This window comes from Salvia splendens, chromosome 5, assembly GCF_004379255.2.
Source record: "Salvia splendens isolate huo1 chromosome 5, SspV2, whole genome shotgun sequence".
Classification (NCBI taxonomy): Eukaryota; Viridiplantae; Streptophyta; class Magnoliopsida; order Lamiales; family Lamiaceae; genus Salvia; species Salvia splendens.
In genome coordinates, this window is record NC_056036.1 from 18,368,100 (window position 1) to 18,440,188 (window position 72,089).

The 72,089-nt window shown below is 36.2% G+C and overlaps 4 protein-coding genes across 4 annotated transcripts; 2 read left to right on the forward strand and 2 right to left on the reverse strand.

The window, feature by feature from the left end:
- The first annotated feature begins 5,452 nt into the window (after positions 1-5,452).
- Positions 5,453-11,728, forward strand: LOC121804944 (WD repeat-containing protein 44-like). The gene is made up of 7 exons (XM_042204671.1): positions 5,453-7,262; positions 8,185-8,275; positions 9,267-9,424; positions 9,522-9,573; positions 9,655-9,737; positions 9,925-10,018; positions 10,848-11,728. Exons 1-7 carry the CDS (start codon positions 5,676-5,678, stop codon positions 11,435-11,437), a joined length of 2,655 nt encoding a protein of 884 aa, XP_042060605.1. The 5' UTR covers positions 5,453-5,675; the 3' UTR covers positions 11,438-11,728.
- An 18,408-nt stretch (positions 11,729-30,136) lies between these two features.
- Positions 30,137-31,677, forward strand: LOC121802213 (CBS domain-containing protein CBSX5-like). Its single transcript, XM_042201813.1, has 2 exons — positions 30,137-30,736; positions 30,804-31,677. Exons 1-2 carry the CDS (start codon positions 30,294-30,296, stop codon positions 31,537-31,539), a joined length of 1,179 nt encoding a protein of 392 aa, XP_042057747.1. The 5' UTR covers positions 30,137-30,293; the 3' UTR covers positions 31,540-31,677.
- A 13,202-nt stretch (positions 31,678-44,879) lies between these two features.
- Positions 44,880-48,343, reverse strand: LOC121803242 (protein FAR1-RELATED SEQUENCE 5-like). The gene is made up of 3 exons (XM_042202926.1): positions 48,290-48,343; positions 46,637-47,399; positions 44,880-46,461 (listed from the first exon to the last, which is right to left on the reverse strand). Exons 1-3 carry the CDS (start codon positions 48,297-48,299, stop codon positions 45,006-45,008), a joined length of 2,229 nt encoding a protein of 742 aa, XP_042058860.1. The 5' UTR covers positions 48,300-48,343; the 3' UTR covers positions 44,880-45,005.
- A 766-nt stretch (positions 48,344-49,109) lies between these two features.
- Positions 49,110-58,614, reverse strand: LOC121802323 (plant intracellular Ras-group-related LRR protein 6-like). Its single transcript, XM_042201966.1, has 21 exons — positions 58,414-58,614; positions 58,245-58,308; positions 58,020-58,156; positions 57,846-57,932; positions 57,528-57,603; positions 56,587-56,661; positions 56,405-56,474; positions 56,228-56,305; positions 56,054-56,114; positions 55,857-55,935; positions 55,583-55,673; positions 55,019-55,079; positions 54,881-54,948; positions 54,261-54,331; positions 53,764-53,901; positions 53,432-53,536; positions 52,500-52,624; positions 52,324-52,420; positions 50,176-50,250; positions 49,758-49,813; positions 49,110-49,454 (listed from the first exon to the last, which is right to left on the reverse strand). Exons 1-21 carry the CDS (start codon positions 58,521-58,523, stop codon positions 49,379-49,381), a joined length of 1,800 nt encoding a protein of 599 aa, XP_042057900.1. The 5' UTR covers positions 58,524-58,614; the 3' UTR covers positions 49,110-49,378.
- Positions 58,615-72,089: the final 13,475 nt, after the last annotated feature.

Genomic DNA, 72,089 nt, shown 5'->3' on the forward strand with positions numbered 1-72,089 from the left:
ATATAAATTAATAATTAATTAAGCAAAACATAATATATTTTAAAATTACGAATCATATATAATAATATTCCCTCTGTCTCAATATAAGTGAGGCATTTTCCTTTTAGGGTCGTCCCATTATAAGTGACACATTTCTTTTTATGGCAAAAAACACTCTATCTCTCTCTTACTTTATCCTCTCGCCAACTTTTTTTCTCACTTCTACTTTATGCTGTCTTCATTTAACCACCAAACACCACTGCCTAAAAACACATGTCCAAAAGAAATACTATGTCACATGGGACAGATGGAGTAATAAATAACTATAATTATAATAATAATAGTAATTATTATTATTATACATTTTTATTATTATATTAATAATTAATAATCTATTAAGATAATTATAAATATAATGAATTAAATTGGATCATAATAATAAACAATTTTTGTTATTGTTTTTATTCTATTATTATAATTTAATAACTAACTATAATACCAATAAATAATTATAGTACTAGTTATTACTAATTATTAATATATTATTATGTCATAAACTAATAACTTATGGAAAGGTTGATCTAATTATTAAAATGATAATATAATAATGATATTTAATTTTTTAACTTATCTAACAAAACTTAATATAATTTATTATTATTATTTAAATAAAAAAATTATCATCATTAAGTCAATATCGAATTTAATCGAATATTATAAGTTTAAGATCCTAATAATTTTTCTTGTTATTTCCTAAAACATGACAAGTCAACATAATTTTCCTGATAAACCAACACTCCCGAATACCCCCAATGATATTAGGTAAATATTTAGATTTATTTTCATAATATAGATATTGCCTTTGAACAATGTAGCCAATTTAGTAAGTCAAAACTTTTATTAGCAATTTATAAGTGAACACTGCGTTCCATATCTAAATTATATGGAGTATATATTACAAAATAAAAATATTTTCTAATATTAAGTCCTAAAATGTTATTGATATTAATAAAATTCATACTCCTATTTACTTGACTACTTTAACAGTTACGTATATAGGGGCGTGCATAACCTTATCTCATTAATATTATCGTGATCACGAATCTATAGAGAATAATCAGTCACAAAAATGACAAAAAAAAATATACACAAAATTTGACTCATTTTATTTTGATAGGAACTACTATATATTTTAAATTTTGTATTTGAAATTTGAGATAATAATTGCATAATACTAATATAGGGTTATACATTTATACTAATATAATAAAATGGCCATACATTATACAAATGCAAAACTATTGATTCCACTAAAAATGTCAGAATCAGCATTGACATTTGCATTGCAATGCCAACGGTATTAACAGTTGCTTTTCTCATGCAAAAAGTAAGCATCACATTTAGAGTGTCCACAATGGTGGCCCTTGAAGGCCACCATTTGTGGCCCGGCCACCATTCGTGGCTCTCATGTGGCTTACGTAATGGTAAAGTCAACAAAACTATCAAAAATAACAAGGGCCACCAAATGTGGCCCTCTTTAAAAAAAAACTAATTTGTTTATTTTTTTAATATTATTTTTTAATTTAAGTCTAATAAATTTTATTAGTTTTAAATTTATGATATTTATAAATTTAATTAAAGTAAAATAATGTGGATTGTAAATTAGAAAATTCACAACCTAGAAAAAATGTAACAATAACTTCGTTGTATTATATTGAAATAGGAAAATTATACAACGAAAGTGACATAATTTAAAAACAACAAGCCGGAAACCCAAATCACTCTGCAGCGCCCCTTCTATGGTTCCAGACCTCTTCAACCATATCAACCTGCAGTAAATCATGCGATATTTGGCTCCGCATATCGGTGTACCTCTGGATCAAGTATTCATTACTACGTGGTACACCCATCTGTATGGGCTCCATGGCAATACCCGAGCTCGTACTAGCACCTTCTTCGGGTGTCCATCGCTCTGCAGCAAATCCTTCGTCATCTATTATCATATTGTGCAATATGATACATGCAGTCATGATGTCTGCGACATCATTTTCGTGCCATTGTCGAGCCGGGCACCAGTACACCAAAAGCTCGCTCAACGTACAAGACACAAAATTTCGAAAATTAAAATAAATAATAATAATAATTTCCGCGGCCCAGCCGCGATTCTCGGCGCTTGCAATGGGAGGGCCGCGGCTCACACGGCTCAGCCGCGTGAAGGCCGCGGCCGCGGCTCAGCCACGCTTCTCGCCTCTCCGCCCCGGCTCTCGGCCTTTGCAATGGGGGGCCGCGCGCCGAGCCGCGGGCCGCGGCTCCCCCATTGTGGACACCCTTAAGGGGTGTTCCCTTCATTAAAATGATGGTAGATTTTAGATGTGAATATACACCTTATCTCAAAATGATTAATTATCTAAACATACATTTTGTATAATTTGATTAAAAAGAAATACACATAAGAGCATCCGCGATGGAGGATGTCCCGCCGGACGTCGGACCGGCGTGTCGGACGTCTGCGCGGGATGTCCGCCATTAGGCGAGGGAGGGGCGGATGCGGACGTCCGCTGAGGACACAGCACATTCGCGGCTTTCTGGCGACGTCCGCCATTGCGGTGCCACGACGGACGTCCCGATTTTTTTAAACTCTATATATACGGCTCGTTGCAAACTCTATATATACGTTTTTTTAAAAACTCTAACGCATGTATTATCGTCGAAAATGAAGGCCTAAAACAAAAACATATCATACCGTCGGGATGTATTATCAGCGAGACCCCCGTTCGGCTAGCAGCAAACTATAGAGATTCAAGGCATAACATGTACTTTGTTTGAATCGTTTTTTGGTTTGGGATGGTTTTTTTTAACTATGTACTTTTTTTATTTAAATATGTATGCTTTTTTTAAAAATAAAATCGTTGCATTTTTCCCTTATTTGTATCGAAATTTTAATTCCGTAAATTGCATATTTGTGAATTTGTGAATTTTTATTATTGTGGATGTTCGTCGGGATGTCCTTGAAGATTTCCGACATTATACAATGAAATGTCCTTATGACGTGGCAATACAGTGAGGGGTCCTTATAATATGATAAGAGGTATTTTTAAGAAGTCCGCCGAAAAGTCCGCACAATTGTGAATGCTCTAGCTGCAAGATGAAGTCAATTATTATGACACCAGAGGGCGGCCTACTATATGTTTGCGTATATTAATATAAAAATAAATACGCTAATGAGCAAAATAAGATGCAAATGGAGGCCCCATTTATTATTTAATTCAATTTCCTCCCTAGAAAAATACCTCACACAATCAAACAAACCCACATTAGAGCATCTCCAATGCTGGCGGACGTCAAATAGCCGTCAAATAGCCTTCACACTGCCACATCATCAGCACTACAATTCTCCTGCCACATCAGCTTGCCACATCAACTGGACATCAAATAGCCATCAAATAGCCTTCACACTACCTATCCACATCACTAATAACAATTATATAATTTAATTTACAATTGTATCAACATACATAATTTAATTTACGAGACAAATACGGAAAATTCGAATAATAATATTAAAATTTAAAAAGTACATTACTTTTAAAAAAAAGTACAACAATTTAAAAAAATTACAACAATTTAAAAAAAGTACAACAATTTAAAAAAAGTACAACAATTTAAAAAAGTAAAACAAAATCACTCATCGCCGCCGTCCTCGTCTCCGTCGTCGCCCAACGCTTCTTCACTGCCGTCGCCGCCGCCTCCGTCGCCACCTACACCGCGGCTATTCCCGCCGGTGTCCCTCCTCATCGCCTCCAGTTCTTCACGCTGGCTCTGGAGCAATACGCGAAGAAAATCCTTCACCTCGGGGTCCACCGCCGCTTGGAAGTCGGCTAAGGTCTTCACCATTTGAGCGCGCGTTTGTTGGCGCGCGAAGAATTTGAGCTCCTCGGTAGACCTGCCGAGGGGGGATGCCGAATGGACATCCTGGGAACTCGGTGTGCCCCCCCTCGCAACCTGCTGCGCCCGCCTTTGCCCAACCGGGCGAGGTCGGCGACCGAACGACCGAGGAGTCGGGACCTCCTGGGCCGTCTCGGGGAGGTCTGACGAACCACCGCTGCTGCCGCTATAATCTCCGGTATAGTTCAGTCTCTGCCTCTTCGGCCAGCCAGCGTCGACGCCTGCCCGGAATTTCTCCGACTCGTTGAGCACAACGTAGCAGTTCCAGTAGGTGAACTCATAGTACTTCTTATCCGGATCGGGGTAGGCTCTTTCCGCAATCCTCCTGCAGTCTTCCTCTGTTTGGCCACTGGTCTGCATGCGGAGGGCGTTGGCGTACAAACCCGAAAATCGAGAGACGCCAGCCCTGATTCGGTCCCAGCACTTCCGGACCTCCTCCCCGGTGCACGGTCTCCCTTCAGGGCAAAATGCCCTGTAGGCTGCAGCTATCTTCGCCCACAAGTTGACGATCCTCTGGTTGTTTGAAACGAGAGGATCGTCGCAAACACTCACCCACGCCTTGGCAACCGCAACGTTCTCCGCGTCCGTCCACTTCCTCCGGCCCCGGATTTCGGCGCGGGGCTGCGACGACTCGCCGACCTTCTTCGCCTTGCCCTTCTTCTTACCCCGCCCTACTCCCTGGCTTTGAATGAGAGTTTCAGAAACGTCGTTAATATCAAAACCCAAGTCCGCTAAGGAGAAGGTCTCCGAATACTGTGCATCCGTTGGGGTCGATGTGTGCGAAGAACCGGTGGAAAAATCAAAAGTCGGCCGATAGGCGTTGTCCCCCCCGTGCGTCGCCTGCGACTGTGGAATCATATGTTGCGCCGGTGGCATCATCTGCTGCGCCGGTGGCTGCATGCCGGGTGCCCACCCCGGCATCATCTGCATAGGGGGCTGCATGCCGGGTGCCCACCCCGGAATCATCTGCTGCCACGGGTACACGTTGTAGTACCCGCTCATTGGAGGCCAACCACCTCCCCCAGGAGCCGGGGAAGTATGGGACCCTGCCCCGGGAGTCGGGGGCGTCTGAGACCCTACACCGGGAGCCGGGGGAGTCTGAGACCATCCCCCGGGATTAACTGGAGTACCTTCGTAGTTGTTCTCCATTGCTCGTTATTGATCTTGTACAGAAAGTAAGGTAGAGAGAGAGTACTCGTTAAAACAAGTGGTGCGAATGAAAATGAGGTTCAACGCGCGTATATATTGTGTTTTGCGAAAAAAAAAAAAAATATTTAAATCCGACGCCGGTTTGGCGCCGATCCGGGAGCCACAATGGCGCCCGTGAGGATCGGCGTGGGAACCGGCGTCAGCGCGGGAATCGGCATGGCGACGCCGATTTTGACGCCGATTTCGCCCACGCCGGTTCCAATGGTTCGGCGTCAAACCGGCGTGGGCGAAAAATCGGCGCTCCGGTGGTGACGCCGACCATTGGAGATGCTCTTACATCACTACACGACACCGTTTCTCTCCCTCTCCCTCTCTACACTCTCTCTCTCTCATCCATCATCGGATCTGAGTTCCCCAACGCGCCTAAACCCCTCTTCTTCCAATATTGTCCGATCTCTCCGTTTCCCCACGCAATCATCCACTCCCCAATCACAATCTCTCTTTCCACACGCCGACGTGTCTACTAGAGAGGGGGATTTGTGATTCGCTCGGCGTGGACCGGCCCCGGTCGATGACGGATCGGGCAATGTGAACCGGAATCGATGAGCAAAGCCGGGGAAGAAGAGGAAGAAGACGAGGAGCGCTTCCACGACTCGCTCGACCGCTTGCTCTCTTCCTCCAACACTTCCTGCTCCTGCTCCCCTTCCGCATCCGACGACGACTACGATCCCGACCCCAATTCCTCCAATGGCGCGCTCCTTAACTTCCCCAGGGGCCTCTCCCGGAACTACGACCTCTGGATCTCCCAGCCGGCCTCCGTCGAGGAGCGCCGCATCCGCCTCCTCAGCCAGATGGGGCTCAATCGAGACCTCCGCCACCGCCCCTCGCATTCCTTCTCCTCCGATCGATTGAACCCCATTCTCGAGGCGTCTAACCCTCGTGTTCACGATGATATCAAAATCGTTGGTGGTGGTGCCGATCGGGATGCTAGGTCGTCTGCAATGGTGAGATCGAAGTCGGCCGGGGAGTGTAATTCGAGCGAGGGGGAAGTTTGTTCCAGCAATTCGGTGACAGGTGAGTGTGTTTTACGTGTAATTAATGATAGTGAGGGGAGTATTGAGACGCATTGTCGTATGGAGAGATCGGCGAGTAGTAATCGGTCGTCGGTGAGCAGTACGGTTTCTCCGAATAAACCCCCCAAAGTGAAAATTAGAGCCGATTGTAACTGTAATGGGAGCTCTGGTATTTCGTTGGCCATTCCGAAGAGTGGGGAGTTGAATGGGGGTTTGGAGAGTAATGGGGTTGATGAGGCGAATGCCTTGTGTATGATTAAAAATCTTGACAATGGGAAGGAGTTTGTGGTGAAGGAGGTGAAGGAGGATGGGACTTGGAAGAAGATCAAGGAATTAGGAACAGGGCGCCAGTTGACCATGGAGGAGTTCTCATCCGAAATGTGTGTTGGGACTTCGCCAATTGTACAAGAACTGATGAGGAGACAGAATGTTGAGGATGGGAACAAGGAAGGGTCGGATCTACATTCTGATGGGAACTTCGGCACTGCATCTAAGTCGAAGAAGAGGGCGAGTTGGCTGAAAAGCATAAAGAGTGTGGCGAGTTCTGTTACTGGACATAAGGATCGACGTAGTAGTGATGAGAGGGATACGTCTTCTGAGAAGGGTGGGAGGAGATCAAGCTCCGCCACGGATGACAGCCAGGATGTATCCTTTCATGGGCCAGAAAAAGTTCGAGTTAGGCAGTATGGGAAGTCTGTCAAAGAGCTCACGGCTATGTACAAGAGCCAGGAGATACAGGCTCATAGTGGTTCAATATGGGCTATTAAGTTTAGCTTGGATGGGAAATATCTGGCTAGTGCTGGCGAGGACTGTGTGATTCATGTGTGGCAAGTTGTGGAAGCAGAAAGGAAAGGAGATTTCCTCTTTGACAGATCGGAAGATGGGAATTTCAATCTTCTGCTTCTAGCCAATGGATCTCCAGAGTCATCTGTCTCACCGAATTTAGAAGGTCATTACGAGAAGAAGAGAAGAGGGAGGTCGTCTGTAAGTAGGAAATCCATGAGTCTTGAGCAGATTGTGGTGCCTGAGACAGTGTTTTCCCTCTTGGAGAAACCTATATGTTCATTTCAAGGACATTTAGATGATGTACTGGACCTATCATGGTCCAAATCTCAGGTCAGTTAGCATTCCTGCATTTTTTCTATATTTATTTTATTTCATGTGGTCTTCCACAAGCCTAGAACTCTGAGAAATGTATCTTCTTTGCATTTTACTATCACATGAACACCACTGGATTTCACACTATTAAATTATAACCAATGGTCATCATATATTGTCAGTGGTGGTATTATCAAGTACTAGCCACCATAAGAATTGAATAGTGTATTACTATTATCAGAGAGGGAGAGATAATGCACTCTCTGCTTCTTTCTAATGAAAAGTCCAATAACGAAGGGAAGGAAATATATTGCTTGGGGGTTTAGCAAGGAGAAGAATGTTTTATACTAGGCCATAGAAATATTATTAATCATGTATGTCTGGTTTTAAATTATCTCATTCCGCCGCCTTGCGTCCTGCACATTTACCTAGTTCTAATAGCAATAGTTGAACTACTTTGAGAAAGTTACTAAATCTCTGCAATTGAAGTGACCCATGATGTGATACCTAATCCCCTTATAGCCTCTACCTGAATAAAATAAAAAATAAAAAAACAATAGAATAAGTAGTTAATTTAGACTTGCTTACTTTGATTTGTCTGATGATGTAGACTTGGTGTATTTTGATTTGACGATATGTACCTTGGTTGCACCTGTGATGCGGTTTGTAGAAAGTGTTAAATCGGACTGCTCTTGCATATGATCTAAATGAAATGGAAATTTTTTGTTAAAGATATTTTGACTATTTCTTATGTTATTAGAGTAGTGATGGGGGGGGGGGGTATGCTTGCTCATTTATTAAGAGACAAGAAACCCTTTTACATTGGTTGACCATCTTTTTCAAGGAACAATATTTTTGTAATGTTAGTTTTATGAAGTTTGTTATTTTCATTAATTTGAATCTAGCTTGGTAAAGTCATACTCTTCTTTGTCATCTCCAGCAACTGCTTTCATCTTCAATGGATAAAACGGTGCGGCTATGGGATTTATCTAGCAAATCTTGTTTAAAGATCTTCTCACACAGTGACTATGGTAAATTGCTCGAACATTGTTACTTTGCTCATGGAATTCTTTGTCTAGCATTTAGAAAAGTGAGTAATATTTGGGTATGTTGGCGGGGGGGAAAATGTCGTGTATTTGCCATTTCAGATGCCAATTTAGGTAATTCAGACAGGTGCTGTGCTGGTAGTCATAGAACTAATATATTCATGTTGTGCATGGTATATTGCATTAGGCTGGAAATATTGCCAGAAGATGGCAGTTGGGACTTGGGATGAGTTTATGTCTGGTCAAAGTTAAATGTATGTTAAATAAAGAATATGCTTTGGAAGAAAATCATTTTATAAAATAAAAAAGTATTTCAAGAAGGAATCCATGAATTGAATCCTATTATTTATCAATCCAGAATTGCATGATCATTTAAAAGGCTGATATACACATAATGCTGAGGATTTACTTTAAAGTAGTTGTTTCTAAGAACTTGGGCAAATGAAATGAATTCTTTTAAAAAAAAATTAACATAGAATCATAGATATGTAAATATGATGTAAGGTTGTTGCCCAGTTGCGTTATTATTCTGTGATTGGCATAATCTCACTGGGAAATGATGGTTTCATAGGCTAATAAGTAAATGCAAGAAATCATGTTGATCACTTGGGGGGGGTGTATAGATGTCTATCTCTCTGGTCTGAAGTTAGGGTGTAAATGCGTGCACGGTAAATTCACTTTATAATGTAGAATTGTGGTTGAGTTTGGACTTTTATTTTAACGATGATCTGGCAAGGCATTTAGGGAGTGGTTTAAGGATTCAGTTTCCTGTCCATTGATTGTAAAATTAATCACTTGTTTGCCTGTTTAGCATCTTGATTGCTGCTTGTTGAGATTTAGTGTCCTGCATCATTGTTTCAGTCTTTCGTATTGATATTATAGAAGTTTCTGTTGGTAGTTGGTACATCTATATATACATAAGAACATAAACTATGGTTCATCTATCGACATGTTTTCTCATTTTTCCATGACACAGTAACATGCATCCAGTTTAATCCAGTTGATGATAGATATTTCATCAGTGGATCCTTAGATGCTAAGGTGCGAATCTGGAGCATTCCTGATCGCAAAGTTGTTGATTGGAATGATTTGCATGAAATGGTTACTGCAGCTTGTTACACACCTGATGGACAGGTGAGTCACAAAACAGGCTTACTTTTTCAATTTATATTCAGGGGAAGCCCCCTGAAACAGAACAGTGTTCTCATTTATGTTTGTGAAACTTTGATAGGGGGCACTTGTTGGTTCATACAAAGGTAGCTGTCGGTTATACAACACATCAGGTAAGAAAAATTCTTTAGAAAATTAAGCTTCTGCTGGTAATAATGTTTAATTATTTATACATGCTACACTTCCTTTTCTAGAAAATAGATTGCTGCAGAAAAGCCAGATCAATCTACAGAATAAAAAGAAGAAGTCTCATCACAAAAAAATAACTGGTTTCCAGGTAAACTACTTCAAAACACCAGTTAATGCGGCCTACATACTCGTACATAGTCTGGTTGTTGAATCTCAGCTCATATCTACTTTACGGTAGCAGATCTTTTTCGTGTTTTCTTTGACGTGGTCCTACATTTCAGATAATTAGATTTTCTTCTGAATCTCTGAATGCTGATAGTTTTCTTTTTGCACAGTTTGCACCTGGAAGCACATCAGAGGTCATTGTCACATCGGCTGATTCCAGAGTTCGAGTCATAGATGGTGTCGATCTAGTTCACAAGTTCAAAGGTATATTTCGTTATTTTATGTGTTGTGAAACACATTTGATTTTTAAGTTAAGCTGGGGATAGCAATTTTTTGACACAACTCTTATAGTTTGAACCCTGCATTAGAGTTGGTCTCTCCTAGGTGAAAATAACGAACGAAGGGCAATTGTGTGGGTGGAGTTTTACGTTTATCATTCCTGGGAAGTTTGCACTATTGTTTCTCTTCTCAATACAATATAAGACCTATGAATCTTAATTACACAGTTATACAGGTTACACTTGTTGGTAGTGATATTATTACAATCTAAATATTGATGACACAATTTAGTCGGCTCCTCTGGCTTACTTGTCTAACTCGTGTACTGTCATTTTCTGTTTCGAGAAATGAAGGAAATACAGCTTCTTGCTCCCCTGTAATATCTAGGGAATGCAATATTGAAATGAGTAAAATCACGTAGAACCTCAGACTTCTGTCAGAATAGGCCAGAGAATTTGGTGGGGAATTACATTATGTTGGCGCTATAAGAACTCATTTTTATGTCACAGTGAGTTACAGAAGTTCTCCACCAATTTTCTGCAAATAAATTTAGAATATGGTTTATGTCACATTTGTTGGATATCTGAACATAAGGATACGAAGGGCATATAATCTAGCTGGACACTGATTATATGTTGATTTTGTGGAGGCCTTGTATTTTTAATGTATTACTCTGAATTGAACCTAAGAGCTAACCTAGTGGCCTCGAGGTGTCACTCTTGTTTGGTGTTTTATGTTACGTCTCTATTTTCTTCCCGAGGCAATTGTGTTTGGGTCTCTCTTATAGCCATTTATTATGGTGACACTTTGACAGGGTTCCATAATGCAAACAGCCAAATTTCTGCATCCCTTACTTCTAATGGAAAATACGTGGTCTCTGCCAGTGAAGATTCATATGTTTACGTTTGGAGACACGAGGGTGAATCCCGACCTAACAGAAGTAAAGGTGTTAAGGTGACTCGAGCATATGAGCTTTTCCACTGTCAAGATGTATCTGCAGCAATCCCTTGGCCTGGGCTCTTGTCCGACCCGTGGAACCTTCAAGATAACTGTGGCAGAGTGGCGAATGGCACGAATGATCACTTTGAGGATTTAAATGAGTATCATCCGACTACACCAGTTGGAGAAACGAATGGCAGTGAAGGGTCGCCCTTACCATCAGGGTGCAGCAACAGCCCACTCAATGAATCTCTTTCAAGTGGAGCAAACAGCTACCTATTCGATAGAATCACAGTGACGTGGCCCGAGGAGAAACTCGTGTCAGCTACTAAGAACCGTGTAAGCGTGGAGTTGTTGAACGGGCTTCAGCAGAACAGGTCGGCTTGGGGTATGGTGATAGTAAGTGCAGGCCTCAGAGGAGAAATAAAGACTTTCCAGAATTTCGGATTGCCCATTCGAATTTAGGCGCGGAAATGGAGTTTGAAAATCTGTGAAGTTTGCAACAATTTGTACAGATATTCGGAGAGGATGTAATATTAGCGAGTCTTCTTTTTTATGATTTTTCAATTTTTCATTTTAATGTGGGAAGGGAAGGAGCCAAATTAAAGGTGGGTTGCATTGCATGGTGTTGGGAGTAAAGAAGAAGAAAAGATGGTTACAGCATTCAGTTTAGAAACCGATTTATTTACACCATAATCGGTAAGTGTAGATTTAAGGATATTGTTATATCAATCCAAATTCTTTACCAATTCTTTATTTTCGTTTGTATACAATATGGATCATCCAAATATATGGGCTACTAATTTATGCATCCCTGTCTTCCTCTTTTTTGCACATACCGTTCAAGAAATATAAACATTACCACTATTTTTGTAAACAATTTTTTACTGTTGTCGAAAACCATATCGCATATTAATAAGATTGAAAGAAGTTAACTGCAGCGGGATAGAAAACCAAGAAAAATAAAATTCCAATTCAAACACACTCTAAGAGGATTGTTATCTGTGCAAAATTAGATCTTAATATAAAAATGCAGAACGAAATCATGCGGATGGTATTTTTATGTCATTGTTAGTTTATGTTTAGGTCATTTTAATAAAATGATGACCTAAAATAATCTGAAAATGACATCAAACCTGAATTTTATAAAATGACCTAAAATTGATTAATAATAATCCTTCGTGTTTTTGGTTAATTATTGACATCAGATTATCTAATCTTCAGGCCACAATTTGAGCTGCATTTCTGTATTAAGATTCAATTTTTTTTCCTACAAGAAGATTTATAAAGTTTCTATTTAGATGATTAATTTGAAGTTATGGACCACAATGCACGAATGGTTATTTAATACTAAATACTCCCTAGTATGTTACTTGTTGTCTAGGGGCCTTGTTTCTCATCTTCTGCATTTCTTCATTTTTGGACCATTTTATTCGCAAATGTCGCGGTTTAGAATTTGGACCATTTGGTTAACAAATGTAAAAAAGCAACATCTACTACATTTTTTTAGGGTGAAAATATTTCTTTTTATAGTATAAATTTTTTTAGTTTGAATGTTTGTAAATGGGCAAGATCTATTCGAATCATATTCGGATAATATATACTCCATTATGTAGAAGATTAATATGTTGCACATTATTTATGAGCACTGCTGACATGTTGTTTCCTTTCATTTATTAAAATTATTAGTTAAAACAAATAAATATATCAAATTTCAATTTTTATGTAATTTATGAATTCGATTGGTTTGGTCAGTTTCTAAGAAAAAAGATGTCAATTAATACTCTATAGCATCTACACATCAGGTGGTTGAAATAAATTAATAACTTAAATAGACCAAAACCTAACTTAGAATGTCTATTGAATTCGTAACGCAGTTGAATAATGAATACTTGTATCAATTCACAGCCTGTGTATGCAATGATAGATTTGGGAAAATATGTAAACCAACAACAAAGTTTCCAAATTCACTTCAATTCAATAATTTCAATTAATTACTCGCACCTAATAATTTGTCTCTAGCATAAATTAATTGGCACTTTCTTTGAGAAAATAAATTAGTCTTAGATAGTAAACAGGCTGTTAGGAATAAAGCCACGAGATGTGTCTGCTGCTAAATAAATCATTAGCACGTTCCGCATTATCATTAATCTCACGTTATTGTAATTATTTTGTTGATTACTCACATTATTGTAATTCTTTTTTCTCAATCACTATCCGATTACTTTATTTATTAAATTTGTCATGGGGGACTCATGGAACCCCGGCCATTTTACAAATGAGTATATATTATGGTGGCGTTCGGTTTCCTAGATAAAATAATACCAAGATATAATCTAGGATTGAGTTGGGGGACTAAATTTCATGAACCAAACACACTACTAATTTAACCCTAGTATACAATCTTGCAAACCGAACACCCCGATACTATATTAACTACTACTCCATATTGTTAAATAACTCAGTAGCGCAGTAGGCTTCTTCTCGGCCATGACAAGTTACAGGTGAGAGATTGATTCCCAGCAAAACCCAACCGCCTTATTTAAATTTTTAGCCCTTTTTTATTGATTCTTCCTACATCTTTATTTTCCCTTATTTTTCTTATTTATTTTCCCTTATGCTTCTCACTATAAGAGCAATTACTAAATTTTTTTCTTAAATTTTACATTGATTTCTCTATTTTCTATTTTATGTGTTCTTATTTATAGTATCACTTTTTTGTTCTACATTTGTACATTGCTACGATTTAGAATTCAATTCAAGTCTTTCTTTCGTTCAATAATTTATATTTTATTTTATTTATTTTATAAAACTCTATTTTTCGACAAAGTTATTTTTTTACGTTGGCGTTGCATCTATCAACAATCACCTTACACATATCTCTATCTTTCGTAATTGATTTTCTAATTCGTCGACACAAAAAATACTGTAGTACCTAGGAACACTGGTTTGGACCCCCCACCATCAAAATCATGCGTCTGTCACTGCATAACTCCTAGTCATTTCTTTTATGTTTGCTTTATTTCTTTTTTTTTACTTTTATTTATTGTTTTATATATGCAGTATTTTTTTAATGATTTAATGTATATAACCAGTTTTAAAATCAAAATATAAATATCGGATATAAAAGTTCTACTTATGAAGGAAAAATTTAATGTATGTTTAACATTAATATTTAAATAACTTATATATAAAATAGATGTAAACATTATAGTACAATTATTTTATATAAAATTATATTAATATTTTTGAGAAAAAATTATTTGAGTATTAAAAGTATATATAGAAAAATATTTTATTCTTTAATGAAAAATAAATTTGATATTAAAGCTGAACTGAAATATTTAAAATAAACTAAAATCATGAATGATTTATAAAATAAAATTTTGACACGGAGTGTAGTCCATGATAAAAAAAATCAATTGAAATCTTCAATAATTCAGTTATATCAAAAATCAATTGAAATCATTAATTGAATGGTCAATTGAAATTCATAATTATTCAACTCATAATCGACAGAAACCATCAGCAGTTTATTTATACGACTATTAAAGATCGTTTGAATACCCAATTATAGATCAATTGAGACACTTAATGAGCAAATTGAAACCAAAATCAGTTAAAATTCCAATAGGCCAAAACATAAGCAATTAGACAATTTTTTTTACCTAGCGTGCACTCTCACTTTATGTTGACAACTTGTATAACATTTGGAAAACAAATCCTTAAGTTATTTTGTCAAAATACATAAACATTAAATAAAGTTATTAATTTATTATATTTTTTAATGTGGTTCTCCATAATATATCTGCATAGATTTAGCCGTCGTCGTCGTTATTATTATTATTATTATTAGAATAATGTTTTGGAGACATAATGTCTAAGACATAATGAGGTTAAAATGGTAATTATATATTATGTGGTATTTTTAATTAAAATTTTATTTTATGTGTTTACTTTACTACCCCTATACTAATTTGTTTATTTATTACACCTATAACCTATTTAAGGATATAAATGTAGATTATGCATATATTATGCATGCATTTAATAAACACGTGAATCATATATACGATTTTAAAATATGACTGGATAATATTTTTTTATCTATTCCCCTTTTATTGCATTTATTTAAAGAAAATTTTAAAATATAGAGTAGTACAATTTTACTACCAAATAAAAAATATTGGATTTCTTTACAAATTAGTTTTATAAATTTTAGTTTAAAATTACTAACTAAAAAAAGATATTATTAATGGAGCTTATGATTCTTCATTTTCTTAATTCTTAATATAATTAGTTGATGTACGTTATATTAAATAATCTAAAATGAGAAAAGTTGATTCATCCAATTATTTTCGTATTAAAAAATACAATAATTTTTTATTTTTGAAACGTTATAAAGTTAGCTTTCTAAGCATAATTTTATAGAGTCGAAAACAAATATTACATGTGATAAAAGTTAAGAAAATTAATACAAAAATACAAAAGATAACGCAAATAAATGATTCATCATAATAACTACTACTATTATTTAATCATACAATTCAAATTTGAATAAGAAATTTAACAAAAAAAATAATAAAACCGGCTATGAAAGTATAACATAAAAAAGAAAATAACTCATAATTAAATTATCAACTGATTATATAAAAATTTATTTGAAAAAATAATAATAGATGAAGCTATCAAATTATTTTATTATTAAATAATAATTTAGTATGTATTTTGTTAATTACTACTATAGTAACTAATTTATAATCTAAATTCATGATTTTTAAATAAATAAAATAGTATAAAATTAACATGAAAAAAATGATGTGTAAACATATAAAAAGTTTCGAGCATGATTGTAGTTTATCTCTAATCAAATCAATAAATATGCATTTAGATAAAGATATTTAATTTGATTTAATATTCCTTAATTAGATTTGTATCCATTTAACATGATATTGGGTAAAGTAGTCATAATAAAAAATATATCTATGTCAAAATGCCATAAGGGTATTATGGCATGGAGACATTATGTCTCTAAATCACTACCCTTATTATTATTATAGCCTACTTTACTACTTGTCTGATATTTTAATACTTTCATAAATACTAGTAATAAACTAGTGTTGCTGCCTAAATTTACATTGCATTAATGTTTATTTATTATTGTACAAAAGCATAGGGGCCCTGCCACGTACTCCATCACGAATTCAACAAATATTAACTTGAGAGAAAGAGAGAGCACTGCTAATACTATGATATGATATGAAGTTGTGTGTTTATTATTATTGTCCAAAGCAGAGCCCCCCTTAGTTTTTGGGACAAATTCTGCATTTATTGAATCCAAACAGGGAGGACAAATTTTTGCCACTTTAAAGTCAAATTAAATTATTGGACTTGAGAACATATTTGTTAGGATTTAGCCACCGATTGCACGCACACGAACAAGGAATGTAAAGCAGACTTGAACGATTACGTGGTTCGGCAAAAGGAGAAGACTAATGAAGTTTATTGAATCAAACTCTGAAGAACGTACAAATCGAATGCTCTAAACTAATCTCAAACTGCTACAGCTCAAAACCCTCAAGTTGAGTGTGTGTATTGTGTGTTATCTCTCTATGCAAAACATCAGTGACGGAGCCAATATATGTGAGATTACAACGGCTCTCTCACTTCTTGCTCCAACTGCTCTAAAAAAAATACTTAGCTCAACCATTCACAATATAATTTGCAAGGGCACAATTTCACAATATTTTAACAACCCTTATACTTTTAGTACTAATAAGTTTCAAATTCAGAAAGAAAAATGGAGACATAAATATACTCACTCTCCAATTGATGGTAGGTAGGGCAATAAATGGATATGGCCCAATATTAAAACTAGGTGCTTCAAATTGGGCAATAATGGCTATACTATTCCGGCCCAACATACCCTCCAAACTCACTTTGTCTCAATCCAATTTTATCACTTATACACAATTATATGGTGGGTAATTAATTCTATTCCTAACTTCTATTTTTTTGGATATAACACAAAAGCTTCAGTCAAAGTATGATGAGCTAGTAATACAAAAGCAACTTAAAATATAAATAATTATAGTAAAAATTATTGAAGCAAACATTTTATCGAAAGAAAAAAAAAAGCGAAACACATTTTAATAGTCTATTCGTCAATCCTGATCCAAGTAACCTAATTCCTAATTATTAAATTATTGTATTAGATATAATTATAAGGAAATAGGAAAAGTATGATTTTGAAAGATTGATCTCTCTTTTTGAGCGTCTCTCTCTATCTCTGCCTGACTGCCCATGGCCGTATACAATCTCGTTACCACCACAAAGCTCTAAATCAGATTTTCACTGCTAAATCTGAATTAAAATCTGATTCAATTATGATGCCTTTATTTGATTTTTGTATATTATGCATGTTCTATAACTTTTACGATGACACATGATGATGATGATGATGATAAGTTGGCTCTGTACCATTCTTTTTTAAAATTATTACCCAATAGGTTTTCATTAGTTTTGGGATAGTATCTTGCAACTTTTGAAAATTTTGTTATTTTTTATAAACTTTGAACTTCATATATAATATTACGAATTTTAATAGTTATTTATTTTTTTCCATCAACGACAAATTCTGACTACATTTAATGAGATGGATAACTATATCTGGCTTCTAGAAACTTTCTAATCACATTATTATCATTTTTAAATGGTAACCATATCATATGTAATGTAATAACAAATGAAAAATTGTACTATATTTAATCTTTTTTTTTTGGGTTTTCATCTATGGTTCGGATTTTATATATGCTATGTTATGATGCATCTACGATAGTATTAATTCTTATTCTTTTCAAATGTCCAGGTAATATGCTTCCGTAATTATACTTGATATTCGATGATTTCTTCCTTGCTAACAAGTGTTAGTGTTGACATCTTCATTTTTCTGAAGCAGATAACTTAAAGCCATGAGTAGCACATCAAATTAGTTGATTCAACTCAATAGCTTGAGAGGAGGAAGTGTTTTCATATGATAACAATGTCAGTAAATAATTTAGATGTTCATGAGCTTAGTTTGTTGCTTAGTGTTTTTCAATATATAGATATAGATAGATTGATAGGTGTAAGGCCCATAATTGTGTGCTTTTCAATGTCATGTTTGGTACTTAAACGTCCAAACTTTGGCCACCATTTCAATGATAAAATGTATCGTGGCAAGCATGTGATATTTGGTCAATATATGGAAGATTCTTGTTTGTTAATAGGTGCTTTTAATAACGTATATAACATGTGATATGTTTGGTGCTGTAATAGTTAGATAAGCAATCACCAGCTAAGATAAGCGACTGTAAATGTAATTTCAAATCCCTTAAGAAAGAAATAGGAGTGAGTATATGGCAAATTTAAAACTGCCTTGTCACATATTGTAAAAAAAAAATACTCCTAGTACTTATGTTGAGTGTGAGGAGATAAAAAAGGAGATAGGGATAAAGAATGAAGTTGTAGTACATAATTAATCGTAGAAGCAAAAGAGATAAAGTAGAGCATGTCTCATAATACTCCCTCCGTCCCGGACTACTTGCAATTATTTCCTTTCTGGGCGTCCCAAGTTATTTGCACTCTTTCCATTTTTAGTAAAAATTATCACCTACAGCCGCAATTGTTGACTTTTCTATACACTTATTCCTTAATTTCCGTGCCAAAAAAGAAATGTGCGAGTAGTCCAGGACGGAGGGAGTACAACTTATTATTGGAGTTTGCTCACTTATCATAATCATCATGAAAAGTGGAGTACAGATTTTCTGATTCTGAGCTGTACGTATTTATTAAATCCGAAACTAAATATTGATGATGGGGCCATGCCCATCCCATCATTTTGGTACCTTTTCGCTTCCATTCTGGGAATCTTTATAATTTAACAACAAAATACTACTTCCTTCATAGTGACATTTTTTGATACAAAATTGAAAAAAAATATATTTTAAATGAGTTAAGTAAAAAAGAAAAAAAAATAATAATAAAAAATAGAGAGATGAAAAGAGATTAAAGTAATTTTGTCACAAAAGAAGATGACTAAGCTATAATAGTAAAACCTAAAAAAGGAATCATCTACGTAAGAACGGAGGAAGTACTCTAAACAAAAAAGTTGTTATTTTCGTTTAGTGATGATCATATCTTTATAAGACATTTAATTTGAAGTATTACCTCTTGGTAACTCCATCTCTTATTCGTCTGTACCCGATTAGCACTTTGATTCATGAATTACTCAAATATTGTACAATAAAAGGACATTCATTCTCATTTAATTAATATATGAGTTAAAGTTAAAATCATTTAGGTTTCGAACTAGTTGGGAAACGAAAAATTTTATACATGCATTACATTCCATATATATTTGTATCTGAACGTATAAAATAGCTATATTTGTAGTGAAAACTAATTGTACTTAAAAAGTTAAATTTCATTATCTTCAAGATTCGATCTTAATTAGGGGTGGGAAATTATACCGTAATACCGGACTTACCGTACCGGAAAAATACCGAAAATACCGATTTTTCGGTATACCGTAGTTTCCGGTACGGTATGATACCGTACCGCAGTGTTTCGGTACGGTAACGGTACCAATTTTTCTATACCGCGGTATACCGAATCCACGGTATACCGGTATACCGTGGTATACCGGTATACCGATAGATTATTATATATATATATATATATATATATATATATATTAATATTAAATATGTTGTAATATATATATTACATTTATATATATATTATATTAAAAAAAATAATACATCAATTAATACAATAAAATTAAACATTCAAATGATAATTTATTCAAACAAATTCAAAATTAACCTGAATTATTTTTTTATCATCTCATCCCATTAAATATAATAAACACAATAGCACATAACACCGAAAGAAGATTGGAAATACGATATCGGGAATATGTTTCAACAGAGCACATTTGAAAGAATTTGTATTAACTCACACCATTTAGTATATGATTCTTTGTGTAATGTCATATTCCAAATATACAAAGTAATTAAAAATTTTGTTTTATTCTTCGTCCCACTTCATAAAATGTCAATTAAAAATATGTGCAGTTGAAAATGAATCAAATCGTTTAATTAGTGTTTAATTCATTGTATGTTATCTTATTTTATATACTACTTAAATTGAAGGATGAATAAATAGGATACTGATAAGTCATTCTTAATTCTTAAAGAGAAATAAATGTCCAATTTAAATTACTAACTAGTGTCACACCCGTGCGATGCACGGGTCATTTTAATTTCTTCATATTTATTTCATTTTGCGAAATAAAAGTTGTGAAATGATAAACAAAAGAATATTCGACATCCTCTTACTTTGGATTATACTTTTTCAATCACATTAACCCCACATAGACACATGAGTGTGTTTAAATGCTACCTTTTCTTAAAAATGTCAATACGATCACATTAAAATTTCAACACATATTTGTGTTGACATTTTAATAAACTGTCTTGACATTTAAATATTAGACTTAAAATTAAAAAGCATTTTAAATCTGTGAAAATATGAATTAACTGTTGAGTTATAACTGTAGGAGCAAGTTTACGTTGCAATAATTTAATATTGCACTGGTGAGCACTTTCTAGTCGAGATTCATTTCATTGCAATATAGCGACCCTATACACTAAAAACCCAAACCTTGAAACCTAAATCCTAAACCCTTAACTTTAAAATATATTCATCATAACCAACAAATGAGCCAAATTTTGATATATGTTGAATTTTAGTATTTTCACATTAAAAAAATAATATTTGCTAGTATTTTAAAAATTTATTCAAATCAAAGGAAGACCGTGCCTTGTTAATATTTTTGAGAATTTGTATGCATGTTTATAATGATAGATTGAAATTAAAGTCTAGGGGGAAAAATTGAATCTTTATTTCATTACACTTGTAAATCTATTTGGAGATTTTATTTATAAGACCAATTATTACTACTATTGGTCTAAATAGCCAAAAATAATCAATAAGTACCTTCATTTTATCATTAACCACGATTATGGGATAAAATTCTAAATATATGTAATCAAAATAATCCATAAATATATATTAAAAGATACTTAAAGATCAACATCATCGGCAACAACAAATATAATATGATACTTGATAACATGCTAACCAAAATATAAAATTGAATAGAGTGATGGACGAATTACCGATAGCAAAAAATAATGAACAATCGAGAAACCAATTAGTAAATGAACACATCAAGAAACCAATTATTTTTCGGTATACCGTTACCGTTACCATACCGTTATTACGGTATACCGTAATAACGGTATGGTAACGGTATCAAAAAATATCATACCGAATTTCCGGTATACCGAAAATTCGGTACGGTATCGGTATTGAATTTTGTCATACCGTACTTTCCGGTACGGTATGCGGTATGGCACGGTCGGTACGGTATACCGTACCGACCCACCCCTAATCTTAAATAGGTCTGCATTCGTTATATAATTAAGTAAGATATATCATCAGTAGAAATTCACAATCTATAATTGAAAAATATTCCAATATTATCATAATGAGAATGTTTTCTTTATAGTCATATATCATAAGCTATATGAGTTTTCTGGATTGCGTTAATTAGTGTGAGGAAGGAAATCATTGACTAACAAAACACTACTGTCATTTTAATTTCATATACACTTATTAAGGCATGGTGAGCTGAAAAGCAACCACGAACCATAAGGAGCTCACAAAAAACCTATCTCAAATGAGCTGCTCCAGACAATACAGTGTACTCAAACAGAACAAAATAAAACAAAAAAGACAACCAAGACACACGTAGGCACGACATAACACAATACCCAAAAAAGTGTAGTCAAGCAACAAAAAATCAAGAAAGGAGAGGGAAACCATTGAACCTGTAATCAAACAAACAACGAGTAGCAATCGAGAGGCGGGAAAGGGTATCACTTCAATCCAGGGAGAAGGCGTAGAATAAGCAAGTCTTGCTTCAGCTCGTCAAAGAAGCGGATCAAAGCAGTTAACTTACCGTTCAAACTATTTCATTTCCAAACCCACTAACCAAATTTTTCTTTGTTAAAAAATAAATTATGGAATTAACAATTAAAGGCATATTTGACTGACATTTTATAACTTGCATATAATATCACATGCAACGTGCTTGTACTATATATCTAGTCCTTTTATACTTTTGTAATGATTCATGAATAACGTGGTCCCGCATATAAAAGGTTTGTATAGTTAAAAATAATTAAATCAAATAAAATGGATTAGTTGCTATTTAATTAACGCGTTCACAGTGTTTGTCACCAAACTAATTTACAGGCAACGTGAATGGGGTTGTTTTTGCACATGGTAATAGTTTCATTGTCAAACAAAACCAATTATTGTAATAAGTTGAATAAATTACCCTTTAAATTTTGCATTATTAACATTTTAAGACATTAATAATTGATAATTCTAATTAAAAGTACAAACCTTTAAAAAATTATCACAGAGACGTGATAAGACCCTGACAGCATATATTTTCAATCAATTATTTTATAAATGACAGTGAAAATAAAATTGTTCACTTGCAATCTACAAAATGGTAAATTAAGATAGACCAGGTGAGTGTTTAAACCAGACCGATGAATAATCGTCAATTTTGAACCGCTAAATCTAGGTACAAGACTCGAAATTGGATGCAAGAGGTTCAATTGTAACAGTGTCATCGATCACTTGGTCCACGATTCAAAATATCATTAAATAGAAACCGACGTAGTCTGCAAAAAAGGTGACGAATTTTTGCCATATTAGCGGTTTTTGTCAGAAAATTAACGCAGATGTTAACTGGCGGTTTCTAACCAAAACCGATAATTTTGATGAGAAAAAGGTTGTAATGTGATTTTTTGGATTTTTTGAATTTTTTAGATTTTTTTTTCAAAACCGGCAATTTCTCCTTCCATTTTTATCTATACACTCCCATTCATTTTTACTTCTCCTCAATCTATTATTGTGGTAACAAGGAATTCTCTTTCCAATACTCCAAATTCCCTTCTTTTTTTTGCTTAAGTGCTTATTCTTGCAAATTATTATTTCTATCTGCTTAAGTAAAACTTTTATGGCTCGATTTATTATTTAACAGTAAGTACCTAGACAAAAATGCTCAATCAAAAGTTTATATGGGTATTACAGTACAAATTGCTGATAATAGTTGGACAGTGAACAAACCATTAATTACATTTAGGATATTTTCGGCACCACACACTACACAAGTAATAGCTCAATAATTATTTAAGTTTTGAATGTGGGTTCTACGTACCATTTATAGTAAAAGTGAACTAGGACTCCTAGTGACGGACGGAGGGAGTATAACAATTCTCACCAAGGACAAAATTCTCGTGTCGAACCATATGATTTTGGATTTTAAACAAATTGTAGTAGTTTTGTTGATCTAGACGTAGCTGAACAATCACAAGATCTATACAACATTACTACTAGGATTATAGCTACTAATGAGTAGAGATATACTTGGAATCACTCTCTATTTTTAGTGACGCGGGTCCTCCAAACCAACAAATTGGCGTCCTTCACTGGTGGTCAACGGTGACAGAGTTTCCATACTCACAACAATGGTGAAAGATATTTTCGCCGTTTCTGCTTCCACTTTCACTATTGAGCAAGCTTTCAGCGTTGATGGTTGTGTCTTAAATGAAAAGTAACAAACTCTCCACAAGAAACATAGAAGTTACTATTAGGGATGTCAATGTAACCCGAACCCGCGGGACGACCCGAATAACCCGATAAAAATACAGGGTTAGGGTTGTAATTTCGCAGCCCGAATTTAAAATCGGGCCATTCGGGCTGACCCATTCGGGTTGTCGGGTTAGGCGGGCTGACCCGTTCGGGTTACGGGTTGGCCCGTCGGGTTGAAGGCTTCTGCACAGCGGGCAGTTTTTGTAACGGTCATAACTTTCTCTACAAAGCTCTGATTGAGGCGTGTAATATATCCACGCGAAGCTCTTTCGAAGACGAAGAGAATGATATGTATTAGAGGTTTATCAGACTTCAAAATTGCGAGAAACATTGACTCAAATAAGGCTGTTGCAAATCCACATATTTTGTGTACATTTTCTAATCAATTTTCTATCATTTCTCAACAAACATATAAACATACCAAAATATAGAAATATAATCAAAATCATCCAAAATAACCCTCTAAAACCATGCAAAATCCAAATACGTCAACGACTATATAAGATCACGAAAAAAATCACCATGTGGTTCATGGATTCGTAAATACTCGTATATAAAAGCTTTCTTTTAGTATATTTCTAATATAATAGTGCAAAGTGTTTTGACGCCGCTTCCTCATTGAATTATGCGTACTTTGATGATTCTTAAAACAAAGATAAATTATTATTTGACTTATTTACAGCTGGAATAAATTAAATTTGACCAATCATAATTCAAGAAAACTTAGAGTTACTCCAATTAGCTAGCATCTTGATAATTCACTCTTTAACAATTCAAAATATTTTTGTTACATCTACGATGCACCTCTCACGTTATGAAAAACTAGTATTAACACCCGAGCTATGCACGGGACATAAGAGCTTCAAATAATGAATATAAAATATAATAAATATATATAAAATAAGAATTGAAAGCAATATGGAGATTTAAAAAAACAGAAATGTTCTTATCTTGTCTCACTCAAAATGAAGAATTTACTACTCCACAGTGAATGAAACATTTATGCAATTTTAATTTATAATATAAGTGAAATAAAAACAATAAAATTAATGACAAAAATGAGATGGGTGACTAATGATATAAGAGTATGAATTAATTAGAATAAGATATACAAATAAAGAAAATATGTGTGAGTAAAGATGTTTATTGAAAGTGCTATGCAAGTCATTAATCCAAATAAAAGGCAAATTAATATATAAATTTAATAGCTTAATTTATTAAAAATTAATTTGAAAAAAATATATGGAATATTAAACATATCCACATTAAATATATGAATAATTTAAATCATATAAATTTAAAACTTCTTTGAGAAGTTAAGTTAGAAAATTTGTATTATCCAATAATCACATTTTAGTTGACTGTTTATTTATTTCTTTTAATTTCAGACCATAGCATAACTTGATATACATTGTCAAAGACTAAATGAATTTTTTATACTGGAAAGAATAAATTTCTTACTTTCCGCCACATATACGTATAAAAAGTAAATTACTACTATCACTTAAAATAACGATAATATTTATGCATCTTGTTTGTTTTGAATAATGTGAGAATTGACACTACTATTTATATTTATAAGTTAGATTTAATTTTAAATATATATAATGTCATCTTATTCCTTAGTTTAATCTATAAACTTAGTAGTATTGTTTAATTAGAGGCGAATTAAAATATAAGAACTAAAAACTTTAATTGAGTAAATATAGGATGGAAATTGTAAGCATTACATATATGTGTTGTCGTTTAGCTTGTGAATTAATTCGGAGAAAAAGTATTGCAATAAATGATTAAATCTTAATTTTAACCTAAATAAATGGAAGGCAAACTAAACTCTGTAACACAATTCCAATTTAACTCAAATATAAGTCTAATTAATATATAAATTTAATAACTTAATTAAAAAAAATTTAATGGTAGTGCAATATTTAAATGTATTTTAAAACTTCTTCAAGAAGTTAACATTTTATTGGGCTATTATTTGTCCAATTGTTTTTGCCTTTAAAAATTATTTTTGAATAGAAGACACCTCATCTTTCCAATTTCCCTCCAAAAAGGGCATTAAGGACTTTTCATCAAACTTACACTTTAGATTAGGATAGATTTATTTAATTTTTACGAATTGATTTATGTTTGAATTTTGAAACAAAGTGTTGATTTATGTTTTAAATACATAAACATAAACATACTATTTATAGATATTTTGTAAATAATTATGTAATGAATAAGTTATTTAAATTTAAATAACTTAATCTTTTTTATAAATATTAAAGAAAATTAAAAATATGTATTTCATTGTTGAATGATTAATTAAAAATATGTATATAATTAAAGAAAATTTAAAATACGTATTATTGTTTGAAAATATTAAAAGAATTAAAAATACGTATTAACCCGAATAACCCGGTGGGTTAGCCCGAAACCCGAAGGGTTAGGGTTAGGGTCGAACTTTTATAACCCGAAAAAATTATAACCCGAATAGCCCGTACCCGAATGGCCCGACAACCCGAACGGGTTGGCCCGATTGACATCCCTAGTTACTATGTTACTAGATAATTGGGTACATAAGAACTTTAGACATTTAGAGCTAGATTGGTTCACTCTATAAATGTCCAACAACTATTTCTAAATTAGCATACAAAAGCATTTCTTGATTGGTCAAAGACACAAATTAATGTATAGTAGTACGATTTAAAGAATTTAAAGTTTGTGATGAGTTGGTGCAATTCTTGTTCAAAACTTGGTTGTTGTATCAGTGACAACCAAACTAGTGGTTTGTTTTCACATGATAATTATTTAATGTGTTGGGATTGGTGAAAACTTTAATTAAACACAATTTTATGAATAATAATGAGTGTATGATAAAGTCAAATGTCAATTTCAAACGAGACAAACATTATATATTGATTCTTCTTCCTCTTCTCCCTTTTAAAGGGCTTTTATCTGCTAGCTCGCATTATTATGCTTTTCGAAATCAATTAAATGCTACTCAGATATTTCTCATCTTTGATTTAGGGACATATTGCAATAAGGTACTAAACGTTATTTGGCATGGCATGTTGCTACATAAAATTAATTATTTATTCATATAATCAAATTCACATTCACATCTCCTTACTAAACTACATAGGTGTAGGACAAGGCCAAGTGGGTGGAGTCAAAATTATACAAATTTGAAGGATTTTGGTAACGCGTAAAATATAACCATAATTTAAGATTATAGAATCAATTAATATCACTCAAACCATATTTGATTACACACTTGAAAGCACGTACGACAATAGAAACCTTCTGGTTGTTTGCCAAAATTTATTAATTAATTAATCTGATATTTTCAAAGATTAGCTTTTTTGAAAAATTCAAATCTTAAACCAAAACTCATACCCAATACTATTTAAAAATTAGTCGAATATATCCAATTAAAAAAACAGTAAAATTAAATCTTATCTAACTGATTCACACTTGTACATGTTCGGATCGTTGATCGCATTTACAACTACTTTTGATTTTCACTTACTTTACCACTTACACATTAAAACTTGTGTCAGTCCTAAATGATATATTTCTATAGGGAGTATCATTCTTTTAGGGATGTCAATTTAGCCCGCAACCCGTAGGCTGACCCGAATAGCCCGCCAAATTTGTAGGGTTAGGGCTGAAAATTTCCAGCCTGATAAAATTACAGCCCGATTAGCCCGCACCCGATTAACCCGCAACCCGTTAGGGCCAGACCCGAAAACCCGATGGGCTGGCCCGGAAACCCGATAAAATTTATATTGTTCTATTTGTTTGACTCTAATTTGACACTTCATTGATTATTTTATAATACAGATTACTGAAAAAATTACTTTCCATTTTATATATTAAATATATAAATTATATATTAAGTTTTTATTAATATAATAATAGATAAATGAATTAGAAACTTCAAATTCACTAAAAAAATATATTTAAATTTCTAAACATGCTTTAAAATTTCTTGATGTTTATGTTTTATGTGGCATAAATCTCAAATATTAGTATTTGATCATGTTAATATTTGAGTTTACGCATATATCTCAAATTTATCATAATTAAATATTTTACATTTTATAAATATAACTAATTTTCACCATTATTTATTGGATTGATCGCATGTTAATTTTATCGGTAGCAACCCGATTAACCCGATGGGCTAGCCAGAAACCCGAGCTTTTAGGGTTAGGGCTGAACGTTTATAACCCGAAAAAATAACAACCCGATTAGCCCGCACCCGATTGACCCGCAACCCGAATAGGGTTGGCCCGAAACCCGGTGGGCTGGCCCGATTGACATCCCTACATTCTTCAATGTTGTAAGAGCATCCGCAGCGGTGCTCGCTGGGATGGACGGCGTCCGTTGCTCGATGCATCGAGCTCGTCAATGGATTATCCGTTGGAATTTTATTTATTTTTTTAAAAAAATTGAAAATAATACCGAAAATAATACCAAAAATTAAAAAAAAAATATTTTCAGATTCCCAAAAATATAGCCGTTTTATTACCGTTTTTTTTTTTAATTTTTTTGAATTTTTTTATAATTTTTTAAAACCCCAAAATCATCTATAAATACACACATTCATCATTCATTTTTCACATCAAATTATCTCTCATTCATCCTTTTTCATACAACTCATCTACATCTTCCTCTACATCTTCCTCTCTCACTCAAACTCTCTCTAAAAATGGATTTCACCGATATCATGGCTGAAGCGGAGCGCGAAGAACAAGAATACTATGAACAATATCGTGACGCCTATGAAGCCTATGTCGCCGCCACCGCCCCCGCCCCTCCTCCTTGACCAACTAGATCAATTCGTTGCTACATACCTCGTGACCGGGAGGGAGATAACGAAAGGCTCGTTGCCGACTATTTTTCCGACTAGCCGCGGTTTCCGGAAGATTACTTCCGGCGCCGTTTTCGCATGTCAAAACGGTTGTTTATGAGTATTGTCAACACATTATCCGCCCGTGTTGAATACTTTCAGTCAAGTAGAGAAGCAACCGGTCAGCAAAGTCTCTCGGTGTTGCAGAAGTGTACTTGTGTCATCCGACAACTTGCTACTGGGAAAACGACTGACCTCTTCGACGAGTATTTGCATGTGGGTGAGTCAACTGGAATCTTATGCCTCAAAAATTTCTGCGACGACATTCGTTCTGCTTTCGGTGAGGAATTCCTTCGGGCACCCACCATCGAAGATTGTCAACGGCTGCTTCATCTTCACGAAATAGTCCACGATTTTCCCGGTATGCTTGGCAGCATTGACTGCATGCATTGGAAGTGGAAGAATTGCCCGACTGCTTGGAGGTGGCAATACTTAAGCGGCCACAAAGGCGGAGGCCCAACGCTTATCCTTGAAGCGGTCGCCGACTACCGCCTATGGATTTGGCATGCATATTTCGGTGTTTTCGGATCCAACAACGACTTGAACGTTCTCTATTCATCACCACTCTTCAATGATGTTTTGAATGGCGTAGCACCGGCGATCAACTTCACCGTCAACGGAAATGCATACCACATGGGTTACTATCTCGCCGATGGTATCTACCCAAAGTGGTCTACTTTCGTGAAGACGTTCAGCAATCCGCAAGACCCGAGACGGGTTCTTTTTGCGCAGCGTCAAGAGTCTGCTCGGAAAGACGTCGAAAGAGCTTTTGGGGTCCTTCAAGCCCGATTCAACATTGTGAAGGCCCCGTCTCGGCTGTGGTACGTTAAGAATATCGCCGACATCATGTACACGCTTATTATCTTGCACAACATAAATATAGCTGACGAAGGACCGAGGACGGCTAACTTTTATGACGATGATGAAGCCGGAAGTTCAACTGCGAGGTCTCCCCCACGCCGAGGTGTGCATACGACGGTAGGCGAGATGATTGAAACAAGACACACAATGCGTGATACCAGAACCCACACTGAGCTACAAGAAGACCTAATCAAACACATTTGGGTGAAATTCGGCCACGAGTAGTGGGTTTTTTTAATTTTATGAATTTAATTATGTAATTTTTTATTTTTATGATTTTAATTATGTAATTTTAAATTTTTTAGTAATTTGTAATGGTATCGGATATTTTTAATGTATTTTAATATTATGGAAATGTTTTTAGTAATTGAAGTATTTAAATTGAACATGTCCTTGTGGAAAAACATGAATGTGGGTGTTGTGCTCTTGAGAAGAGCAGCGAGTAAAAAAAGTAATAAAAGTGGGTTCGGGCCACGTCGGTACTGGTGGATGCTCTAAGTTTGCATCCTAAACGGAGAAAAACAGTGTCCAGAAAGTTATCCTGGACCTCACTCGATAAACCTCATTTGAAAACGGAGAAATACATTCAATACATCTGAGTTATCCTGAACCTCACTCGATAAGGCCGAAGTAAAAAAAACAGTGTCCAGAAAGTTTGTCGCGCGACAGGCTGGACAGCACAAGGATTTACTACATGGCATTATAATTGTAATTATAATTATAATAATAATTATAATAATAATAATTTAATACTAATGTGTACACACGAGGCCGCCATAAATGCACACGCAGCTCCTTGCACTTCTCCATCATCACCACTTCCACTCTTCCACTTCAATTCTCGATTCATCTTCAATCTCGATATCTGCGCCTTCTCCCCTCTCATTTTGCATGGCTATCAGTTTGTCCGCTTACCAGGTGGCTGATCTCTGCCTCGGCAAGCCCCCTCTCCGCTCCCTCTTCTCCTCCGCCACCATCGCCACCGCCCTCGCCGCCCTCAAATCCTCCCCCGACACCTTCCTCAGCGTCTGGACCTGCGACCACAAAATTTCGAATCTCGATTCCAACTGCGTTTGCGTCGCCAAAATTTGCATTGCCGATATCATTTGCTACCTCTGCAAAAAGGAGAACGCCTCATCCCCGGCCTCCTCTCTCAACCAACCCCTCTCTCTTCTCCTCTCTCACTCCACTAGCCGCGTCACACACATCGATCCCTCCGCTAGGTACTACAGTTGAATTTCAATTTCAATTTCAATTTTGACCCTAGCTTAATTTGGTACTGTTTTGCAGCTTACTGGAAGCGATTGATTTGATGATCCAAGGAGCTCAGAATCTGGTGGTGCCGATACGGAGCAGCATTTCAAGTTCGAGGAGGAAGAGATCATCAGCAACCGCCATCCACGAATTCTGCTGGTTGACGCAGGAGGACGTGGTGAGGTTCCTCCTCAGCTCAATCGGCCTCTTTTCCCCCATCGCGACGTTGCCAATCGAAACCCTAGGTGTGATCACCCCCAATTTCCTCTCCGTCGAGTACAATTGCGCCGCCGCCTCCGCAATCGGAGCGATTTCGCGCTCATTAGCGGAGCAGACGTCGGTGGCGGTGGTGGACGAGGAGGGGGGGTTGATCGGGGAGATCTCCCCCCTGGCGCTGTCGTGCTGCGACGAGACCGCGGCGGCGGCCGTGTTGACGCTCTCGGCGGGGGATCTGATGGCGTACGTGGAGTGCGGCGGGCCGACGGAGGAGATGGTGAGGGTTGTGGAGGAGAAATTGAAGGAGAGGAAGCTGAAGGGGATGGTGAAGGAGATCATGGTGGCGGCAACAAGCAATGCAGGGATGGCGATGGGACGGCGGGCGGAGGCGGTGGTGTGCCACCGCGGAAGCTCTCTGGTGGCGGTGATGATTCAGGCGATCACGTGCCGCGTGAGCTATGTGTGGGTGATGGAAGACGATTGCAGCGTCGGAGGGATCGTCACCTTTGCTAACATGCTTCATGTTTTTAGGGAACATTTCGATTCTCTTATCTGATATTTTTTTTTTTTTTTGGAGTCATGATGATCAGTAATCTGAAGAGCTTATTGTGAATATGCGGCTCTAGCCCTTTTGTTTTTGTTTTTGTTTTTGTTTTTGTTTTTGTTTTAATGAATAAATGTTTTTATACATCAAGTTGAGGTTTTCCTATTTAAGTTGTGATTTTATATTGAATGTCGTCATGTACGTGTTGCAATCATTAGCCATCCAAAATAAATTTGTACGAATACTTTTGTACGCTTTTTTGCACTTTCCCTTTCTTGGATCATTTCTTAGTGAAGAGTAGGCAGATGTGTACCAAGTAAGTCTAAAGATTAAGATTGAATCGTAAATCGTAGGTTTGATACTAAATTACTCAATTCTTCCCTGAAAATTTGTCACGTATTTCTTTTTACATTCGTCCCTTAAAATTTGTTACATTTCACTTTTACCAATTATAATAGTGCATTTCAGTAACTTATTCACATTCACATTTTATTATAAAACTAATTTATAAAAATAGGACCCACATGCTATCAAGTTTTTCAACTCACTTTCTATTACATTTTTTAAAACTCGTGGCGGATCAAATGGTGACGAATTATTAGGGACGGAGGAAGTAACCTTAAAAGGAGATTTATGCAAGTGGGTAGTTTAAAAGGTGCACGTTCAATATATATTCGAAATATAACCTAGCATGGGTGATTGGTTCGGAAGTTGGACAGTGACTGATGTAATATTCTACGATCAATATTAATTGGTCGTTAATGAATTAATTGATAATATCATTAGATTAGCTAAGGATTATCTGTTGCTAGCTATAGGATTCTATTTATCAATGTATGTGTTTGGGTTGATGTCATTGAATTCATTATTGTACTTTCCATAGTTGAAGTATAAAAATAGCAAAACAGGCGAGTTGCACCCACTTCTACTAATTGATGTTTAGCAAAACAGGCGAGTTGCACCCACTTCTACTAATTGATGTTTAGGGCATCAGCAATGGGCGCCCTAAAGCCCGCCTTATACACCGTCACATCAGCATTTTATCCTTCTATCCTTTCACATGCAGTGGAGCGCCCTAAGGGGCGCTCTAAAGGTTTTACTATTGTTTTGTTAATTAGTTTAAATGTTTTCAAATATATAAATGCAAACTAATTAAAAAACACAACGATTAACTAAAAAATCGCAAATACTACATTGATTAAAAAAAATTACACGAGTTAGAAATAAATAAAAAAAGTTGACTACTCTACAAAAGCCCCAACTTCCGCGCCATCGTCCGCGTCGCCCATAGTGGGCGGATGAAAATGTTACAAATGAAGGTGGGGTAGGGGGTATTTATATAAATGAATTTTTAGAATTTTAAAAAAAAAAAAACGCGTTGCATCGTCCGCGCCATCGTCCGCGTCGCCCACAGTGGGCGGACGATGGCGCTGACGATGCCCTATCGTCCGTGCTTCCTCCGCGAACTATCTGTCGGGCGAGAACGACGCATCGTCCATCGTCCGCACACCCACAGTGGCGAACGATGGCGCGCCTCGTCCGCCCACTGTGGGTGCCCTTGCCAGTATTACTTTCCCCTTTAAATTTGGTGAATTGGGGGTTGAGAACTATAGCCATGAAAACGAATATAAAAAAAATATGGTATCATTGGAAAGATCCCGTCTCTCAAACTAATCTTTAAAAGAGGGTAATTTTATGAAGCTTGTTCACCTTTTCCTGTTAAATAAAAAACTTAAAAATTTAAAGTTTCAAGTATAATCCACTTCATTGTACGGATTTGGATCCTCTGATGTGGATAGAAGCACGGCATGGGATGCAGTGGCGGATCCAGGATTTTTCATTCGGGGTAAGATAAATAATTATAGCACTTCAAAGCCTCGAACTTTAACCGATCTTTTTATTTTCTTTAATTTTTTTCCTCAGATTTTATTTTTATTATTGAAAACATCACAAAGATGTGTATTAGAAGAGAATTAGAAAGATAGAAACTAATTATATGTTAAACCGTAACGAATGGAATTAAAATACATTAGAATATTTTCAAAAAGCTAATATGATGAAGATATAAAATATTCTTTTAACGATTGAAAAACAGAAAGAATAAATATGTGTGTATTATGTAGGTTTCAAATGCATTAAAATATTTTTAAAAAGCTAAAACGACGAAGTTATAAAAAATGCTTTAAAAAATTGAAATAATAGAATAATAAGTATATATGTGAATTGTGTAGGTTTCAAATCTATTAGGATATTAAATAAACAGAAGAATGAAAAATATAAAAATGCATGATATAATAAAACAAAAAGAATAAAGATGTGTGCATTAGATGGCCTATTTTGAAATCCATATTAGAATATTTAAAAGGATAGATTTGAATAAAAAAGTACACATAGGAGACAGTCTCGAACTCGGGCCTCTTGCCGGGGGAAGGGGTGTTGATTACAGCTGGACCAGGTGGGAGAATTGTTAATGGGTATATCTAAATGCGTTATAATTATAAATTTGGGGCACAGTGGTACCCCTTGTTCTCACGTGGCTCTGCCACTGATAGAATGTTTTGCGTCACATCTCATTATTTTATAGAAAAAGAATGTTCTATTTATGGATAAAATAATGGAATGTGAGAAACAATATCCCCCACGGTGCTTCTCTCTACGATAGGGAATCCAAATCCTCATCTTACTGCAACGTCGGTGGGGTCACATAGTAAATGAGAAGGTTGAGGTGAACATTGCAATCATCTAAGGTCGAAAATCAAGCTTGGACCGAGCCAATTTATACTCCCTCCGATCCATATTAATATATGAATATCTTTTCAGCATAGATATTAAGAAGTACTATGCAAAGCCGGGAGAATAAAGTAAGAAAGAAGATAAAGTAAGAGAGATGAAAAGATAAGAGAGTAGATTGTTTTTTTTAATATAAAATTGACTCTAATATATTGGAACGTCGCAAAAAGGAATATGACTCTATTAACATGGATCATGACAAGAACAGCTAAACATAAAAACTTTTCTAAATAAATCATTTTTCTATTAAAATTGTTGCCCCTCCAGTATTGAAGACTTGTAATCTTCTAGCATCAATTCTTGGATCAAAACATCAATTCTTGTAATCTCTGGCAAAATGATAAAATCGAGCAAAAACAAAAGTGAAACAAGTAATAAACTTTATCCAGCCTTCCTTCGATGATAACTTCAATTTGTGTGATAACCCTATAACTAAATCTCCACCACACATTTTAAAAATATGTGGTCTGGATTTAATCTAACAAAACTATCATTTTATCAAATAAAACTATCATATTTCGGATATATTAAGGGTAAAATTGTCATTTCGTTATAAAATTGGGCTGGTAAGAAGAAAACGTGAATTAAACACTGCATTCAATTTCTCTCACACTCAAACCCTCCGAATCGCATTTCAAACCCTTGCTTCTTCAGTTTCGAAGGAAAAATCATCCAAATTCTGGAATATGTCAAAGGAAAACGCTCAAGCATCATCGAAGGAAGGCTGGATGAAGTTTATTACATGTTTCACTTTTGTTTTTGCTCGATTTTATCATTTTGCCAGAGATTCTCGTTTTTTTTAGATTGTATAGTTTTTTAGTGTAGAATTAGAGTTACATATGACAGCATGATGAATTTACTTCATAGTTGGTTTTGTATCATCAATTCATACCTTATTCCATGATGAATTATTGTTTTAAATTATAAAATGATAGTTTCAGGGGATAAAATGATAGTTTTAAATTATAAAATGATACCAGGGATAGAAATCAGTTGCTTCTACTAATGTATTGAATTTCATACCAATCATTGGCTTCAAAGCATCATCACAAACATGAATGTACATACCTACAAATCAGTAAAACTATCATTTTATCAACTCAGAGTATCATTCTATCCGGCAAAACTATCATTTTATCAACTCAGAGTATCATTCTATCTGCTGCAACTATCATTTTGTCATTTTATAGGTCAGAAGTATCATTTTATCTGCTGCGAGTATCATTTTATCATTTTATCAGGTTATTGGCATATTATATGCTGCGAGTATCATTCTATCCGGCAAAACTATCGTTCTATGCAGTAAACCTAACATTTATAAGCCAAAAGTATCATGTTAACACATAATCGGCAATGCATAATATTTTATTTTGTCTGGTTAAAGTATCATTTTATCAACTTATATGCAAAATTAAAAACATCTTCCCGGTCACAATTATGCGAGAAATATGGAAACAAAATCTGGAGAGTATGGAATAATGAACCAAATCGGAAGAAAATCTGGAGCCTATGTAAATAAAATAGGCGAGAAATATGGAAATAAAATCGCTGAGAAGAGAGAATCGAACTGAGAGAGAGTGAAAGAATGGAGCGAAATTCAGAAATTAAATGAGGGAAATGACATATTTACCCTCTGCTCCTTTTTTATGAAGTAAATCTAAGTTTGAATCTCAGCCACAAGATTAGAAAATATGTGTGGTTCAGATTTGGTTATAGAGTTATTACGTGATTTGGGGGTTATCATATGATCACAACTCTATATATATATATAAATAGAGTAGTGATCTATGGCAAATACCCCTTAACCAAATAACTAGAGAACAAATCATAGTCACAAGATCAAAAAAATCAATGGCTAGCATTAATTTTCAAATTTAAGGAGATATTAGTTCCTTTAATCACAAATTTACTCTATAATAAAAATGCAGGGGTACTATGGTCATTGCATACCAATTGAATTAACTCCAACATGAGGGTAGATCGAAAAAAATTGAATTCAATTGCAAACCGCGTCTTCAACCGAGCGTCTTCACTTCTCTTCTTCTCTGTTCTAGAAATCAAACCGCATTCAAGCAATCGCCATCGTCGTTGCCTTCGTCGTATCTGCGCATCAGGATGAAGTTTGCGTTCGTGAAATCCACCACAGTGAAGCCGAATATCGATTGCGATCTCAAAATTCCATTGAGTTCGAACAGCACGGCATCAAAGGCTTATGAGCCGACGAGTGCGATTTCGATTGTCGTTAAGCTTCTTATCGCCTCTTCAATTGATGATCGACGCGCTCATCGTTTCTGCTACTTCGATTCTCTTTTTCTTTAATATTCATCACTGCTACTATTATTCTTTTATTTTTTGATGCACATTATTCTCATTTTGATATTTAGATGTATTCGTTCTTATCTTTCCATTTCTGTTATGTGAATTAATAAATAATTAGTTTATATTCTGTTAAGTGTTTCTTTGATTTTTTTGCAATAGTGATGTGTTTTGTAAACAAGAGTGAAGTAAAATCATGCTAAGAGTGATGTGTTTTGTAAACAAGAGTGAAGTAAAATCATGCTAAGAGTGATGTGTTTTGTAAACAATGGTGAAGTAAAATCATGCTAAGAGTGATGTGTTTTGTAAACAAGGGTGAAGTAAAATCAAAATAAGAGTGATGTGTTTTGTAAACAAGAGTGAAGTGAAATCACAATAAGAGTGATGTGTTTTGTAAACAAGAGTGAAGTGAAATCAGAATAAGAGTGATGTGTTTTGTAAACAAGAGTGAAGTGAAATCAGAATAAGAGTGATGCGTTTTGTAAACAAGAGTGAAGTGAAATCAGAATAAGAGTGATGTGTTTTGTAAACAAGAGTGAAGTAAAATCACAATAAAAGTGATGTGTTTTGTAAACAAGAGTGAAGTAAAATCACAATAAGAGTGATGTGTTTTGTAAACAAGAGTGAAGTAAAATCAGAATAAGAGTGATGTGTTTTGTTAACAACAGTGAAGTAAAATCATGCTAATAGTGATGTGTTTTGTTAACAATAGTGAAGTAAAATCATGCTAATAGTGATGTGAAACATTAGAAGCAAATAGTTGGTTGACATTTGTTTCCGTAAAATCAACATCGAATTTATCCAATAAGTTACACATGGAAATGTCTTATGCTTTTTGAATGAGGATTCATAATTTCACAAATCGATATTGAATCTGTATTTTTCATTTAATACAGATTTGAGAAGAATATTATTTGATGAATATTATTTGAAAACAATAAATAAATCAATATTATTTGAAAATAATAAATAAATCAATAGTTCAGTATTATTTATTCATTCAATAATGAGGATACAAGCTTTTAGCTTTCATTATATTTGATTCAGCAAATTTGGATTAAATAAATCAAGCTACATACATTCATGGGAAATCAATTGGAACAAAAATCACAAATAAATGTGATTATAGCAGCAATGTTTTCTTTTTTCTTTTCTATAGAATAGGAAATTTAAACATCCCACACATACTCTATATTAAATCTCCACAATTCAAAGATTTGATAATAATTATTGTTTGAAGTGGATCGATCTCAACCAGATGAAATTGGATTAAGTTTTCTGGTAAATCCAGTGAAGGCGCCATAGCTCTTGGAGCTGAACTCTAGGCACCCAAACAAGCGTTGCCAGTACGGCAGAAACGTCTTCTTCTTCATCTCCTCCGCCTGCGCTCTATTCGCCGTGTAATGCATCTCGTGCGGCGACGGCCTCCGCCACACGCCATTCGCAGGTTTCCCCACCGCCGGAGCCTTCGCTTCTCTCTTCGTCTCAACTCTACCTTTCACGCCATTTCTATTTTTCATTTTCGTCCAATTTCTGTTCAGATCTAAGTATTCCGCCTTAATATTTCTGAAATAGTGATGAATCGCGTATGAGCTAATGAAATTCATAATGTAATTTCCAAAAATACCCTTGGCCTATTTTATATTATTAAAATAAATAATATTTGTTCCATTAAGATGTGTGACTGAGATTTGTTCTCTAGTTATACACTTAAAATTAGTTATATCTTAATCACTAACCTATATATATATATATATATATATATATATATATATATATATATATATATATATATATATATATAGGGTCCTGTTATTCTCCTTTTCAACCAAAATATCCTTTCTTCTTCTCATTCTGAGGCGTCAGATCTACTAAACCAACGGTCCAGATTGGCTATTCCAATGTGTATCCGTGTTGCATTATGGCACCTTTGTATGTGCATTACAAGGCTAAATAGTAATTGTTCAATACTAAAACCGCCAGAATTTGGAAAGGCCGCAATTAACGAGATTTGAAACTTCCTACTCTTCATTCTCGTCATTAAACGCCGGACACCAAATCTGCTAAATATCCACTGTCGCCACTATCGACTCTCCCAAACCCTAGATCTGTGGAAAAATTGCAACCGGTTAGAGTAATCCACCGCAATAGTCACAATTACATCGCGCGACCGCCGGCGTTCGTAACAGCGAAACCCTACCGGCATCAGGGTATGTTTCTGTGCTTAATTAATTGCGTTTGTGCGACACTTGTACCGTGAAACAGCGACAAATGTGGCATAACAATAAATTCACACCGGAATTTATAGATTTGGGTGTAAAAGCAGGAATTTTGATGGCCGACTGTGTCCTATAGTTTGTGATTACATTGCTCTGTATCCGAATGGGTTTCATTTAATCTGGTTCTGCGAGCATTGTTTGTTTTTAATTTTGATTTCGTTATTGCCAGATAGATAGAATATGCCTAAGCGAGGACGTCCCCATTCACAACCATCCCAAGTTGCAGGTAAATTTGTGGCGCTGCTTTTGGAATTCAATATGTTATATGTTGATTTTGTGGTACGATTATTCCATGTTTGCGTAATGCAGTGTGGCTATATGTAGGTGGCATTATGTGCTTTATATGATGCATTATGTAGGCTGTGCTGATTATAACTGACTAGATTCAGGTAGTATTGTACTTATGAATTATATATGTTGTTCTATGCATTATGTAACCAAATGTTTGCATTATGCTTTTGATATGATGTAGTAATACGGGTACTGATTCTGTGGCGTTAGCAACTCTGTCAAAGTGTACATATTGTTATTGTTTGGTGGGGGAGGTGCATTATGAATCCGTATTTATGCATTTGGTGTAGTTTGTGGTTGACCTTGAGATGGTATACTAGTCTTTGTGTGTATTACATCTGCATTATTGGGGTGGTTGTTTTTTAAGCACTGCACTTAGGCACAATCAAATGTTTGCATTATCTATTGTGGACAGTGCATTATGCTTCATGAATTCTGCATTATTGTATGGATAATATGCATTAATACGTGTTGTGACTCGGTCACAGTATGCACATGGTTATGTTATGCATTATTTATGTTATAATGTGCATTATATATCGGGTACTGCGCATTATATATCATATATAGTGCATTATGAAGATGTAATGTATTTTTGATATTGGTCACTAGTTATTTGGTGTAATATGGATGCATTTTTCGGTGTACAAAATGCATTATTTCGTAGTATGGTTGCATTATTTCGTATTTTAGTTGCATTATAAAAGAGTATAATGAGGAGAATATGAAGCACAACAGATTTGTTGATTGTATTTGTTATTTGACTCACATTACAAGCAAAGCTCCAGGTTGATGATTATATGGATAAATATGTGATATTATGGTAGTAAGTTCATTATTTGCTTTGCCCAACGCATTATAGGAAATACTTTTTGCATTATATGTTTTTTCTGAAGCAGAGTCTTTATTGATGGATGCGTCAAACCTTCTCTGTCATATGATGCTGAATTTTAAATTGGTGAAACTTTTCTAATTTGTTGATTTGTTTGGTAGTATCAGACAAGCAGCTTAGGGACGATATAGACGAAGCAGTGGACGACATTCTACCAGTAGCGTTAGCAAAAAAATTCAGAGATAGGTTGGCTGATGTTGGCCCAAGTATTTCTAGAAAGGAGGTGGAGCCGAAGCAGCCTACTGGGCGAAAAAGTGATCGACTCTACTGTCGTCGTACGCCATCTGAATTTCTCAACTGCTTGAAGCAGTTGAATCCTAGGCAGAGAAGGTCGGTGACAGAAATTGGATTTGCGGGGGTTCTTGATTTTGACATCAAGGAGATCCCAGGATATCTTGCTTACTGGGTGTTGAACGCCCTTCATCTTGCACGATGCCAAATTAAGCTGGCGGGCGGGGACTACCTCACACTAGACGAGGAAGATGTCCACTTGACGTTGGGGTTCCCACGTGGCCCTAAACAAATCACAAGGCCCGAGGATAAACAATCAAATTTTGCCTTCAATGACATCGTGGCAGAGAGGTGTCAAAAGGGTCGCTTTAAGCTGACACCCAAGGACATTGCACAACTCATGATGGCTGAGGTCGATGGGGGAGACGAGTTCAAGAAGCTCTTCATGTTCCTACTAGAAAATGCATTAATAGAGACTCCGAGTGACGGCCACTGCAAACCCAAAATTCTTCATTTCATCGACAAGGTAGATGACATTAGAAATCTGAACTGGTGTGGGTACGTTCTGTCCGTCCTTGAGGCCACACACCCAAGCTGGGCAAATGGACAATCTTTGTTGTTCTCCGGCCCAATTCATTTTCTTGTGGTAAGTGAATATGAAACTAAAAAACCTTGTCCTTGGTATTCTTTTTGGATTCAATCCAACTTCTACTCGGATAATCTGTTCGATTTATTATTCATTATAACCACACATAGCATGCATTATATATGGTCTAGACTGCATTACCGACCACTAATTTATATTTCCTAATAATGACAGTGCTGTTATGTTGATCGTGTGGTACACATCCGGCGGCGCGTCATCCGTGCGTGGCCAACAATCAAAGGATGGACGTGCGAGACACTTAAGCAACGGGAGGACATTGAGCGAGACCAATTCGGGACAGGGAGGTTAGAACCCCGTATAGATAAGGAAAGTTTGGTGGCAGCCGAGGAGTTATGTGTGCGAGCAATGGTGGCTCAAGGCGATGGCTCCTCAAGGAGCAAGCACAGAGCAAAGATGTTTCGAGACAAGTTTGTCGCTTCGAGTTCTTTGTTGGCCCATGCAGTCTCGGCGTGGGTCGATGATTTCATAAGTATACCCGTGGAACTCCTTGATGATGATTGTTTACGCGTGGGAAGCCAAATTGGCAGAAAAATATTGGGCATTCCAGAGCAAGAGGAGGTTGGAGATGACGACATCACAGCTAGGCTGACCCAGGCAAGGGTTGATGAGGAAGAGTACAGTCAGGAGTGGATAGATGAGCTGGAAAAGATGATGGCTGCTTACGACAAGAAGAAGACTATAACTACAAAATGTACAAGGCCATCGTTTGTTTTAGATGGATTTGAATGCCCTGACCCTTTTGCAACACAACCAACACAAGTTGAAGCATGAGCGGCGAAGGAGCTGACGCTCCCCAACCTGGTGCTACAGCCAGTTTTGAACAGACTGTGGATGAGCCGGGAATTGAAAAGAAGCAGGGATGCTCATCCATGCCTGATCCAGTAGGTGAACCCGCCGGACTTCCAGTCCGAACAGAAGGCAACACAGCAGCTGCAGAGACTGACATGGAATGTATCGGGGGATTGCGTAGCGAGACTATAGTCTCCGTTAGTAGCTGTACCTTTTCTAAGCTGCAGGTTTTTAACGTGTCGGAGTTGATGTAATTGTTGGCTGTATTCTGTAGGAGATTGTTGCAATAGGAGAGACGGTTCGTGTGCCAACTGTGAACAGGAAAGGTGGAAGTGGAAAGGTGGGAATACCAAGATCTGTGAAGGCAAAACGCAATGTAGGCTTGGCAGAGGAGAGAGCTAAGGTGTGCACAATCTATGAATCCCGTGAATTACTCAATGTTTATGTTTCATTACTGTAAAGTATGCATTATTTAACAACGACATTTAACTTCATTGTCTTGATTTGTTCATAACCTGTAATAATATATTGATGTCGCATTCATAAATTGGATTGGCACAATCAGCCACCTACCCAGCCTAGGCAGATGGGGATAGTCATCGGTGGGAATAGGACGGGTGCGATCGGTGAAGAGGTGTCTGTACTTAATGCTGCTGTGCGTGGGAAAGCCAAGGAGAACCAGGTCATACCTGATGAGACTGAAACAGTGGTATGGGAATAAAAGTGATTCATTTTATGTGTATTGAATAAAATTTGAGATACAAAGGTTTTTTTTGAAGGAGGCTGGCAAGGTGGACACAGCCCGAGTGAAGAAAGCCAGTCTGGCCTTGCGGTCACCGTTCAACGAGCGGGCTGGTAAACTAACAGCAAAGGCCAACCTCAATGACAAAGAACTTTACTACTGGGTCCTTTGCACAGCGGAGACGCATGCGTATAACAGGTTTGTTTATTTGTTCTGTATCATGTTGTAAAAAGGGGTATTCTGTTAAACTATATTATTTCTGTAACATATGAATGCATTATTTGATGTGAGCCACGCATTACATGGTCAGTTGGTTGCATTATTCGGAGTATATTTAGCATTATGTTAGACGATATGTATCTTGGGAAAACAACCTTTGTTATATAAGAGAGTGATTGTGTTTCATTGTTTTATTGCCATGCAGGGAAGCTATTGCGTACGATGACCATTTCAAGCAGACCGAGCAGAGTGAGTTCCTTTCGTTAGCACCGTTCAAATCAGTAAGTCCCGGCATTGTAGACACGTGGAGCTCTTACTTGAATAACATGGAGAAACTGAAGGCGCCAGATACGGTTGCAAGAATATTTTTCTCCACAAGGCCATGCGTGAGTTTATCATTTGTGTAAAACGTTTACTCAATATACGTACAACTGCAAAGTAAGCAACTGTGTTTCCAAAAAAAAATGCAGACACAGTCAACGGTAGACACACCCACAGGATGGGATGAGGAGAGGCAATTTGCTTCCTTCTGGACTATTTTTTTCGAGGACGCACTTGGAGCAGGATACAACAAGTTGGATAAGATCGACATGGTGAGTTTTATTTCAAAATTTTATGGCTGATATTCAGTTGTATAGTAAAGAATAGAAGATATTTTAATTTGTTCTTCATTACGTAGTTATTCTTCCCGATCTGGGGTGAACGACATCAGTACGTGGTCTGTTTTGATGTCACGGATGGAAAGATGAATATAATAGACCACAGCCTTGCTGAATCTCATGCAACGTTCAGCGACAAATATGGACACACACCCTCTCTGCTGGTACGTAATGTTCTTAATCGGTTTTGATGTGTATTAGCACAACAAACTTCAATAAGCATAGTGTAAAAGACAATGTCTATTTGTTGCAGAGGAAGTTCGTGGGTGCTGCACTGGACAAATGCAAAGAAACAAAAATGGCTGATCTCGTACGAAGCTGCACTACTAATGTGGTCTCAATGCCGTGGAGGAACAACGTGGTCACAATGGAGAACGGTGTGTACGTAATGCGCCACATGGAAACGTACTTTGGGGAGAAAGAAAAGGATTGGGATTGCGGGCTGAGTGCAAAAGGAACAAAAGGCTTAGAGATGTGTAGAATCAAGATTGCACGGACGCTCCTTACCTGTGCGCACAACACCCGAGGTTCTGCAAACCAAAATAAAGCGACAAAGTATTGGAAGGAGAGACCTGCAAAGTTCAACTTCGAGAAGTGGGTGGAAAATTATGGGCTGTAGCGAGTGATGGTTTTGCATATAGGTCGATGGGGGTTAATGAAATCATTGACTTGGTGGTTGTTTTGTGAATTTGATACTAAAGTTTTTTGCACCATTAAGATGCGTGTTAATAGTTGACAATGGTTTTGGGAATATGTAGTATGAATGGATTACAAGTAATTATTCAAGCTTATAATACGTGCATTACTTTTATTTATTTCTGCATTATTGTTAAAGATGATTGCATTATTTAGTAATAATGCATATTACATTCCACATAATGTAAAAAACACGAAAAATTGTGCATCTTGTACATCTAACAATGCCCAAATACATTCTACAGTACCATACGCTAGGGGGTGTAAAATATGTTATTTGATTCACGACTTTCTTAACGTGAAGCATCTACAACTCGTTTAGTTTTGTGGCGCTGCTTTTGAAATTGGTATAATATATTAGTCAAGCATCACCGTCCATATACGCCAAAAAAAAATTGGCATTACGTATGTTATTGGATGCAGTGTTTTTGGAAAGGGGGATATAGGTACGGAGAGTAGAAAAGGCACATTTGTTAATTACAAGAGTGCGGTATGCATCAACAAATTCTGTGTGGCTTACTGTTTTGATGTTGTGCATTTACTTAAAGGATCCTTAATGTATTCCACGATATGCAAAACAATACAGTATATAATGCACGGCATAAGACAAATAATGCACGTGTTTAGACACATTTTATGTGCATTATTTAACTAAAATCGTGCATTAAGTATCAACGCATGCTCATTATTTTGCAGGCATTAGGGAAAACAAGTATCCATGGCGTCATTGAGTTAACAACACACATATATACAGTACTCTGACTTATATATAATCCAATAATTAACCAACAAATTCTACTACTGCAGCAACCAACTGTTTCACATATAACAGTACGTCAACAAATTTGAACAACAATACTAATAGAGACCAAACAACAGCTGTGATGCGCTGTTTAAATAACATAACTCAAGCTGTTCTTTTACCCTTGCGTGCATCTTTCTCCATCGTCATCTCTTTAAGCAGTGGACAATTCCTGGAGTCGTGATGACCCATCTCATCGCACGCCTTGCACCGTCTAAGAGGCCTTGTCGCATCCTTTATTGCCTTCTCTCTCATTGAAATCAGACGACTTGCAGAGCTGCTGGCGTGACCCTTCGTCTTCACGACATCCGGGGGATGAACCGCAACAGATTCAGGCCTTACCATTCCATAAAACTCTTCAACCATACGCCTCTTCTCAACAGCTGAGGTTGCCGGAGTACCATTTTCAAGAGAGGTACCAAGTTCTTCGACGCCACCTACAAATGCACGTAATACATCGATGTCGGTCTCAAACCGTCTAAGAAAACCATAAAACATCGAAATCGCCTGCTTAGACACAGTTTGCCTATCGTCAGAGGAGGACTGGGTATGCACGGGATCCTGCAACTCGCCATGTACAGCCTTGGCTAAGGGAGTCTTCATCCATCGGTTGTCACAGTAGTTATCCGGGATTTTTTTCACCTCATTGTTCCGAAACAAGAAAAATATATGACTGCACAAATAACCATGGCGACCAAACATTTTGCATTCGCACGAGTAAGTATCATCAGTCTTGTCATGACGAACAACGTATGCATTACGCTTGCTATCACCAAGCTTGTATGTGTCAACCGTTTCTCCGGACATAAAACCCAGCACACGACATCTGTCATTACCCTCCACAATTTCCTGTTGTATTTTCTTGAACATACTATCGGTAAACAACGTAGAAGCATGTTTCTCGAAGGGCAGAGTAGTTGCTAGTATAGGTATGGCAGTGGCATCGTGGTAGTCCAAAGCTGTTCTAGTGTTCCGCTGGAATTCTATGGCATGGTTGAAATTCAAGTAGAATTCGGCTATGTTAGCTCGGGGCTTCAGAAAATTTTTGTAAAAACTGTTCTCTGATTCAGATATGGACGTAGTCCTAATCATTGATCCCATAGGAAAATCCCTGAAATACGCCGGGATCCAGTACTTCCTATACGCATACAATGTGTTGAACCAGTCGATGTCCTCAAGGTGATGATGTTCGATCAATCTATTCCACTCCTCCTCGAATTCGCCCGGCTCAAGTAGGTCCGACCAAACACAAGCGTTAAATTCCTTTTTGAACTCGTCGTCCCGCAACAATCTGTTTGGAACCTTGACAGCTAGCTTATGCATTATATGCCACATACACCAACGGTGACGTGTGCCAACTAGGACCTCTTCAATCGCTGACCTCATACCCAAATCTTGATCGGTCACAATCATCCTGGGTGCTACACCCATACAATCTACAAAATGTCTGAACAACCAAGCAAAAGCCCCGGTTTTCTCGCTGCACACCAATCCGGCCGCAAATGTCACAGGACTACCATGATTATCCTTTCCAGTGAAAGGGGTGAAGATCATACAGTACCTGAATAAATCGTGTAAACATGGCATCAGAGAATGTAAACAGATCATAATGCAATTGTTGACTTGAATAATGCAAACTGTGGTGGTGCATAATGCATTGAGGTAAAGTAATAATGCACACGATAGAGAACATATCACTAAACTACAAGGTAAACAACACAGTAGTTAGTTTCAACCTGTTTGTGTTGTACGTGGAGTCGAAGCTGACAATATCACCAAACATGTGGTAATTTTGCTTCATCAAACCGTCGCACCAAAAGAGGGCAACCAACTGGTCGGATTCGTTAACTTCGTAGTGATAGGTGAACGCCTCAGACAACTCCTTCTTCTTAGCCATATCATCCAACACCATTTGCACATCAAATCCCTGTGCGTATGCTTTGATGTCCCGTGAGGCATTCCTGATATCCCCAACAATGCAACCAACTAGGTCAAACCCACCAAGAATTTCCTTCAACACCTTAAATGTGAGCGTGGGTCCTATATTAGCCTTGGCACAATCGAGGATGAATTTATGATGTACATCATCCAACTTGCGATTACTCATCATGAAATGCTGATGTTCCGTTTCAACCATGTGATGGTTATGACTCTCACTGAACTCCTCAATTATGTAACCTGACAAGCAATCTTTCGAGAAAAACCTAAACGATATGCTAGCCATGCAACCACACCGCTTAGATAACTTCCTACGCTTTATAGTGAAACCAGAACGGGCATTCAACTGGTCGTCCTCATCACCCTTCTTCCTTCCTTCCCTATTGCATACAACACGATACCACGTCGTGACATCGTCAACCTTCCTCATAGCTTGTTTGCGCGTTTCAAATCCAACAGCTCGAGCATATACCTCGTAGCAAGCGAAAGCAAAGTCCAAGGATTGGAATTTCTGACCAACCACAGGCTTCAACTCGGGAGAACATTCAGGTACAACAACCACTGTACAGAATAGGGGGAAAAGGGGTCACCATAAAAGTAAAACTTTGCAATGTAGTATGCTGACAATTAATGGACGATTTTACATAATGTAATTGGTACGATATTTACATTCGACAATTACGTGATTTATGCATACGTCAAACGCTCATTATTCTTGAACATTGTTTTTTATGTGCACGTACTATAGCCTACCCCCTAGGCTTATTAACCCCTACGTGAAACATGAAACGTGTGCACAACATCAAAACTACTAACCTATATTTAAGACCTAAAGGAATAAGGCATACTCGCGGTCCTTCAAATATTCGTTTAACCTAAACCCTATATTTTTGAAGCCATATTTAGTTGATTTATTATGCATTATACAGCAATTCCAATGCATTACAAATACTCATTGGGTGCATTATTTAAACAAACTTTAGAAAGTGCAATATGTACAGTGGAATCTTACGAGATTAATGCAGTGTCGACCTCAAGCTACTCTTATATGTTTTTATTAACGAGTTGGTAATATACCCTAGCCCCTAGGATTATTAAACCCTAACGGGACACAACACACGTGTGATAAACATCAATACTATAACCCGATATTTATACCCTATACAGCGCAGCACACTTATTGTGAATTATATAGAGAAAATTTTTCATTAGACTTCATCAAATTGTTCATTACTTGTATCGTTTAAAACGGAGAAGCCGAGAGCTAAACCATGCCAAGAACCGTAACGGAAGACAACTGAAACCGGCCCAAATATATTTCCCAATATATCAACACACACTCAATACGTGCCCAATAAGCAGCACAGTCAGATTTACGGTTCTGAATTATTATTCATACCTCCTATACCTATACATCTACACGCACATGGAGAACAAAACAATTGAATTACCTTCTTCCATATTTGACGGGAAAACGATTGCAGCAACGCCGTTATTTGATGTGGAACGCCCTAGAATCCGGCAAACGAGAGTCAACAATTGCAACGTCGCACAAATTTTATTAAATTTGCAAAGATGGAAGCAGGCAAAAATGCGTCTAACTGCGTGTGAAAAAATAAAAGGCAAGATCATGAATGGCGTAAATCATGGATATTTCCATAACCACCTACTAATTGATTCTCTATTATACCCTCCTGCGTATTAAACATTATTAAAAAGTAAAATTTAATTCCCCAATTTTCGGCCATTGGATGGAGAAAATAAACGGTTGAGATCAAGAAGGAAAAAGGAGAAAATATGAGAAAAGGAAATGAATACATCCCTATATATATATATATATATATATATATATATCTAGGGAGGGAGCTGATCAAAATAAAAATGCATTTAAATCCAGAAATGCAGTCCAAATCTTGGCCCTAGGATTTGATGATCTAATGATCAATAATTAACCAAAAACACGGAAGGATTAAGCAATTTTAAGTCATATTATAATATTTGGGTTTAATGTCATGCTAAGATCATTTTAGGTCATATTTTGTTAGCATGACCTAAAAATTAACTAACTATGACATAAAAGTGTCCTACGTATGATATTGTTCTGCGTTTCTGTATTTAAATCTAGTTTTGCATAGATCAAAACCATATATATATATATATATATATATATATATATATATATATATATATATATATATATATATATATATAAAAGTGGCTTTGCTACAGCACAAATTTTACGAACTTGTGCCCCTCTAATCACTTGACTCGTCGATAAAGAATGTGAAGTAGGAATATGAACAATACTAATACTACATTACAACAACAATTTTAGGAGCTCGAAACTGCAAGTTTGAACCTTAACTGGGACATGATTCCAGCTTAACGGAATGCTTTGATACACCAGAAAATAGTAAATGTACATAAAAACACACCAACAAACAAACAAACAATTGAAAAACAGTAGAAGGATTTTCAGAGTTTATGGGACTCTACGGGAACCTCAAGTTCGCTACTGTGGTCGATGAAATACATACTTTTTACTGCGGGACAATTCTATCCTTCAAATAGTTCAGGATTGCTTTTGTTCCTCGGTCCAAAATTGGCCTTCGGATACTGCACAAGCAGATGAGACCAGACATTACTCAAATGGGCCATTCTGTGCTGTCTAATGTCTTCAAGCTTGTGAGAAATGCTTTAAAAATATTAAAGTTATCAAGCCAAATGCTTCCCATATTTTTCTGTTATTTAGCAGTTGTGCCCCATTTTATTTATATCTGACATGCATTTGTAGTTGTCCTCTCTCAGAAAATAAATCTGGCAGCATAATTACTAAGGCTTACTATGTTCTTCATGCTTGAGTACTGTGATTTACTAACAACATTGAATTCCATAAATTCAAGATAAGATGTGATGTACCTTCTCAATGGGTTTCCATCAACTTTTAAGACCTGCAGACTGGGTTCGAGCAAACCCTGCATAATCAAATTCCAAACAAACAATTAGCACGCACACACATGATAATATATAGTATAATAACCAAATAAATAAATAAAAACTCATTTTGCATGAAAGAGGAAATGTGGGCAACACTAAACAAGCGTTTCCAGTATCAGGGTTTTTCAAATCAATTCTGACTCCATCCATCTTTCATACATTTTCAGTAAAAAGATGAAAAGTTGTAACATGAGGAAAACCAATAACTTCAAATAATAAGTATTAAGAGGACAGCAAAATATTGTGTTGCAATAGCACTAATGACAAAGATAGTTACTGAGGAATTGAAGGGAAACACAGAACAGTAAAATGGAATCAAAGAAGAAAGTTGTGCACCAACCAAATTTGGTGGAAGAGAAGAAATATTGTTGTCTGATAGGTTAAGCTCTATAAGAGATGAAAGATCCTTGATGCTCTGTAAAAAATGGAAGTTGCAGTTAGTATGACTGAATGGACTCAATAACACTATGATGAACAATTAAATCTGTATAGGTTTCTGTTGAAAGTAGGTAGAACGAGCCATGGTAAGGAAGTATTATTTCCCATGTGACAAATAACTGTAACTAGTGATGCCAGCCATTAAATCAATTCGCGTATAGCAATAATTACACCAAACTATAACAGAAAAGAAAATTGTGAAAGAATTCCTGTGTGATGCATCAACATAATGGCTTTTAGCCATATCCTGTTATACTACTGTAACAGCTAAAAGGTTATTAGATTTTCAAACTGAGAATAAAATCCTAAATCAAAGAGTAATGGAATTTTATTGCTTCAGTTTTCTCAACAGCATACAACTGCTGGGAAGTAACTGTAATTTGTAAATCAGATTGATCCCTTCTGTACAGATCTTTTTTTAGTTTGAGTTATACTGTTATTAGCAGAGAACTAAAAGTTCTACTTTTAAGAATTCTGAATTATCACAGATGACTAGGTAGTTGGTAAAAGTGCTTCATACTGTCATACATAGTTAAAAATTGAGTTTTCATAGTAGTTTTGTTTGTTAATAGGGCGTCTTTTCAAGAGGGTAGACAACCTGTTCATGTGTATTTCTCCAACAACCACGTCAGTTTTAACTTTACCCAATTTGAAGCTAGTGTTGTAATTACAAAAATTATAAAGGTTGTGCTTAAGGTGCAGCAATTTTCTGAAGCCGTGTGCAAACCTAAAATACATGTTAAAGTCATGTATCAGATGTAATTATGCCTTAACAATTGATATTTCTTTATACTACTTGTTTTCTTTTTTTTATGGTTAAATGAACATAAATTTAAAGGCCACGCCACGGAGGACTCGAACCCGAGACCTTAGGGCCTCGGGCATTATTAACCTCTCTACCGCGTGGCCAACTCACACACACTTTATACTACTAGTTTTCATTTATAATGAATGAGGATTGAGGCATAACGTAAAACATCAACCAATATCCTAGAGTGATTGATAGGATACGAATATTTTAATATGGCAATAAAATCATTCATTTATTAACAAGAAAAGAAATAAGATCAATTAAATCATTTGTTTGGTTTTTTTATTGTGATGCTTTTAAAAAAAATAGGGTACAGGGTGATTTTGTCCCATTGTTTGGGGGGCGTTTACCCGAATATGTTTCACCGTTTAGGTAATTACCATATACTAACACTCATAGTTTCATTTTGTGGAATAAAATGTTATGCAAAAAGTTTTTGGCGATCAGAATATGCGTACCTGAAATTACATGTTGATAAATGAAATTACACGTTGATTACCCAAATTACACTGGACACCCAATCGACGTGTAATTTCAGTTGTTATGTCGATGTTTCGATCACCAAAAACTTCTGCAGACATTTTTATTCCTAAAATGAAACGATGGGTACTAAATGGTAATTACCTAAACGATAAGATATTGACAGGTGAATGCCCCAAACAATGGAACAAAATCAACCACTTGCCCAAAAAAATTGACATGATTTTATTAGCTTATTTTGATCATATTAATTAGTACTATTACTAACTAGTAAAGTATATCATAGATGTTTGGCTCATGGAGCAAATTTAGTGACTGGCAGGCGATTAGGTCTGACGGGAATCCTTGGGGCAAGGGAGGGATCCCAATGCCATGTTATTTTCTTGATATTTACATTCTATTTCCATTTACTACATCAATAAAAGATTATCCTAAGAATAATCACTTCATTACCCATTAAAAATTCTCATTTCATTATTAGTTGACTCTACTAGCTCAAATGTGCACTCTAGACGCACAGTCATTGCATGCCATACTACAACAGGCCCGAGTTTCCCGACAAGTTTGCAAGAATCATTAAACATCTAAATGATGCCAAATGGGACCATCATCATTCAGTTGATATTTGATAAGGGAGAGATCTAATGCATCAAATAAAATATTCAAGCAAAAATGGACAACTAATTTGCAACGATATCTATAAATTTTAAACTTAAAAATTTTATGTGTGTGTATGTGGTTGAGGGAGAGTGAGAGCACCTCTGGAATTTTTTGAAGGGAATTCTGGCTCAAGTCCAGTATATGTAACTTCTGTAAAGTCATTATTTCCAAAGGAAAAGCTGGTATCTGCATCCGCCTGCCCCATCATGTGGTAAGTGCCAACAAGTTTTGACATTCAGAAGAAGGAACTTGTGGAACCTATCTTTAAAACAAACCTCAGGTAAAGCTCCTCCAGCTCCGGTAAGCTAGAAAATGTTGGGTCTTCTGGAAGTGCACCAGCAGCACCACTTAGATCCAGAATCCGGATTTTGGATACTGCTTGAAAGCCATCTGAGGGGATCTGTTCAACAAAAAGTAAAGGGTCATAATAAATAAATGAATCTAATGACGTAAGGAGTTACGTAGTACTCCCTCCGTTCCTTCTTAATAGAGGCATTTCTTTTCGGCATGGAGTTTAAGAATAGTGTGTTAAAAGGATGGTGAAAAAAGTAAGAGAGAATAAAGTAAGAGAGATGAAGAGAGAATAAAGTAAAAGGGGAAATTACTTTTTGCCAAAACTAGAAATGACTCTATTAACTTGGAACTTCCCAAAATAGAAAAATGACTCTATTAACATGGAACGGAGGGAGTAACATATAAGGTTACACAAGAAAATTATGATAGGAAATGGTTGCTCCTGCCCCAGCTTCTTTTACATTTGGGGAAACCTACGTGCAGAAAACAAGAAAAATGACAGACCTAAGAGAAGCTACTAAGCTACTCCGAAGACCTCTAGTTGAGTAAGTTGAAAATTATGACCCGTCACATGCCCCTTCAAGACATCTTTAAATCATTTAGTCCTAGACCTAGACTAATCCTAATTAACCAGTTCATCAACAATATGGACAAAACAATACCAAGGATGAAGTACAGACAATGAATGACATTTATTGGTTGAAGTCGACATTGGTAATTTAGCTTTAAAATGTTGAAGTGTGAGTATTTTATAAGCTAAAGTATATTTAACATGCCAAGATTGACCAAATTTAGTGTCTTACAAAAAGGTGTCTGACATAAAACAACCCCCGAGAAAAGGGAGTCGAAGCATAATGAACAAAACCAAAACAAAATTGTGGAACTGTAGAGAATCTGTAAAAATCTTTTTTACCTTTTTTAGTGGATTACCATCCAGTTTCAAGCACAAAAGTCTAGGAAGAGAAGACAACACAGTGGTAGGCCACTCTTTGATCTTGTTCTTAGTCAGAATCAGAGCCTGCAAATACAATGTGTTTGGTCAATATACTCCAGTATTAGCAGTGTAGCACTTACTACATGCATAGTCATCCATCACATCTCCAAACCAATATAGACGCAAAATAAGACTCAAGAAGAATAACTACACAAACGTGTCAGCGTGTCACAACTTAGAGAAGATGCTATTTTTTCTTTTTCATCCACTGAGGTCGTCTTTATGTGCAAAAGAATATAATCTATCTTTACCTCAATGGAGACACAGGATCCAAGCTCCAAGGGTAACTCTTCTATTGAATTCCCTGTGAGATTGACTTTCGTAATATTCCTTGACTTCAATATTTCTGATGGCACAGCACTCAAACTTAGCCCAGCTAATGAGAGTTCCTGAAAAGTAATAATGTTGCAAATCATTGATTTCAATTACCAGAATAACCACAATTTTAGATGGTCCAGCAGTGCATTAACTATATCCTGATGCTTGCATACGACAGAACTAAATACTCCCTCTGTCCCAAGGAAGATGACCCCTTCCTTAGGTGGCACGGGATTTTATGCAACTTTATTTTTGTGTGTTAAGTGGATAGAATAAAGTAAGAGAAACGGAATAAAGTAGAGATAAAGGTGTTTCTATTTTTAGTAGTGGGTCATTGGTTGGGACAAATCAAAAGGGGAAGTGGGTCACCTTCGGTGGGACGAAGGGAGTATCAATTTGGATATCGTCACCTATACTTCATGGAGATTACCTTTGAAATTAGAGATGACTGAGCGGCCATAGCAAAAGGATCATGTTTCGCAGCTGAAGTTGATGCAGACTCTACACACAAAAATGATGTATATAGTCAGACATGAACAGGCCAGGTTGCAGCAGATTAATAGGAAATTACAGGCATGATACAGAATTTGAAGTTAGAAATCATTCAAAATTTGTGGGTCTGTATCTCTAATACGCATCAAGAGCTGGAAGTCTAGAAGTCTATCTTAAAATGTGGGCATAAAGTCTATATTTTAATATTATCTTTATTTCCTTAGTATATTGATAGTTCTATAAATAAGTCCCTTGAGGTTTGAGAGGGATGTTGGATCTTGAGTTTAGTTCAAGGATGATAATTTACCGTAGGGCCCCGTTAGAGGATTGGCCTCATAAGAGGACTGTTTATTAATATTTATTCCATATTCCATTCATTTGAATTCAACCAATACCATCCATCTCCATTCGCTTCCTTTCTCTTAACAATCTCTGTATCCAGCTAGGAAATCTATTATATATACATGGCAAAGGTTTCTGTTGTGTGGGTGTCCATTTGTATAGTTGTACTCATGCAAAATACATATGGTCGCAGACAATTTCACAAACCAACTTCACCTTCATCTTTTGGGAGCCTACTTCGAAGATACTTCAACAGAGCGGTCGTAGGTCCATTTACCAATGAGCTGAATGAGAATAAGTTTTTTAGTCAAGACCTAAACCAATAGGACTAAATCAGAACAGAGCAGGTCTGACCTCCGAAGTGTTCGCAGTGGATTACCAGCAAGTAAAAGTTTCCGCAGTGTTGTCATCAAGCCTAGAATTGACACCATAGCTCATGTTAGATCATATGCATGTAAGCATGTATAACTGATCTGATCTTAGACCATAAAAAGATATTTACATGGTTCCTAACAAACACTAGTAAAAGAATACTTTGAAATCAAAAATATAGTATGAGCTTCAGCTAAGCTGTCCAGATGCAGGATTAAAATAAAAAACTACATCAAATATTCTGTTAAATCACTAATAACTCAAATTAGATTCAGAATGTTAACTGTCAGGAATTACGGTTAGCAGCATACGAATCAAATAATTTCATTTATTGCCCCTTTCATCAAAACTACCACACTTTTCTTCCACAAGGGCTTTCACAACCCACCTCGAAAGACAGCACCCCACATGAAAGTGAAGAGTTATCATACTAACCAATAGTAGCAGATGTCCTCCTCAGACAGATCCACAGATAGGATAAAAAAATACAACCAACATTTGCAAGTGCACAGAATATGGGGATGCAAGAGAACAACAAAATCTTACCAATCTCAGAAGGCAAACCAGAAAGTGAATTATTTGACAGGTCAAGAACAGAGAGGTGCAAACTGCAAGCCTCCACAGGATATTCTTTCAACTGCATCCAAAAAAGAGACAATGACAGCAACTGGACAAGTAAATAAACTTAATCTTTGACATTTGCAAGAACAAAAAAGTTAATAATCTGATTAAACCCAATCAAGCAGTAATACAGGATCATAACTGAGATTTCATAGAAATTTATGCTTCAGAAACTTTAATTGTAATTTTGGGTAACTACCAGGTTTGACTGCAGATCAAATGTCCCCAGCTGAGTCAATGATCCGATTTCCACAGGCAATGAAGACAGTGCATTGTTCCTATAATAAGACACAAAACCAAGACAAAAGATGATGAATAAATTAAAATACAAATTGCAGCCAAGGGATAGCCTTGAATACCAATCGAATTATGTATGTGACTAGCAATTGAACCAACCCCAAATATAACTCTACAAGGGATGAGCATCCCTTAATTGATGATGGGATCGAGGAAATTCCTGCAGAATATAGAAGCATAAATACACATGAACATGACAACTAGAATTCGGATGATATCATGATAATAAGAAAACAAAAACAATAGACAATAGTGAAAATAAAAATTTCTCACTATTTTGGTGAAGGTCCAGCCTAATTACACGTGCAAGGCATCCAATACTCTCCGGCAGGCCAGTGAGTATATTTTTAGCTTTAACAAGTAAAAAAGTAGAAAACCTTCAGTGTACTTTAATGGATGGCAAGAAACTAGATAACAGCTAAGTTTGAGACTTTGAGCATGAGATATTACATGCATTAAGTTCCATAAGCATAGGGCATGATGCAATCAATTTATGTGACAGCGATACTAGCTTATTGCCCTGCCAAACAGATCAATAACATGACATCAAGAGTTACCAATCTTAATTGACATATGAGGAGATGGAGAGAACATAAAGATCCATGAAATAATCTGGGCATTGCTCTCGGTACCTCTACATCCAACTTCGTTAATTTTGAACAATTTGCTAGCTCATCCGGCAAGCTGGAAATCATATTGTTTGATGCCTTTCGAGAGGATAACCAAAAATAGAAAAGCAAATGACATCAGGAAATTACCAAATTTCATAAAGAACCTAAGTTTCTTGAGTTGATAGGGATATAGTGACAAAGGGAAGCTAGTGAAGGTACTGAGAGAGGGAAGGTCATCCTTAACTACACGTAGACACGTATCTCAGACGTTACATACTTCAGTAAAAAGCTGAAATTGCAAACATATAGCCATTTCAATTTCAATATGTCAGGGCTATAATAAAGCATATAAGGCCATATTTCAAGTTCAAGACCACATAATATTTGGTAGCATAATCATAGTTTACTTTTTCTAATGCTTTCCTTCTAAAGAAAGGGAAGGAGGGGAAAATTTTTAAGCCTATACACGACGAGGCGGCATAAGACCTTGATGGAATTTTAAACAAGTTGGTCATCCGAAAATGTAACAACACAAGGTGCCTGTGGTAGCATAGAAAAGCAATAACAAAATCCCTTACCAAATTGGAGTTATTCGAATATTAAAGGCGTCAGAAGCAACAACAAACTGCAGTCTGTGTGCTTAGTGTGTTAACACAATTAGTGGGACCTAACAGTTGGATATTTAAAGATATAAGAGACCAATTTTTTTCAATCTAGCCACAATCCTTCAAAGTTAGTGCTAGTAACACGTTAATAGGTGATCAGTTACATTAAAGATTAGTGGCAGATGGAATGAAAATATTCCATATTGGCTCACGAGCATTGACAGTTGGGATATCAAATAAATTTAAAGCTTGATCATGCCTTATAAAAGCTAGCAAGCATCATTTAATGTCAAGAAGAAGAAACATCATAATACGCAGTACATGTGTACAAAAATAGCATGCACAAAAAGTACTCACCTTCAATTCTGACAAATATGTACAATGCCCAAGGGAACTGGGAAGAGAGCTAAGTCGGTTATTCGAACAATCAAACCTGCATAGTATAGTATGCATCAAGCATGGTGCCATAGAATTCACAAATCACAAGTTCAAAAACGTGATCAAGTTCATGTGAGAACAGCTTCGTATTATTACAGCAGTAACATATGTGACAATGACAAAGATGGAAAGCAGGAAAGTGCTAGAAAAAATAGTTATGGTTACTATATTGGCCCAAAAACGATAAAAAAAATCCTATAAAAGGTAAGGAGACAAGGAAAAACTTAGAACACATACTTCACCAGCGAAGCAACTGATCCAATTTCTTCAGGTATTTCCACTAGCAAATTAGACGTCACATCTAATGTCTTAAGCATCTGAAGCCTGGCAATGAATCCAAGTTTTGTTCTCAGCTTAAGCGTGGATTGATTCAAAATAGTTGCATATTTAAAAAGGGTAAAAAAAACATACTCTCCAATAGCTGCAGGGAGCTGCGTAAGCTTGTTATGACTTAGATTAAGCACCACTAACGAAGTCAAATTTCTCAAATCTTCCTTCAGCAATTCAATATCATTATGAGCTAAAATAAGCTTCTGAAGCTCCACAGTCTGCAAGCACACCACAACACCCATAAATCGCAGGTCTATAAATACGGCATGGAAGAATGTGCAATCCACGAGCGATTTAGTACAGTACCTCCCACCACTTCTCATCTCCACCGACCGCATCCAAAATTTTGTAAACCTCATCCGGCACTTCTCTGTAATCAGCAAGCCCAGCACACAAAATGCGGGGGGAATCGATTAGATTAGGTAACAAAATGCAGTGAGATCGAAAGCGAAAATTGGAAAGGCGGAAATCGAACTTGAGAGAGCGGTTTGAGAGGTTGAGGGAACCGGAAGAGCGGGCAGCTTTGAGAACTCGGTCCATGGCAGCACGATCCACGGCGGATTTGCGATCTCTTCGGAACTCCATATCGAATCAATTGGTGCGAAGAAGGAAATTTGCTTAAACTGTAGATTTAGGTGGAACAGAACAACCTTACAGGATTCAAAGAGCATTACAAATTTGAAACGCTGATTTTATTTAGCAACATCTTTAATGCTCTTTAGAGCATCCGCAACTGTGGCGGCCGTCGCCACCGCCGTCAGCGCCGCTGGAACGGATGTGTCTAGCCGCCGCTGCGCTCGCGCCAGCGAGCAGCTGACGTGTCGCGCGGCGATTGGGCAACGGCTATGCCGTTGCCTTTAAATGTTTTTTTTTAATTTAAAATCGGTTTTTAATTAAAAAAAACCGATAAAAAAATATAAAAAAAATTCACTTCCCAAAAAATTATAACCGTTTATTACCGGTTTTTTACACTTTTTTTATTTTTTTTTATTTTTTCCCCCCAAAAATACACACTTTCATCTATAAATAATCTCACTTTCGCACCCAAAAATTCACATCAAACTACACAATTCTCATCTTCATTCTCCAATATCCATTCACATCTTCATTCTCTCATATCTATTTTCATCTTCATTTTCTCATACCCTAACAATGTCCGGCCAAGGCGATGACAACCCGCCCTCTCACGGTAGGAACTCCGAATGGTTTGGTGCACAACCGTTTCCTAGTCCGGAAACGGAATATTCGGCCCCTCCTCTCACCCAACATTCGGCCGTTCTGGGTGGCTACCGGCCATACCCAATAGATGACCAAGGTGCCTCCGAAGGGCGATACGGGTGGACACCGGAGCCTAGGTCGATCGCCCCCTCCCAAACTCCGCCGGCTCCTACTCGTAGCGGTGTCCGAACATCGTACACTCCGGCGGAGATGGATAAATTGTTCAAGGCGTACTTCGAAATCTCCGAAGATGCGGCGGTTGGCACGAACCAATCCGGCGATTACTTTTGGTGGCGCGTCTCTCGCTGGTACAATGCAAACCGGCCGTCGGGAACGATCGAGCGCAACGAGAGTATGGTGCGCAACTGCATCGGCCGAGCCAACGAATAAATTGGCAAGTTCAATGGCTATTTCCTCCAGGAGTCGCGGAATGCCGGGAGAGGCCGGAGCGAGATCGACATCATCACTGCCGCGCTGAGCACCTACCAATCCTTGAGCAGTAAGTCGTTCAAGTAGCTCAACGTTTGGCAGGAAACGCGGTTCCACCCGAGGTATATGGGAGGCGTAACATCTTCTCGAGCGGCTCCTCCAAACGGTCAAGGTCGGTATCCCTATCCGACTCCGGCTCCGAAGAAGTGGCTAGCCAACTCGCCGGAGCTAACTTGGGTAGCCCCGACGCCGGACCAAGCGGTTCCCAACGCCGACCGCAAGGAAGGAAGAAGGCGGCGGCCAACCGCCGGCGCTCCGCGACTCCATCGGCCCCCGCCCCCGAAGAAGGCGGCAGCACGATCCACGGCGGATTTGCGATCTCTTCGGAACTCCATATCGAATCAATTGGTGCGGTGCGAAGAAGGAAATTTGCTTAAACTGGAGATTTAGGTGGAACAGAACAACCTTACAGGATTCAAAGAGCATTACAAATTTGAAACGCTGATTTTATTTAGCAACATCTTTAATGCTCTTTAGAGCATCCGCAACTGTGGCGGCCGTCGCCACCGCCGTCAGCGCCGCTGGAACGGATGTGTCTAGCCGCCGCTGCGCTCGCGCCAGCGAGCAGCTGACGTGTCGCGCGGCGATTGGGCAACGGCTATGCCGTTGCCTTTAAATGTTTTTATTTTAATTTAAAATCAGTTTTTAATTAAAAAAAACTGATAAAAAAATATAAAAAAAATTCACTTCCCAAAAAAATTATAACCGTTTATTACCGTTTTTTACACTTTTTTATTTTTTTTATTTTTTTCCCCCAAAAATACACACTTTCATCTATAAATAATCTCACTTTCACACCCAAAAATTCACATCAAACTACACAATTCTCATCTTCATTCTCCAATATCCATTCACATCTTCATTCTCTCATATCTATTTTCATCTTCATTTTCTCATACCCTAACAATGTCCGGCCAAGGCGATGACAACCCGCCCTCTCACGGTAGGAACTCCGAATGGTTTGGTGCACAACCGTTTCCTAGTCCGGAAACGGAATATTCGGCCCCTCCTCTCACCCAAGATTCGGCCGTTCTGGGTGGCTACCGGCCATACCCAATAGACGACCAAGGTGCCTCCGAAGGGCGATACGGGTGGACACCGGAGCCTAGGTCGATCGCCCCCTCCCAAACTCCGCCGGCTCCTACTCGTAGCGGTGTCCGAACATCGTACACTCCGGCGGAGATGGATAAATTGTTCAAGGCGTACTTCGAAATCTCCGAAGATGCGGCGGTTGGCACGAACCAATCCGGCGATTACTTTTGGTGGCGCGTCTCTCGCTGGTACAATGCAAACCGGCCGTCGGGAACGATCGAGCGCAACGAGAGTATGGTGCGCAACTGCATCGGCCGAGCCAACGAATAAATTGGCAAGTTCAATGGCTATTTCCTCCAGGAGTCGCGGAATGCCGGGAGCGGCCGGAGCGAGATCGACATCATCACTGCCGCGCTGAGCACCTACCAATCCTTGAGCAGTAAGTCGTTCAAGTAGCTCAACGTTTGGCAGGAAACGCGGTTCCACCCGAGGTATATGGGAGGCGTAACATCTTCTCGAGCGGCTCCTCCAAACGGTCAAGGTCGGTATCCCTATCCGACTCCGGCTCCGAAGAAGTGGCTAGCCAACTCGCCGGAGCTAACTTGGGTAGCCCCGACGCCGGATCAAGCGGTTCCCAACGCCGACCGCAAGGAAGGAAGAAGGCGGCGGCCAACCGCCGGCGCTCCGCGACTCCATCGGCCCCCGCCCCCGAACCCGCACCCTATGTTCCACCTCCACCCCCGAACAACTCGTTGTGGGCCCTTTTGGCCCAACTCAATATGGCAGATAGGTCAACTATGACCCCCACGCAACTTCAAACGCACGAGGACATGATATTGGGCCTCAAAAAATAATTGGGGTTGGTGCCGCCGGATGCGTAGTCTTCATCGGGTAATATTAGCCCATAATCATGTAATTTTTAATTTTTAGGAGTTTAATTATGTAATTTTTAATTTTTAGTATTTTAATTATGTAATTTTTAATTTTTAGGATTTTAATTATGTCTTTTTTATTTTATTTGTAATTTGTAATATTTATTGTGGTTTTTTAATGAATTTTAGTATTATGGAAATGTTTTTGTGTAATTGAATTTTAAATTAATTGTGCTCGTCCTTGCGGAAGAGCACAGTTGTGGGTGTTGTGCTCGTGCCAGAGAGCAGGTAGAAAAAGTGGGGTCGGGCCCACAACCATGTCGCTGGCAAGAGCACGGTTGTGGATGCTCTTAGTCTTTTCTGTCTTTCAAAATTGGTTGATTGTAGTACTTTACAAGATTTAGTAGGAAAAAAAGTGAATAAAATGGAAAAGAGAAATAAAAAATGCTTAAAAAGTTTCATGATCAAATATAAATACTACTCCTATGCTTAGTTCACTGAAAAATAATATTAAGACTATTTTATTGTGATCATATAGAATACTCCTACTAAATTTTGGTGTAGATTCAAATTTGTATTCAATGTAATATTTTATTGAGATAATAATTTATTTAAATTACAAAGTTTTGAGACTATTTTTTGTAAATAAATGGAACATTAATTTTAGCCCGAATTCAAATTTTAAAAATTATAAAGAGTATAGTCAATGAAATATTTTATTGTGACAATAATTATTTAAATCATAAAATTTGATATATTTTGGCGAGTCCCATAATTTTAATGAATTTTTTTTTCAATTATCCTTTTTGTATATAACATGTTTGGGCATCTTCAAAACAATATTAGTTTATTAAAGTAAGTATAATTTCTTTTTCTTTATTTTTATATTTTAATGAAATAAGTTGTTTTGAGTATCATCAAAAATATTGTTTTATTACTTTATACAAAGATGGAACAATTGAAAAAGAATAAAGCATTGTGATTTAATATTTTATGTTAGAGTGATCATAAATTTAACTAAAATTTGTACTCTTAATGTCTATTATCCCTACTTATTAATATTGTATTCAACATTTATAGTTATTGATCGAATTTGTGTTTGTGGTTGAGGGAAATAATAGGCAATCTGCTTAATCAATTAGTAATTTTATGTTTCCCACTTTTGCAACAAATATTATTGATTATAGCGGCAATAGTGGAGTCGAAACTATATAAACTACAACTATTCGAAATTGTTTCTATGACAAGGGATTTGGGTGTTAGCCACCATGCCCTGCACTGGTTTAGTTAGGAATAACAATGAAAATGGAGTAAAATAACTAATGAGGTGGGAAACATTTTATCCAGGCATTACTTTTTACAGCATGTCCATCGGTGCTCTTGCGTAAGGACGGCGTCCGTGCCGTCGGTAAGAGCAGACCCCTGCTCACCGCTGTGCTCTTGCCAATGGCACGGCCCTGCTCGATGCATAGAGCAAGTCCGTGCCAACGGTAAGAGCACGAGCAGCCGACGTGGCATGCTCTGGTTGACCGTTGCATTCTTTATTTTTTTAAAAAAAATTGAAAAAATCTGAAAAATTATGATTTAATAAAAAAAATCCCACTTCCTAATAAAATATATCCATTTTTTCCACACTTTTACTTTATTTTTTCATTATTTTTACCCTAAAATTCATGCTTTCATTTAAAAATACTCTCATTTCAAACACACAAAAAATGACACTATACCAAACAACTCTCTCAATCTCAATTTTTAGGATATTTTTAATTTTTAGGATTTTAATTATGTAACTTTTAATTTTTAGTAATTTGTAATAGTATTTCGCGTATTATTAATGCATTTAATATTGTGAAAATGTTTTTAGTAATTGATGTATTTAAATTAAATAATAGAATGGTGAGACCTTGAGCATGCTCTTGCGGAAGAGTATGAATGTGGGTGTTGTGCTTTTGCCAAAGAGCAGGGAGTAAAAAATTAATAAAAGTGGGTTCAGGAGCATGGATGGGGATGTTCTTAGGTCTACCATTTAAAGAGTCGTTTTGCCATTTTGGATTGTTCACGATTTAAAGAACTATTTTTTTTTACGTTTAGTATGCTGGTCTCATATTCCACTAACTTTATCTACTCATAATCCATTATAAAACTAATACTCCTTCTGTCCCAAGTTACTTGAGTCGTATTCCATATTGGGATGTCCCAAGTTACTTGAGTTATTTCTCTTTTTACCAAAAAACATAACATCTAATCTCACCTACTTTATTATTTTTTCTACTTTACTATCTCTTCTCTCTCTTACTTTATTCTCTCATCTACTTTATTTAAGTCACTAAACACAACTTTTAAAAATCTGTGCCAAAAAGAAACGCCTCAAGTAACGTGAGACGGATGAAGTATTAAAAATGAGTCTCACATTCCACTTATCTCCTCCATTGACTTTTTTTACAAAGTTATGCAATTTCTTAAAATTCGTGCCAGGTTAATATTGGTTCATTAAACGGTGGATTGAAGGATTAAGGTTGGCTAAATATACCGTAACACCGAAATACCACACTCATCGTATTGAAAAAATACCGAAAATACCGAATTTGCGGTATACCGCAAGTTGCGGTACGGTATGATACCGTACCGATAGATTTCAGTACGGTAAAGGTATATATTTTCCTATACCGCAATATACCGCATTTACGATATTTACCATAAATTCGATATATATGTTGTATTTAAAATTTATATAAAAAAATAGTTAATATGTTAAAATCCCTAACCCTACTTTCATATTTTAGTTCAACCGCCCCCAACCCCAAACACACACACACACACAGATGCAAATCAAGTCCACTGTGTAGATTTGATTGTGGTGTAGTTTTAATCTTTTGGACATTATTTAAATAGGTGAAATTTTATTTTAAATATTTGGCTATAATAGAATTTTTTTGTTATGTCACACAAGTATTACGGTATGTCATACCTTATTTTGGTATACCGTACTCGGTATGTCATACCTTATTTCGGTATAACGCAAAAGTACGGTATACCGCATAGACGGTATGGTAACGGTATCGGAAATAATCATACCGAATTTTCTGTATACCGCACGAAAAATTTGGTAAGGTATAGGTATGACATTTTCTCATACCGCAATTTCCGGTTCGGTATGCGGTATGACATTCTCGGTGTGGTATACCGTACCGTGCCACCCCTAGAAGGATTACATTGGATTACTTATTAATAGGGCTGGGGAAAAATATCGGAAAAATGTTATATCGCTCGTATCGTATTGAAAAATATCAAAAAAATATCGGATTTTTGATATATCGTAATTTTCGATACGAAACGATACCGTATCGTAAGTTTTCGATACGATAACGATATGAATTTCCTTATATCGCGATATATCGTTTTATATCGAATATACGATATATATCGATATTTTAGATATATTGTTTTATATCGAATATACGATATATATATCGATATTTTCGATATATCGTTTTATATCGAATATTCGAATATATATTCGATATATCGATATATCGAATATCGGTACAATATATCGAAATATCGATACGATAACGATATTGATATTATCCATATCGAAAGTTCGATATATAGAAACTTTCGATACGATAACGATATGAAATTCTTTCATATCGATATTTTTTATACGATATACGATAAAACGTTTTCGATACGATATCTCGTATCGACCCACCCCTACTTATTAACTGAGGAGGTAAGGAACATTTTATCCAGATATTACAACCTATGAAGGTGCTGTTATTGCTTTGACTTTTAAGTTTTAGAAGTAACTAGTGTTAACCCACGGTGCGATGCACGACAGAATATTTTTTTGTCATACATTTTTAAATTGTTAATGGATTAATTAAAATATAAAAATAGAAAAATATACTATATAATAACAATTCAATAAATATATGCTCCTAAATTCATTTTACACCTAAAAACATAAAATTAAATATATTGGAAATGGAATCAAGACAAACACAATTATTTGGACAACGATGAAGAGACTATACCAATTGCGGGCACTTTTTAAAAAATATGTTTAAAACAATCATTCATATTTCTCTACTAAAAATATGTAAATCATCACACTTTTAACAAATAATAAATCTATAACTCATAATATTCAAAACGTCAAAATTATGACATAACAAAATTCAAATGATAAACTACACAAAAAAAACATTATATTAATTGGTTGAATTAAATGTTTTCTTTATTTATTGCACTTTTAAAATGTCTTGGAACATGAAACATCTATACTATTTTTTATACTACTTTGCAATTCTCAATACTGCAAATATTCTTTTTGTAAAATATATTTAATATAATATATTTTATTGAGCATGATCACCTATAGATAAGATAATTAGATTCTCTATATAAAATCTGTTGTATCCCAGAATAATTAACTGCTAAATCCTAGTTTCAACAATAGTATTATTAGTAAATCAAAATTTGGTAGTAGACTATTTTATTTTGTTTGAATAACTAATTGTTTAATCAACTTGATTATACATATTATGCACCACTTATTAATTCATCATAAGTGATAAAATATTATTTTTTGTGACACCACTTAATATAATTATAGCGCAAGTGACAATATAAATATATAAAAATAATAAATTGTGTAAAGATGAAGATAAATATTATGCATGTTTCGAGTTAAGGATGTTACAATTCTTCTATCTCTAAGAATTGTAAAAATTATTAGGATAAAAATTTTCAAACCATATACACGCGGTACTCTAACTATTGTAATAAAGAAAAAAACAACAATAAATGAAATGGAAACTACAATGAAAATTATAAAATAAGCCGAACTATAAGTCTGGTCGAAAAAAACCCTCTTTCCGCAAGACAAATTACATCACGGTTAGTGCTCTCGAATTGACGTATTATCCTCAAAGATGAAACGACTTCCTCCTAACGTATATAACATCTCAAACCCGCTAGGGACCGATGAACTTGATGGAGTTCCAAAAATTGAGCAATGCATTGTTCCTAAAATATACAATAAAATGTTGAGAACTTGAGAGAGAATAGAGAATGCTTTTGTTGGTGTGTAATTCATCTACAACTCTATGCCTTTTATAAGGCACAAAATTAGGATACGAGAGATCATGGAATTAAAATATCATAAATTATAAAATTATAAGAATAGAGATTATAAAATTTGTTAAATGCTCCCGAAGTGCTTATTAAAATATTTAAATAAATATTCATGAGATGATGAGAGTTACATTCTACGGAGTCATCTAATGTAGTACATTCTAACAGCATAACACGTTGTCAAACTAATAAGAAGGGTCAACCACAATTGTAACAGCCACATTAATATAGTTTCATAAACATAAAGGGACGAAATTATAACTATAACGGCCACATACAAATTCCACACTATAACTATTACTACATAGTATTTTATAAATATTAAAATTTATCCTATAGCTTTTAAATATATCAAAATATGGTCAAAACTCGCCTTTTATACATGTATAGATAGATTAATTTATCTACTATTACATAGATAATAGGATGAAATGTAGTTATGACAAATGCAAGTAAGGAAATGGAATAGTTACATAGTTTATTAGATAAATTTTTTAAGGAGAACAAAAATTGCATATTTTATTTTGACAGTCAAATGCTATTTTCAATAAATCTAACATTTTATCTAAAAAAAACATGTGAAGTTAAATTATCATTACATTTTACACATATTGAATATAAAAGTCTAGGATTAAATCTAACTTGAAAAGATACTTGAAAGTAAGAATTCATTATACTCCTTCCATCTAGGATTAAATATCTCATATTTAATCGACATGAGTTTTAAGAAATTATTTGACTTTATAAAGTAAATTGGGTAAAAAGAGTTAATGGAAGGTGAATCATACTACTTTATATACTAGTTTTATATCAAAATATGAATAAAATGAGTTAATGAAATGTATGGTCCATTAATCAAAAATAATAAAAGTGAAATGAGACAATTAATGATGGACCGATAAAAAGAAATATGAAACATTTAATGGTAGATATAGGAAATACATGTTTACTAAAGTGTTAACTTTTGCGAAATTGAAGTAATGCATTCAATAAACCTCGTAACTTGAAGACAAGGGTTAGGGGAAGCTAAATGAGGCAATATAGAGATCAAGTCATCAAGAACATATGATTACTTAAGAGTTCATAGTCTCTATTGTGGAGCTTGATATATTTTAGGATAGATATGTTTTATATCTTGACAAGATTAATCCTCTAAATATACATGGAGATGTTTTATCATTATAAACTGCATTCAAAATTTCTATGGCAAAATTTATATTCCTTTCGTTCTATAGTAGTAGATGTGTTTTCTTTTCGGCACGCGATTTAAGAAAAATTTTGTTAAGTGATTAAGTAAAGAAAGAATAAAGTAGGAAATGAAAAAGGTAGAGAGATGAAGAAAGAATAAAGTAAGAGAGAGTAAAGTATGTGAGAGGAAATAGGTTGACTTTTACTAAAAAGGAAAATGACTCCCCTACTATGGAACGTATGAAAATGGCAAAATGACTCTACTACTATGGAACGGAGAGAGTATTTGACATCATATGTATCCAGATGTAGATAAGCATAGTATTGAATTATGATTATCTATGTCTATTTCTATATAAAGGGAGCATATTTTTGGTCCACAAACTTTGTCAAACTCTCATTTTAAGTCCGTGAACTTTGAAAATATCATTTGAAGTCTGTCAACTATGAGTTAATATCAATCAAAGTACTTTTTACTATTTCCAAGTTTTTTTTCAGACGAAAATACCCTCAATACCTTGAAGGGTACATATTTTTAATAAACTTATCACATAATCATATTTTTTTAATAAATATCTTTACTATATATTTTTCGTAAATTCTAAATATAATTTGAATCATTTAATTCTGTGACATGCAAGAAAAGTTCCTTCTTATTCGAGTATCTTCTATTGACTATGACATTCATTTTTAGGAGTATCCATACCTCAAAAATATTTTAAAATTCTTTAATTATAAAAAGTTGAAGAAGGAACTTTTCTTGCCTGTCACATAATTAAATGATATTGAAGGTCAAATTATATTTAAAAAATTTGTCAAAAATATATAACAAAGATATTTTAAAAAAAATATGAGTATGTGATAAATTTATTAAAAATATATATCCTTCAAGGTATTGAGGGTATTTTCGTCCGAAAAAACTTGAAAATAGTAAAAAAGTACTTCGATTGATATTAACTCATAATTGATGAACATCAAATGATATTTTCAAAGTTCATAGACCTAAAACGAGAGTTTGACAAAATTAGTTGATAAAAGAAAATATTTCCTCCTCCATATAAAACGGATATCCCAATGTTTAGCAAACTAGAAAAAGTTGACATTTCTAGACAAGGGTTTAGGGTTCAGAAACCTAAGTACCTAAACCTTCTAGTGTTACCTCACATATTTTCATTTTATTATAGAGTGATGTTAAATAGCCATAATGTGACCCGTCATAAAAATAAAATATTAATAAAAATCTTTACATTTAATGCTAATTTTATTGAAACTTGTTCATCTTAAAAGTATCAATTTTTTAAGACTAATTTACCCTTGTACATATTTAGGGAGTAGGGTAAAATTAAATAGGGAATATTTATCTTGGAAATATTGAATAGTGTAAGTGTACGTTTCTTTTGTGTCATATTTCTTTCCGGTTTTTCTATTTTTATTTTACTTTTATTTATATTTTATATATTATTATTTAATATTTTTTATATAACTACTTTTAAATTAGAATATAAATATATATATGATATTAGAATTCTATTATTCGTATTTAGATTCACTTACAAATGAAATAATTTAAACTATATTATATTTAACACTAATTCTAAATAAATAAATGTAAACATTATACTATAAAATTATTTTATATAAAATTAATTAAAATATTTTGAGGAAAGATTGTTTCAATATTAAAAGTATATATTGAAAATATATTATTGTTAAATAATATACTAGTATAAAATTGATGGTAGGAGATTAATTGAAATCTTTAAAATAAATTTGTGTAATTAAATTAGTAACTTAAGTGTAGTAAGGGGACACTTAATAAGAAAATATTTAATTAACTCTTATTAAAATAGAAATAGTGGAAGTAGTTTAGGATGAGCCAAAAAAATGTTAATAGCATTAGACGGATGTAGTAGTAACTAGTACTTTCTCCGTCCTATAAGAATATGCATTCTTTCCTTTTTAGTCCGCCCCCAAAAATATTCTCTTTCCAATTTTGAAAACTAATGAGTGTGGGACTCATTCCTAATAACAATACTTTAATTTCTTTTTTCTCTCTACCTCTCTCTTACTTTATCAATTTTGCATTAAAACTCATGTCAAACCTAAAATAATAATAGGATAATTGCGACCGTAATATACTAGCACATAATATTACATGGCACCATGTTGTAATATACTATATATTAGCAATTATATAATAATATGATTTTGTATTTTTAATACTATTGTTATTGGTCTTATTAATATAGCCTATAGTATGTATTCGTAACAAAAATTTAAATGTTTTTCATACAATGAAACAACTATATAATAATGATAATACAATGCTACTAATATATCATTACAAATTTATGGCCAAACTCACCCTATTAGGCCATCCGCAATGGGGCGGACGATGGCACGCATCGTCCGCGCCCACCATCGTCCGCCCCATTGCAGGTGCGTGACATAGGCCGCGGACGATCGTCGCGCCCTATACTAAGGGCATCCGCAATGGGCGGACGATGGCACGCCCAATGGCGCGCATCGTCCGCGCCATCCATCGTCCGCACCCATTGCGGGTGCGCGCCATAGGGCGCGGACGATAGTCGCGCCCTATACTTCGGTCACGGAGGATAGCGCGGACGATGGCCATCGTCTGCGCCATCGTCCGCCCCATTGCGGCTGTCGCGGACGATGGCCATCGTCTGCGCCATTGTCAGCCCCATTGTGGAGGTCGCGGACGATCAACCGCGGACGATGGCACGCGGTTTCGTTTTTTTATAAATACCGTTCATTTGTAACATTTCATTTCACTCGATTTCATTTTCGAAACTTACATTTACATAATTACTACGAAATGGATTCAAGCCCCAATAGTCCTACGTTTAGCGCATGGGCGCATTGGCCGGGTACAGAACCCGACGATTATCGTTCGTTCGACACCAACACACATTACGATCCCGATTTCAGTACGGAATCGTATGGGTTGTCTGACATGGAGCCGTCTCCGCACCGCCCAACCGCAGCGGCCGATCCCGACCCCGCCGCGACCGCTTCCGCCCCAGCCAGAAAGAAGCGGAACCGGCAGCGGGCGCAGAAGTTGCCGCCTCCCGGTGATAGCGATGAGTACGCCCCCGGTCGTACGAACTACAACGACGACGAAACCCTCACCTTGGCCCGGTGTTGGGTAGATATATCGGAAGATCCGATATTCGCGAACAACCAGCGACAGATCGCGTACTGGGAACGCATCGCGGACCTCTACAATTCGGTCAAGCCGCCGACCGCGTACAAGCGCAAGCGTGAACAACTCCGCAAGCATTGTGATCAAGTCAAGAAGCAAGTGAACTTGTACGCGGCGGAGTTCGAGAAGTTCACGCGGTCACAGGGGAGCGGCTAGAGCTTGAGCGACGTGCGCGCTTGATACGACCCTACGTCGTATCCCGTTTCTCCGGCGTCCTAGCGAAGGATCAGCGGTAGCAAAGAACCGGCTGTGCGCGGGAATTCCTCTCCGTCGGGCAGCGCGAGATCTTAGTGAAAGAGAATTTCTCAACACGTTGTTGGACACGTAACGATTTTATTGATTTACTGAATGAATGCAAATAATAACCATCTATCCCTATTTATAATACTCAAATACTATACCCTAACTTATTGACCAAGATAACAAATATATGGAAGGATTTGGTGAATCAAAAGATTACTAAATAATTGTTCCTAAGATATGGGATCGTATCAACTCCCCCACGGTTGAAATCCGCCTTGTCCTCAAGGTGGAAATTACGAAGCAACGACGATAGTCGGAAGTAAAAGCTTTGTTGAGGCGTCTCCTCCTGGATCGAACACACGCCAAATAGGCAAATGTCTCCTGACATAGTAATCCCCATCAAATTCCTGAACATTCGTGAAGACAACAGGATTTGCCGGCATGTTTAGCCCGATGTTAAATGTCTTTGTGGCTAGCAAGCACTTCATAAATCCTTCATGTGGCAGCTTCTTATTATCATCCGATTTCCCCTCCTCCAGAGATTTCACAATCTGCTTCCTCAGCTCCTTCTGCTCGTGCGAATAACTCTTCAACTTATTGTTCTCTCCACCATCCCCACTTCCATCCTCTTCATCACTTAGCTCTGGACCCGCCTTAATCAATTGCTTCGAAACGATGTCTTTCAAATACATTGGCTTCCCCTTCTTCATACTTGCAGTATCCTCCTCTTCATCACTATCCTCG

Bases quoted from the DNA above. Each gene is read 5' to 3' on its own strand.
- LOC121804944 (XM_042204671.1), top strand. From the start codon at position 5,676: ATGAGCAAAGCCGGGGAAGAAGAGGAAGAAGACGAGGAGCGCTTCCAC. The intron at 7,263-8,184 runs GTCAGTTAGCAT...TGTCATCTCCAG, and splicing joins TATCATGGTCCAAATCTCAG to CAACTGCTTTCATCTTCAAT. The intron at 9,738-9,924 runs GTAAACTACTTC...CTTTTTGCACAG, and splicing joins AAAAAATAACTGGTTTCCAG to TTTGCACCTGGAAGCACATC.
- LOC121802213 (XM_042201813.1), top strand. From the start codon at position 30,294: ATGCACACGCAGCTCCTTGCACTTCTCCATCATCACCACTTCCACTCT. The intron at 30,737-30,803 runs GTACTACAGTTG...ACTGTTTTGCAG, and splicing joins CACATCGATCCCTCCGCTAG to CTTACTGGAAGCGATTGATT.
- LOC121803242 (XM_042202926.1), bottom strand. The intron at 46,462-46,636 runs GTTGAAACTAAC...CGATTTATTCAG, and splicing joins TCCACGTACAACACAAACAG to GTACTGTATGATCTTCACCC.
- LOC121802323 (XM_042201966.1), bottom strand. From the start codon at position 58,523: ATGGAGTTCCGAAGAGATCGCAAATCCGCCGTGGATCGTGCTGCCATG. The intron at 56,306-56,404 runs GTAATATCTCAT...TACTTGTTAAAG, and splicing joins GCTTATGGAACTTAATGCAT to CTAAAAATATACTCACTGGC. The intron at 52,421-52,499 runs GTTTGTTTTAAA...ATGATGGGGCAG, and splicing joins CTGGAGGAGCTTTACCTGAG to GCGGATGCAGATACCAGCTT.